Source organism: Liolophura sinensis, chromosome 6, assembly GCF_032854445.1.
Source record: "Liolophura sinensis isolate JHLJ2023 chromosome 6, CUHK_Ljap_v2, whole genome shotgun sequence".
NCBI lineage: Eukaryota > Metazoa > Mollusca > Polyplacophora > Chitonida > Chitonidae > Liolophura > Liolophura sinensis.
The window spans coordinates 55,987,114-56,059,202 of NC_088300.1; the positions used below are offsets into that span (position 1 = coordinate 55,987,114).

Sequence of the window (72,089 nt, forward strand, 5' to 3'; positions counted from 1 at the left end):
TATGTGTATGTAGTGGCAGACTTTATGTTCACTCTTTAAATCACAATCACTTTTTCTAAAGATGTAGTTTTTTTTCACTGTGCCAGAGTTCGGAGCTATACCATCATATATTTATTTATTTATTTGATTGGTGTTTTACGCCGTACTCAACAATATTTCACTTATACGATGGAGGCCAGCATTATGGTGGGAGGAAACCGGGCAGAGCCCGGGGGAAACCCACGACCATCCGTAGGTTGCTGACAGACCTTCTCAAAACTGCCGGACAGGAAGTCAGACTTGAACTCACTGCGACCGCATTGGTGAGAGGCTCCTGGGTCATTACGCTGCGCTAGCGCGTTAACCAACTGAGCCCAGCATGGTTATTATGTGTCAGTTTAATAGCTTTCTTTGTATAATTAGTTACAATAAATCTCCATGGACATAAATGAAGTCATTAGCGTTTCTTGTTTATCATGGAGGTCATGATGCACGCCTGGGTCTGAACTTTGCCAGATATAAATAGGTATTCTGTAAGCAATGAAAACATTCAGCTCCATCCAAATATAGATCGATTCTGTATTTAAAGTGACTCATATTATAGAGATATTCTTCTATTTTTTCCGCCAGATTTTGTTTTCAATAATTTTCTACATAACATAGCTGTAATAATAGGCCTATTGTTCATGAAACGTTAGTCTTGGAGATTTTGATTTAGGGGTTTTATATAGATTCCTTAGATCTCTACAAGCCATTAGATATAACTATTCCATTCCATATTTTAATGTCAAACCCTTTGCTGGACGTTTCTTTTGATGCGCACAACTCTTAAATTCACCGCTTGCAACAAAACAAGATGATAAACGCACGTAAGACCGAAGAGGTTTCGCTGTTGTCTAGACACCGAGCAGTTGCCATACCCACTTTCACCTTAATTTGGTGGTCAAGCACCCTTTGCTGGGACAACCAGTGAAATCGTTCGGATTTTTATTATTATTAGGGGTTCAACCTAGTATCCTAGCGGGACACCTCTTGAAATCGTTCGGATTATTATTTTTATTATTATTGTTGTTGGCCAAGTTGTAAAATTGTCATATCTCCAAAACTGGTACAAGTAGGAAAACCAAACCTTGGAATCTTAATGAGGAACATATGAAGCAACTTTTGACGTTTTGTGCTGTTTTACCAGTCACGTGATTGAGCGGCCATTTTGAATTTTATTGATAAGCTAAAAATCTCTTCTCCAAAACGGCTAAACTTGTCGAGATAAACTTTTCGTTTACACTTTTTAGGTGGATCGCCCAAATGCCAAAAGTTCAAATCCAGTGAATGTCCCTTTCCCATTCCTTTTTTCGCGTTTTTTCTTCTTTTTGCGTGCTTATTTCTACTATACAGCATACCCTTTATTTGGAGCGTACAGAGCCAATCCCCGGAATTGTTGTCATCAATCCCCAATTGTATCTAGCTGCCTGAGGTTCAAATGCAGTTAATTACTTCCAATCTTTTTTCTGTTTTTTTTTTCTTTTTTGGAAAATAATGAACACTAGATCTGCGATTCTTGTCCAGTCTATTCCTCATCAGTCTTAAATTTTTTGCAAACAATATTCAGCACTTTGAAGTTCAGTTGTAGTTATTACTATTTTTAGTCAACTCGTAAACTTGCAATATCTCAAAAACTGGTAAAGGTAGAAAAACCAAACTTTGAAATCTTAATGTGGAACATATGAAGCATGTTTGACGTTTTGTGTTGTTTTACCAGTCACGTGATTTAGCGGCCATTTGGAATTTTATTGATAAGCTAAAAAATCTTCCCCAAAACGGCTAAACGTGTCGAGATAAATTTTTCTGTTACCGTTTTTAGTTGGATCGCCCTACCCATATTGTAAAAAACATTTAGTTTGGTATGTAAATAACGCCAAAGCTGACAAATGAACCTGGCTCAAAAGTAGGTAAATTTTTAACATTACTTAAAATCATTAAATAAACGCAGTATCTGGTGCCCCTTGATGTCACGATTACCAATCTGCAAGAATTATTTTGGTACTTTGTGTTGTTTTCACGTTTTGACAACAACAACAACAAAAAATGTAACAAAACCGCTCTATTTAAATAATACGGGAGTTTCGTGCTAGAATGCATGAAACCATTGACTGCAGTTTACCGAGGGGACGGTCATCAGCTCTGCGACAATGTATTCTTTCTGTCTTCTGCTTTGGGCACCAACTTCACAACTATGTATTCTTTCTATCTTTTGTCCTCGGGTATCAGCAGAGGATCAAAGACTCCTAATCTCTGTTCTAGTCATCAGTATTTGGTCGATTGTATATGATGCTTGGCAGTGGTAGAGCTCAAATCCAGTACATTCCTCTACATTTTTTTTCTTATTTTTTATCATTAACTTTATAGACATCGGGCTACCAGAAGTGGTCAAAGTCTAGTCGCGTGGAACCCGGCAACGCTGTTAGATAACAGCTTTAATTTTTCTTCCGTTTTCTTTTTGAAAGCTGTAAGAGCTGTAAAAGGAAAAGATTTCATTGGGTGTTGTTGAAATTTGGTGAATTTAGGAACAAGGTTTCAAGGCAAATTTTGGCTGTTTTTGGTTAACTTTGGTCACGTGACATGGAGGCCATCTTGGATTTTGATTAAAACCTTTAAAAATCCTTTTCTCAAGAACAATGGAACGGATTCTTTTGACATTTGATGTACTTGTAGAGTCATCTCAGTTAGAGCAAGTTTAAAAAAAAATCTTGGACATTTATCGAAACTTTGGTAGCTAGCCATTGGTCAAAGTTATGACGTCATAAAAACTGTCTAATTGTGATAATGTTTTCGTGTATTCTGGTGTTGGAGTTAGCCTATCTTTGTAATTTTTTGAGATATGGTAAAAAGACTTTTCTCAGTTATGTAATTTCAATGGCCTGTAACTCGATAATTATGGTAGCAAGAAATGTGAAACTTGCACCAATTTGTAGCACTACGATCTATAGTTTTTTCGTTAGAAATGTTTAAATTTCAGAAACACCCTATTCAGAAATAGAAATTCAAGCCTTTGCATTCAACATAGACATTAGAGGTGACTGTATATTACTATACATGTCCTGCAGGTAAATTGTCACATACGTTCTCCGCCTGTGACTCAAACCGAGAAATGAAACATTCTCCCTCTTCTCCAAAGCCATCAACGGACAATTTTAAGTGTTCGCAATGCATCATGGGTAATTCTCAACAATCCCGACGGCATTCCCTCCTAAAACCGTGCTATCATCAATATAAGTCCAAAGACATGGCCAGATATACCAACATGTACCTTGAGTCATGACGAGCCCAAAGAATATAACTATTATTAGGCCAAATTTAACCCTTAAAGAAATGTCGCGGTTTCCAGTTTCTTTTCAGGCCTAACCCCTACATACCCGTAAAGAAGAGACGGGCTTTAGGATGCCGCACACAAAAGTAACTACGAAACCGTACGCCATGGCTTTGGACTGGGGTTCTTTTGTAAACAAAACAACACCACTTATTCCTGCTAACTATTTAGACCAAAATTTCATATCTTTATAATATCCTAACATTTCCTGTTAGCTACATGCACTCTATCCTCGCCCGCTGTCAAAACTGACCTGAGCCCAAGGAAACCAGATGTGACTCTAGAGTGGGGTGATTGCACACCATGTGTCGAGTAACCTGAAATGTTCGTACTTATCCAGGTGCGGCGATCGCAAAGGCCAAATGTGGGCAAGACCTTGTGGTGGTCTTCAGCATTGGACGCATTGTATATTATTTTATATTTTTCCTTTTCTCCATGTTGTCTGTTTTTTGTAAATACTGTTACAGTTTGTACATGCAGATTGAATTTGTTGAATTGTCCATTGTCTATGTACTTCGGCAGTTAAATCGAGCTATTCGTCGTTATATGTGTTAGTATCTGTTCGTAAACAGATGTTTGCCAAATCTTAATTTTTTCCGATCGTGGCAAATTAGAGTAGTGCATTACTTTCATAGCGTTTTCGTATTATAACCGTAAAGTTTGCTGATACGTTCGTTGTACAGTGTATAAATGAACATGCATAGTTACGCATTACAAATACAGTAAAACTATAAGATCTCTCATTTCTTTACGGATAGTGCTTTACACTATAAACACTAATCTGATACACACAACTGATGCAGTAAAACAAGTGCAGATAATTCGATCCTAAATCAACATTGTAAACCTACAACGGGTACTTGCAATTTTGAAGATCTAGTCCATTTGTCTCTGTAAAGGATTTACAGCGCTTTTCTCTGTCGTAATTTTTTTTGGTATATTTATACAAATGTAACAGGGTTATAAGACATCAAGGTTAGCACTAAGACAGAAAAGTTATAAGACTGGTCTACTGAAAAACTTGTATATTTATCACTGACGTTGTGGCGATAGCATATCACCTACTTTACAGGTTCCTTTTTTCTGTTACATACAGAAATTTTAAACAGGGTTTCATAATTATCGGAATAGATTAACTGTTGGAAAATGGCAGAAGCTGTAGTAGTAAATCCCCATGCTGTCAAAAGACCAGAAAAGACCAGGTGACAGCTGATGTCTGTGCTTAAAAGTTACACGATGTTGCTCGGATGCTTTATTAACGTGATGGTCCATTATGGTACATTCAGAAGTTATTCCTGCCACTGGGAATTGAGTATATTGTCGGAGAAATCCTCTGATGTCCGTTTTTGATGCAGTAGACATTATACACTGCCTAATCGCTTGAATACCAACAGGAAAAAGAGTTGATGAATCTTTATAGAAGAGTAAAGATGTTTATTATGAATGAATACTGAAAACTCCACTTTAGCTCTGCTGAGGGCAGCAGTAATTGTTTTGAAGAAATGAACTTAAAAACATGTTCCCGTCCTTCTTGAAGTCAGCCTCCATTTTAGCTTCATCAGTCTCCATTGTTCCTTGCTGAGGGCATCAATAATTCTTTGGAAGAATTAAACTTGAAATTTGAAAAAAAACTTATTTGTTCGTCTGAAAGCCATGTAAAAGTTTTGCAGCTTACTTTTACTATGAGCTCGTACATTGTGTAGGAGAGGGCGGCTGGGCGACGCAACCTGTTGTGATGGAGAGTGTGCTAATCTCAGGCAGGCGATTGGACACCCAGGCGGGTTGGGCCGCCTGTTGTGGATAAGGAATGATCAATTTGCTAACAGTGAAGGCAAACTACGACCTTTTTGGACAAATCCCAAGTGATACTTTATAGAAATCTCATCTCTCTGCTCAATTACGTATGTAGAGCCGGGGTAGGTATGGCTGGGGAGCTCAATCCAACGCCTCCCACGCCTGGCAAAATCGCTCATCTTCTATACATGGAAGTCCCGTCCTAATTTAATTATCCTGTTTTGCCTTGGAGAACAAATTTGACTTTCCTGGGAAATACTATTTGTGTTATAAAATATCTGAGCATCCCGAGCTTAGCTTGTTGCTTATAGATTTATGTATTTAGGGATTCTGTAAGTGGGCCTGACTGATCCGAGCCCTGCCGTTTTGTCACCCGGCCAGGTTCCATTGGAACGTATATACTGCTGGTTTTAACAGTGTCGTATTTGTTCAAGAACAGATACGAGTTAATAAGAATACCCATTCTGACTTAGTTGATATCAAACAGTTGCCGCCGTGGTCGAGGTGAATGAAGATTTCCTCATGACGTAGATCCGAATAATGCATGAGCGATGACCTATGCCTATGGCCCGTCCAATCTGTCATTTACCGGGACTATAACGGGAGTGATAATGAGGTTACTTGAACACGTCATTATTTTTCATCTTTCTAAACTTAGGAACAAATCAATGCGTTGTTCCAGTTTAAGGAATCGTCTGTGTGATAATTGTGGGAACCTCACACTGCTCGCGAAAAGAAATGGAACTCGGAGTATTTCTGTGACGTGTTTGCCAGCTCGCTGGTGAATTGAAGTAACGAGCAGGGGCTATTTCCGCTGTGCACCTTTCTCCCCCATCATCCAGAGAATTAAGCAATTCATCGTACCCTCTCCCTGTCCCCGTCCCTTGATACAATGAGGAGTTGTGCTACTAAATACTAAATGTCAACTCCAGTCAGTCATTTACATAAGTAAGATGACATTCTGTTCACAGATATGAATGTCAGTGCTATTTCCAGGTGAGATAATTGGTCAGCTTTATTAGGTCAAAGTTCAAATGAAATGTTGACAATTTCTTGAAACGAATGTACATTTGTTCTTATTGACTTTTGGGAGTGTGCCGTGGCGGAATGTTCAAGGTGCTATTCTTTCAGTCGCTTGGTCACACGGGATAAGGGTTTAGATCCGTATCATGGCAGGGAAATTTCTAGATTCTCCGTCTTTCATTGTTCTTCCTAGCACAAAGCGCTTGACAGTGCTCTCTCGTGTGGTCTTACATAAAATTCACCACTTCCACCAATGGGACATGTGGGTGGCCATAGCGGATGCTGCTTCAACCATAATAATGGCTGCTATTGCCTAAATTAAAAATGTTTGAATGTGGCATGAAACAGCAATCAAATCTAGTAAACGTATTGCCAATACTGTATACTATATAGTACTATATATACTATAGTACTATATGTATATCATTGCATCCGATTAGTTACAGCACGTATGTGCCGATAGTTCGGCTTCTGCACAATTATTATTAGTGATCCAGGTTTAGGAGGTGAGCAACTCTCAATTTTATTCGCCAAACGGTAGTAAGGACTGGAAGGCATCATGTAAGGCAAAATGCGATGCTTCGCAGAATATTTTCGACGGCATTGTTTATGCATGGAAGAAACTGAAGTCGGGGAGTAAACCACTGACCCTTGGCAAGTTTATGGTGAACTGCTACTTTCACTATATTGACGAAAGACGGGTCGTCTGAACGAACGTTAGACTGCCCAAACGACTAAACAGGCATAGCGGACCGCTTATTGTCACTAGCAGTGCGGGCAGGGAAATCAACAAATCCAAGGCCCAACTCCGGAAATGAAGAGTGATTTCTAATTTCATTGCCATGTTATTACGGAAAGCAATGTATCGAAGGGTCCTGCATATGTCGTGTGCATATCTCACTTTGTTGCACTTGTTATTTTATGTGTCTTGTGTGACGATTTCACTCGAAGTTACTTCCACAAAAACTGGTGTTTCAAGAATATTCCATCAAACGCCTTCACTATAAATTTATTAAACAGCGATTATATATGGGCAGAGTGCCCAAGCTTTCCGGTATTCTACTTCATTCTAATTCCGCTAGACCCATGGCTTGGGGGTTGTTTATTCACCGTGTTGGATAAAATTCCCACGTTGAATATTTATGAACAATGACAATCTAAGTGCAATTGAGATATATATTCTGATTAAAAACTTATATACTTCTGTGCTACACGATTTGGATACTAACTCAATTTACACACCTAGAATATCACTTGCGCTTTCCCCGGCATCAATGCTCTTACTTTATATGTTTTCTTAGTAGTTGTTTGGTGGTTTGTATTAAGGACTGTTTTGGAAATACCAATTTTAGCTTAATCACTTGATATTTATTCAAAAAATTATGACGAGTCAAATTTCTTTTTAATAAATACGGGTACTCGAATTTATGCTGTTGTCAGTACATTTGAGTTTTTTGTGTGTATCATTTTTCAGGAGATAGTGTGATAGAACGGTACGAATTCCGGGCCATTCTCCAGGTTATGGGCGTTGTCCCGTCGTCCCGGATGCTGTTCGGATAGAGCACGGACGATGCATCTTACTGCTGAGCATACGCATCCTACAAGATCGGTATATGGGGGCTACTGGACACCGTGCGTTTTTTTTCCTGGTAACATATACCCCGCGTGGTGGCATTCCGTTTAATAAGACGAAGCCGCTATGGTAAGTCATGGCGACCTTTGTCGTGTACATAAACTGCATGAAACTTCACGGCATAGGCAACATGTCTGGTGCTTCTGTGTTACTCGAGGACATGAAAGACATGCTTGATGACCCTGAGTTGGATCATTCCCGTAACGTTGTTGGATACTTCATTCCGGTTCTGCAAAGTCAACCGTTACCCACGATACCAAAATCGCTGACCGGAATACATACAATGGATACATGTATGCGCAAGAGGCACAGGAAAAAACTTACTGGAACAAACTCATGTTTGTTGGAGTAACAATGACAGTAACGTACTTTTATTGCATATTTTATTCTTGCTTCTAATAGTATTCGAAGTAATTTGTTGATAAGTTCAATCTGACTAATGAACTAATCTTCTTTCATTCAATATGTGCAAGAACTTGGAGTTCTGAAACAGGAAAAAAAAGTTATATTTATGTTTCTCCTTAAACCCTATAAATGATACACGACGCAAGTTGTATTACCTTTTCACTGGTGCTTGTGATCCGTTCTCCATATTCTCGTCTCCTTTTACCCTTTTGAGTGTGTCAGATTCCTATGTTTGATGTGTTCCACTTCCGGTGAAATTGTGACGATTAATTTGAGTTACATATGTGTCATGAACCAGGGTTATGTGAGGCTTTGTGACTTTTCGGTGTTTTAATCTCTCCGTTAAACAGTATTCGCCTGTATGTGATTCTCTACATGCCGTCCAGCGTGTGTCCACCCTCTCTCTCTCTCTCTCTCTCTCTCTCCTCTCACTCTCTCTCTCTCTCTCTCTCTCTCTCAACTCCGCACGGATTGTCACAAATGCTCCCTTTGCCATGCCAACGGCTTGTTTCCACACAAGAAACTTCCACGCCACACCTTCCACATCACAATATTCTTAGTTCACCGTTTTCCACACCTTATCCTTAATTTAAAACCAACCCCTTCCAAACCCTTCCACTCTTTTAAGCAACTACAACCACGCATGTTTTCTTCGTTTCATCTACTGTTTCCAACGTTAACTAAAACTCTGAATCCAACATACTCCATGATTCTGGCAATAAATTTAATAATGGGCTGCCAAAGAACAAAATACACACAAATGTAGTTTAGATAACCTTCCAATCTTTGTAAAGGTGTTGCTCTCCATTCGATCTGAAACGCAAAATCAAATGGTGTCAGTACCTGGTTGAATTTAACATAAAAAATTTGACATTATAAGAAGGCGAATTGTAAATTCAAATGTCTTTCACAGTTGGCGTTGAATGTCTGCGGTAGTACACCGTACAAGTAAAACCTCTACATAGCGGAATAAACCATACAATTTTCGTATGGTCCCCACTTTTCTACAACAAAACTTTTAAACAGATCAACAGATTCAGGATATTGTTAATTTTTGAACAAATGAAACAAGATAAACATAAGTTAAGTGTTGTTATCACATACAGGATCCATGTGTGATATGTTGGATTATTATTGTTCTGTATTATTATGTGATATACATACGCCGACTCACTGCATCCCTCGTTTTCCTGTAGCTGGGAAGTTTTTTGTTTCCATTTCTCCTGCATGGCTTGCGTGTTCAGGATGCGAACAAAAGTACTGGTGTATAGGTAAAGAATGGGCTATCCACCCTCAATTGCCCTTACTAATGACTCTTCATCCGTTCATCAAAGATAACTCCGCATTTATAGTTTAGCTAAGGGGCAAAACCTGTGACCATTGTAGTTTAACGTTCCGTTTAGGATCTGTGTTTGCCGATGTTATCTCGCTTACCATTTCATCATTGGAACCGGAATCAATTGAGTGGGATATGTTTATAAATTAAAGATTACCCGGTCGGTCGGTTTGTAACGAGCCGTGATTGTAGGGATAGATTTGTATATCCGCCTCCTTACTCTGATAATACCACCTCAGACAGAACCCGGTGGGTAGATATGAATTGCTTACAATTGTCTGTTCCGCTGGCTTGTCGCGCTAAAGCTGTAAAGATAACGCTATCTGCAATGTTGCACACCGCAGCCAGATCAATAATGGCTTGGAAGCGTCGACGACTGGCCTTGTCAAGGCCTTTATAAGGTGCTCCTCTAATCTAGTCCTGCTAGCTGGTCGATGAGGCAGAGATAAAGCCGATTGCCACCCACGCTCGTGTACTAGAGGGCGCTCTGCTCATCGATCAGGATCCACTTTTTCCCACTTTCTTTCATCTCGGGCTACTTTCTTTCGGTAGCGGGAAAGCTAGTGGTGCGGTGTATGTATATCAATATATATTTGTGATCCGATATGCCCCTAAATAGCTCGGCAAACCCGCGACAGGCAAGCCTTCAGACAGCATTTCTCTTTCCCGAAACTCATTTATTTAATGCAAGGAAAAGTCTTTGAAGAAACAGAAGAACACGTATATCGGGACTAAGACTGATCCCATAGTACAGGCAAACTCTCCCTGGTCTTTACAACCTACTATACAGTCTCGGTTGCTTCTCTGTCACACCGAGTGCTGTAGATTGCTGATCTGTTTTCAAGCATTCCAATCAGAAATAAATTATTATATGATCAACATAAAATATCTACTGACTTTTTTCATGCACCACTTCCCGTTAACCTTTATATTCATTGCAGATGTTGCACGTAATTACACATGCAATGGGCATATGCACTGGACTTTGTTGGAAGCACAGAAGGTTCTACAACTTCGCACATACTGTTTCGTAAATTATGATTATACACTGCAAAGAGTATCTCATTATGGTAGTACCTTCATTTTGTTTGCCTGGAATGATATCTACGACCCAAGGTTTACGAAACTAGGCGTTATGCATCAAGATCGATTACATCAACGCGTTGCTCAGTATGTTTCAACTGTTTCAGTCTCAAATATTCATAGTACGAAAATGTTGAAAAGAGTGTTTCACTGCATGTACGATATCGTCGACTATCTTATGTCAGGTCGGATACGTGTGGCATGAAACTGGATGTTATTCCATGATTTTCTCGTAAAGCAGCCCGGTCATCTGTAGAAGAAAATCCCGTAAAGCAGCCACGATACCTGCTGAGGAGAATCCCGTAAAGCAGTCAGGTTACCTGTAGAGGAGAATCCGGTAAAGCAGCCACGTCACCTGTTGAGGAGAATCCCGTAAAGCAGCCACGTTACCTGTTGAGGAGAATCTCGTAAAGCAGTCAGGTTACCTGTAGAGGAGAATCCCGTAAAGCAGCCAGGTTACCTGTTGAGGAGAATCCTGTAAAGCAGCCACGTTACCTGTTGAGGAGAATCCCGTAAAGCAGCCACGTTACCTGTTGAGGAGAATCTCGTAAAGCAGTCAGGTTACCTGTAGAGGAGAATCAGTTAAAGTAGCCAGGTTATCTGTAGAGGCAGGAGAATATCGTGAAGTCGGATGAACGCGAAGGAAGCAGCTAGGTAACATGCAAAAGAGGTCAGAGCAAAAAGATTTGCTATTTAAGGAGAATCGTACTGGGGAAAGCAGGCACGTTTACCGATACAGGAGATTCACGCAAAGCACGGGGATAAAGCAGCATGTTTGCTATTCAGTATTTATTGTTTGATTGGTGTTTTACGCCGTAGTCGAAAAACGTACATGTGCTATACGATGCCGGCCAGCATTAAAGAGCATGTCTTCTGTCAGGACACGTGCATGAAACTGCTAGTTGATTGTATATCACCCTGGGAATTCCAGCTACTGCTTTTGGTGACTATAGCATTTCTGTCGTGATCACTGCTCAAAAAGGTATTTTTTTTACTTTATTTTTTGATTTTCTTTTTCATATTTAGTATTTTTTCCCATTTCCTGACATCATAATTTTGTCTAGCACATCAGAACTAACCACTATGGGGTCTTCCAGTCAATATTCAATTAGTAATATATCTATCCATTCACCATTTTTTATGATTGTCAGAGAAAATTACAAAGAAATTAACTAGTGAACAGAATATAATAGAGTCAGTTTTAAGCACAGCTGTGTCGAAGGGTGTATAATCAATTCATTACATTATAGGAGATTCATTCAACTAACATAACATTTTCTCAAAGACAATAAAGGTCACAAATGAACAATTTCAGGAATGTTTTGAAGTGATGAATCAAATGCCAGTGATGTCTTAAAGATAATTAATGTAGAGCTTATTAGTTGGCTGTAAAGGCCAGGTATGTACCCTGCTGAGTAAAACCATTACTTTGGAAATTTGAAATCCACACGCAGCTCAAGTAGGCCTACATATTTTTCATTAATGACATCTTAGCATGCTTCAAGATTTGGATACTGATTTGCATTACGCACCTAGATAATTCCTTGTGTCTTTTCGGTTTCATTGACAAATGTTAGCTAGTTCTCTTTACAGGATTCCATAGTAGTTTCTGTATACATTTTCTTAGGTTTTTGGTGCTAGGATATACACACGAGGTGCGGGTTAAATTTCGGCATTGGACAGGGAATTGGTTGATTTTCCCTCTGTTGCTGCTTATTGGGCCTTGGTGACAGCCCCACTAATCTTCCAACAACCTGTCAGAAACTTGCCAAAGGCCTTAAGTTTCCTCCACTCCTGAAATCCATCGTATAGCCTAAGTTACAAATTCTTGAGTATACATTTTAAACAACAATCAAATAAATATTTATTTTTCACTTGTGTGAATCATTCTTTGGGTGTGATCTCCAAAACAAAAAACGCAAGCACATCAAAAACTGCTCGAGATTATCGTGATTTTATCGTTCATTCTTGAGTATATTTTTCTTGCGCTGCAATTGAGAATAAGCAGCGGAAATGAGCGTATGGTTTCTGTGAGTTCTCATGTTCTCAACATTGCGCGATTGGAAAACTCGATTTTAATAACGTTAGCATTAACGTAAAGGATTAAGATCAGATTTATTATTTATTCATAATTGGATAACCACATTGAGATAATAAAATCGTTAACAATCGGCACATAAGTAAGAAAATATGTTATTTAAAGGTGATAGTTAATGAGACTAATTCTACGCATATTTTTCACGATTACTCGATATTCTTCAAAATATATGATACACGACCAGCTTTTACCAGCTTACAGGGCTTCGTCATCAAGTTCTGAGGCCCCTTACACAAAGACATGGCAAGCCTAAGTTGATTGTAAATCACTGTGGTCACGATCGTGTCACACGAAGGGATTGTAGGCTGAGATAGTTGTAACCTAACATCAGAAATTGCAATCGGGTCTACCAGTTGTAGATATTTACCACCGCTCTCAAAATAACGTTAACAACAAATGCTAGCCTTAGGTACACTGTTAGTTCGTCACTTTTTGACTCTTGCTAAGATGGGCAATATAGTCATGTCATGCACATATTGTTTTTAGCTGCTTAATCATGATGATGTAGAACTCTTTGAAATTGAAGGTAAGAAAAGCCAATGACCGGTACATTATCCATTTACAGGTCACCTGCATTTACGGGTCAAATTTAAAATCAGAAATGTTATCCTCGACGAAGATGATGAAATTCAGACCCTCGATACGTACATAAACATAGTATTGCTAGTGAAAGTGGAAATACAGTCAAAATCATCGACTAAAAATTGAAAGCTAAAGCTTGGTAGGAACTATTAGTGGCATGGACTGGAACTTGAAATCATCAGCTGTTAGTTCAAACTGATATGGCAGTATATTTGCTTTTGCAGTTTTTGCTTATCTTAACTGTCGTATGTTCGACCCACTTTTTCTCCATGTCTCGATTTCATTGAACAATTTTTCTCTTATGCACTGGTTGCTATTTTTATAAGTGTGTGACATAAACCTTACTGACAAAAGCCAAGCGGTCTCCACGGAACTTCATGTAACGCCACATAAAACAGAGACGTCTACCACTTCTTGGCACAAACTACAGAACACATAAGCTGAAAGATCCTAAGTAAATGATAAGGGTGACTCATCGGCAGCGAAAAGCATGAGTCATGTGTGTGTATACGAAAGGGGTTCATGAATTGGAGAGGTCGGCGGGATCGTGGATACGATTGATTATTACAGCTTGTCCCAGTTAAACACGGTAACTATACGAGCGTGTTTCAGTGTAGGCGCGAGTGCGTATGAAAAAATAGCATATAGATGCATAGTGTACTTTGTTTTCATTCAAACAAACGGCAAAATTTACTGCGTTACGCGAGCATCACACTGGTAAATTGGTATATATGTAACAGTGTAGAGGATGAGCCATTGTGATGGGTAGGCAAAGGACTTGGGATGGGGGCCATTGATTAAAACTTAGCCTTCCAGGCCAGAGGAAGTTGGTCTACAAATTGCCCTCGGTCCCTTACTACTGTCGGTGAGATCGTACCGACCTGCTGCTATGGATAAATTAGCCTCTCTGGCAGCATCTAAAAGAAAATCAGTGGAATTGAGCGGGCAATCGTCCAAAGGTTTAGGAGCAAGGCGAACGTGTTACGGCGTGGTTAGGGCCGTGTCTCTTCTGTCCTAATCTAATCCCGGCCTATTCAGACTCGCTCACCTCCACAGTTCTCCGCCCTGTAAGCCATTTCATGATGTTTTATTCGGAAATCAAATTTTAGGCTGCTTTCCTCCCACGCGTTAATTGCGCCAACAGTAGAGAGTAAGTGTGGCAAACTGGTACAAATCAGAGCCTGATCGCATCGCCGATTCAGCATATTACAGACTGTCCTTTCCACTACAACCCATTCCCTGGTCATCTACATCAATACCGAGTCAGCCTGGCCATTGTCACTCAAAGATTATAAAACTATCCGAATAAAGCTAATGTGACTTTCGCCGTCTTCCATTTTGGTCATTGCGTGGCCTAGTCTGGAACCTCCAGTTTTTGTCCATAATACTCCAGAAAAGAGTTAAGCTGGAAAAGGTCGAGGCTTGGTTTGAGGTTTTACCAGGCCGATAAGCCATTATTAAGTCAAAGACACTTCAAAGCGATCTTAGCTGATAGTAAATCTCGTTTTACATAATAAGCGTGGAAAGTGTGCAAATGCAACTTGGAAAACTCTTGTGAAGTAATAATCATGAGTAATAAATATAAAGATGAGACGAGTACATTTGGTTTGTGAATGGTTAAGTGGTGTGAATGTGGGTGGTGTGAAGCTAATCTATGATGAAGTCAAAACATTTATCATAGATAAGCCAAATGCTGCTGTGAGGGTTTCCCAATCATTGTCACATACTTCCAAGGTTCCATACATCATGACAGTAGTAATACGTAACGCTATCTATAGAGCTAACAAGATCTATATGTTCCTATTCCGGCTTTTGGGGCCGCCAGCCAAAAACCTACGTCACAAGAAATGCGTATTCGTATAAAAAAAATTCCACTTGGCCGCCCTAAAGTTGGGGGCGGTGGATAAGTGTGCCAAATTTTCTGCAAAATCTAGCAAAATTATGCCATCTTGTGGGAGCTTCTTGTCATCTTTGAGATCTTTTCGACGCTTCTGGATCCAAGTTCTGAACAATCCAGTCGACAAATGTGTTTCTGGAAACATGTACTAATGGCGACCTACATTTAGCTGATTATTGACAAATCATATATGTGTTAATTATACAGGTGTTTGCCATAAGCCTTTCATGATCCATCACTCCCATATACATACAGATCTGTATGCTCTGGTATATATATGATATGACAGTCATGGATACTCTCCAAGACAAAAACTACGATTCCCAGTCGTGCTTGACGATCATCTATATTATTATTAACCCTAAGATATTTAGCGGTATCATAAGAAACTAAAAGATTAAATGTTTCCTGGTTTTCTCCAGCCTGGGGGACTTGCTTCATTTGCCAACGCTTTCTGTTTAAAACGACGAAAATACAATTGTTTCTTCTGATCCTGAAAGCAGGATATAGTTGTACGATAATAGATATCGTTTTCTGCAAAGCCGCTGGAAATGATTATTTTATACAATCCGTCAGAAGTGGTTGAGGAGCTTGTTTGTCGGTTATAAGTTTTCGATGACGTCCTCTTGAGTGGTCTTGCATGAAATTCACTAAGATAACTTGCGTAGTTTCAACCAACATGACATGTAAAACATGGCAACGTTTCCCTGGTGCAATTTTACTCCAATCACTACGGTTTGGTTTCGCCCACCTATAAAAATGGCCAACAGAGTATGACTATAAAAGTGATTTATTAAGTCAAATATGGAAAGTTTTTAAAAGGGAATTATATAAGCATGAACCATGAGTTTCATTTCCACCAACCTTGGTAAATTTAAATAAAGCCAAAACTAATGTCTATCGTCGTACCATCAGCCACCATTGCACCTTTCAGATGTGACTATTTGTTTAACGTAATATATTTTTGCTATAGGATACAAATTCCCATTCTTTTTTTAAGGACTACATGCTTTGTTCAAAGATTTTTCTGAACGTTTGTTTATTCTTTTATGATTAATTTTGGTGTGTTTCAAGTATTCATTCTACCTTCAACGGGAGTATTTATTCTATCTTTAAGAAACATTTCTCACCTTAAGAGGCATTATACATTAATATATTTATCCTCATAGATTAAAATGCTTAAAGACAAACCTGTGACAAAGATACTTAAACCTTGGTAAATCGGGGAACGGACTTGCAAAGCGCCAACTGCATCATCATCCTGCATTCACAAAACTTTCCCAGTACTTTCCTCTGATTGGATCTGTTAAAATTGTTTTTGCTCACCTTCTGTAACTGATCGCATTGTTTGGATGATGGAAGATACAAATATTATAAATAACAACATCAAGCAAATATTTGTATCCTATAGCGTCCAGCACTGGAACAAAGCGCATTTGTTGAACCAATGTTCTAGCGGTGTCTTCTAGATGGGGCCGCGCAATCATGTTGGTAGGTATGCCCTGCACCCCTTGAAGTACCACATAGTATATGTCAGGTTCTGAGATATTTATTTTTGTTTTTTATCAACCCATAAACCCGACCGTTGAGCAATAAGCGAAAAATTTATTAATACTAGTATATGGTGAAACACTGTCCAAATAAGTTATTAAATAAATAAAACCAATACCAGCCTTTAAAAAAGTAGTAGATCTAACTGCCGATTGCCAGTTGAAAGGTAACGGGTGTAACTGTTTAGAATGAAGAAGAGCATTTAATTTCTTAATTACTTTATTACTGATGAGTACTGGCTTTCTCTAAAGAATTACTATTGCCCTTAAAAAAATTAAAAAGATGAGCCGCGTCTCCGTATGGCTGGTAATTCCGTAACCATGGTCACCAATCGCCTGACTGTTTGATATTACAAAAAAGTGGAGTATTTGCAAACAACAGAGTTCGACTACTTGCGAAATGCTCATAGCCTTGATTGACGGAAGCAATGTGACCTAGTGGTCAGTGGCCACACATGGACATTGACACCTGGTCAAACAAAACGAGGCGTTAAGTCCATATCTTCCATCATATACACGCTACAAATTAGTCCCCATCTTAGTCTGTGTTAGCTCACCTACATATAGGCGGATTACTGAGCGTCATCGGGGTTCGATAACTTCACCTGTCCTTGCCAATTCCCATGAGCGCATAGACATTCTACCCATTCGGCACACTTAAAAATCTGATTTCAACAGGCATTTCCCGTAATGACAACCAGAGATTATTTCAAAGTTAGGGTGTCGAACTAACCGATTGCCCAGGTATGAAAAGGTAACATTCAATTTCTTGTTTTAAAGTGTGCTTGGAACAAAGGACACACGATGGCAGATAAATTACCATTAATATAAGCATTTTGGCCACAAGTCTAAACGATCAAATGTTTTACAGTGTAGCATTTTGTTTTCTTGGTTTTGTATACAGTGTAAGTTCTTATGACGTGCACATCACCTTATACACTTTACTTGCAACTACTAAAGACATGTAGATATATGGCGCTCGCGGTCACTGATATTTTCACGGTGCTTTAAGAAACATCTTTAAGAGATTTATGCAAAAAATGAGAAATTAGAAACAAAAAGAAAACGTGAGAGAGATATTTTGCCCAAAGACGTTCTAACGAACACGTGTTCTAACCCCAAAATCGAGGTAACCAGAATTGGGTATACGTTGTTCTCCAGGTGAGTTCCCGTCAATTTGACGGTGGATAGATGTTTCTCCCCATATTTCTGGCATATAGCAAACCCAGTCAGTTGGAGGCGAACTACAACGCTACTGAAGTGGGTATAAGCCAAACACATTAATGCACAATTTCTAGTATTCACATATCTGGCTAATTAATGCATAAAAAGAGTGTTTAGTATAAAATTGGCCGAGGATTCTATATTTGTACCACACGTGGCGGTTAGACTTCTACTAACGACAAACGTGTATATTTTTAGCTAATTTTCATCATTATACATGGCCGCTCGTAGAAAGCTCTGATCTTCATGTCTCTTGTCATTCCATTTGCACAACCACTAATTTACTAATCATTCCCCTTTATTGTCATAGCTCGCATACAGACTATAGGTACACGACAGTAACGCCCAGAGAAGTCGCTGCCGTGTCTTGATCGGTAAAGAGCCCTAAGGGTTGCCGGTTGCTGACTGGTGACTCTTGCCGAGCCTTCTGTACACTCGTTAATCGGCTTCTCCGCTTCAGACGATCTTTTGCTGATCAATTGGAAACTCAATATGACAGTCTAAATGCGTCAGTGATTCCAGCGACTAAGTCTACATCGTAACGCTCGGAACCTAAAATAAGCTGTGTCGGTGTATGAGCAGCTGGTGCTCTATGACGCCACACCCGCAGTGCGACCTCGGACCTAGTTTGACTTGGCCGCAAATATCTGCCAGGGATCATATCACTTTCAATAAACTGCAATTCCAAACGGTTACATCTACACAGTAAAACGTTTAACGTTTCTACTTGTAATTTCACATTTATGCTTCAATAAATATTCTTTGGCATTTTGCAATATTTCTTCTGATGAAAGTAATTTCATGTTCTAAGCAATCATCTTTTCGCCTTATGTCCGACATTATTTTTTTCAAGTTTTTCACTTTCCCACCTTTATTCTCATTTGGTATATAATAAATCTCCTCTGGTACGTGCTAGGCTGGTTACAAATGTATCAGTTATTCTTCTGATGATAAACAGACGAGCAGATAATGCTCATTTTTGCACTTGTGCCGCATTATTCCGTCCCCTAGGACCCTGGCCCTGGACAGAGAGGGCATATGAGCAGGATGGATAGACGCTGTAACTGACACAGTCGCGGTATACTAGTACACACCAATTTGTTAATAGATGAATCAGCTTTGACATCGTCTACAGGCATTAAGCTCCTCTTGGGAATACTACACATACAGCACATTAATGAGATTTGCTTTACCTAGCAGAGGAGGTTAACATTTCCTTAATAACATGATAATGGTGGCCTTTGGGGTGGATGGCGTATTGAACGCAGCATAAAATCTACAGTCATTTCTTAAGCATTCGTAACAAGGTATAGTCACGAACAGACTAGAATGGGTGTTTAACATGACACAGTAAACTCCCCACAAGTACATGTATATATATAAAAGAGGTTAGACGCCCCAGGCTGTGACAGATGATGTAAAAGCAGAAGCCTTTATTTGTAATACACTTCGGATATTATATATGCACGGTAATATGCAGGGTTATTAACACGTCATTTGCGACTGTTTTGTAAAGGACAATACCATACAAAAATGCATTGAAACTGGTACTGAGTACATATGATTCTGTTGAGGTGAAAAAAAGTAAAAGATGTTTCATTCATTTGCACATCTGAAAAGCTTAAAAATCCAGCAAATAAAATCTCGACATATATGTTTTTTCGCCACCTTACATATACGCGACATCTTGACTACTTTGTTTAGACCAAAGTTTTTTTATTAAGTGCATGGAATAGTATATCAAGTGCTCAGGCACTGGTTCTTGCAGTCTTTTCTGAAAGAAAGGCTGTTGCCTGTTAGAAAGTCGTGGCCTGTCGCTCCTCGTGGTACACAGAGATGGGCATGAGTACTACCCATGAATGTTTCTGGATGGTTGCAGGCCTAATAACCATTACATCCCTGTAGTACAAGACATGACTGACCACTGCAGGCTTTGAACAGTGTTGAGATCGACAATTTTTCTGCTAAATTACAACGTCAGTAAGCAAACGGTTCCATCCTTAACGACATCAGACTTCTGGCCAATGAAGGCTCATAATTTCCTTGACAAGACTCGACAAGTTTATGAAGGTCGAAAATGAATGTAATACAGCGTTAACCAGTCGACGATGGATTGTGAATATCTGCTTAACGACAACATTCTCACTGACCATGAACCCTTATGGTGGTGCCGAAGATGCCGATGCATCAGGTGTGCAGTTATATTTCACACGTTCCCGTTACCATTTCGGTGTGGATAACGTTACTCTGACTTTGTGACCGTTATACATACATATTCTACTAGAATCATTCACTCAATCCCACACCAATGCGGTCGCTGTAAATTCAAGTCCAGCTCACATTGCTTTCCTCTCCGACTGTACGTAGGAAGGCCGTGTTGCAACCTGGGGATGGTCGTGGGTTTCCCTTGGAGTCTGCTCGGTTTCCTCCCACCATAATGCTGACCGCCGTCGCATAAGTGAAATATTCTTGAGTACGGTGTAAAACACCTATCAAATAAATAAATAAAATCACTAAATATGATATAAGCAACATTACGAATGGGCTGCATCGATCACTGCCGTGTGTTGCTGAGTTCAGAATTCCAATATTAAGCTGCTGTTAACAGCTCTAACCTTTCTTTGGTTTACTCTAAGGACAGCAAAAAAGTGATGTAATTAAAGTACAGATTAAGGTAGCACCAAATCGAAGTTTTTGTCTCTAAATACTTTTTGTATTTTGTTTTCATGCACTGTCGTTATAGGGCATTAGGAATACAGATTTGCAGGGTAACATTTTAGAGCGATGTTTTCCAAAAAAAAAATTAGCATCATTCTTTTCACATTAGGATTTTCGTGTGGATAACGTTACTTTAATTCTATGAAAGTTATGTTTAGCAAGGATCTTACACATTATTTACATATCCTTCATCTGTGTTAGTGTGTTCACTTTAGGACTGCTCAATGTGCAAATGGGTAGTTAACACGATACGTGATAACCACAAGCACAACCGCAAGCACAACCCTAACCATATCTACAGAAAACAACGCCATTTGAACAACGTCATACCTAAACACACGTAGTACAAACTTCCATTTGACAAAGGCGATGTAGTTCAAATCGGCTTTTAGTGATACCAAAAATGAAATACAATTCCCAACCACAGAGAACCCACGCCACAGCATGCGGCAGCCACAGAAAACAAAGCAACAGCCTTACAGAACCTCGCAGCAGCCATGGAGTACCGTGCGGCAGCCACAGAGTATGGTGCGGCAGCCACAGAGTACAGTACGATAGCCACAGAGTACAGTACGTCAGCCACAGAGTACCGTGCGGCAGCCACAGAGTACAGTACCTCATCCACAGAGTACAGTGCGGCAGCCACAGAGTATGGTGCGGCAGCCACAGAGTACATTACGTCAGCCACAGAGTACAGTGCGGCAGCCACAGAGAACCGTGCGGGAGCCACGCAGCACTGTGCGGCAGCTTCAGAGCACCGACCAGCAGTCATAGAGTACCGTGCGGCAACCATGCATTACTGTGCTGCAGCCACAGAGTACCGACCAGCAGTCACAAAGTGCTGTGCGGCAGCCACAGAGTACCGACCAGCAGTCACAGAGTACTGTGCGGCAGCCACAGTGAGGCAGCCACAGAAAACCGTTCGACAGCCACTGTGCGGCAGCCACAGAGCACCCACCAGCAGTCACAGAGAGCCGTGCGGCAGTCACACAATACAGTGCAGCAGCCGCGTAGTACTGTGCGGCAGCCACAGAGCACTGAGCAACAACAATGCACAGCGTACCATGTGGCAGCCACACAGCACCCGTGGAGTGAAAACTTTGATGTGCAAATCTGATGGCCATTCTTTCATTGTAGGTTTATATTTATTTGCTGAATTTTAACACCTTACAAAAACCGGTGTGCTCGAAGTAAACCTCCGACTTCCATCAAGTAGCAGAAGTCACGTAAACAACTTTTCAGATTTATGAACCCTTCCTAGATATGGTTGCTACAGTCACATTTTTAGCATTTTGTATTGATTTAGCTAATCACTTAATAGACTTTCTTATGAAACTTGTACCCATGAAGTAAGGATTTGAAGTATATGCTAAAGTACAAAAAACAATAACACTTTAAAAAATTGATTAATTCAACTTTGAACTTCGTCAAACAGCGAAAAACGTTTTCCCCACAGTTTTATTTGATTTGTGCAACCATCCGCAGGTTGCTGGCAGACCTTCCCACATACGGAGAGGAAGCCAACATGAGCTGGACTTGAACTCACAGCGACCGCATTGGTGAGAGACTCCTGGGTCATTACGCTGCACTAGCGCGCTAACCAACTGAGCCACGGAGGCCCCTTTTTCTCCACAGATAAAAAATTTACACCGCGGAGAAAACATTTACACTGGAAACCTTTACAATGCGGAGAAAAGGTTTAACTTTGTCCGCTGTGTAACTTTCTCTGTGGTGTAAACTTTCTCTCTGCAATATAAACCTTCTCACTGAGGTGTAAACGTTTTCACCTCTGTGTAACTTTTTTTGTGATGTAAACCTTCTCTCTGCGGTGTAAGCGCTTTCTCCGCTGTGTAACTGTCTCTACGGTGTAAACCTTCTCTGTGCGGAGAAAACGTTTTTCAAAAATTATAGCTTATAATTTTGTGTAAAATGTCTTCGTTTCTGCGTCAATTTGCTTTTGCATATATTTTATATTTTTGGGTCGTTAATAAGTTTTTACTATCAGATGCCCTTTGAAGCATTGTATAAATCAGTAGAAAATGTTACAAATTTAGAAGGGCAGTAACAGGCTGCCGTAAATGTAGATAGCAGAAGATGGCAAATTCTTAGTTTGAACACGTACAGTCTAACATTGTGCTCGTTTTGCATTACGTTCTAAATCTTTTCGGAGAACATTCTGTTCACCTAACGACCTTACGACCTTAGTGCAGCAGTTGGCTGAACAGATTTTGAAGACGTCACTCATATATACTCAAAAAACTACCTGCGTTTTTGCTTTAGGTGATAGAGTTTAGAGCAGTTTGATATATATATATATATATATATAGGGGGCCTCCGTGGCACCAGGCACATGTACTGTCTCTTGTCTGAACGGGGCCTCCGTGGCTCATTTGGTTAGTGCGCTAGCGCAGCGTAATGACCCAGGAGCCTCTCACCAATGCGGTCGCTGTGAGTTCAAGTCCAGCTCATGCTGGCTTCCTCTCCGGCCAAAAGTGGGAAGGCCTTCCAGCAGCCTGCGGATGGTCGTGGGTTTCCCCCGGGCTGTGCCCGGTTTCCACCCACCATAATGCTAGCCGCCGTCGTGTAAGTGAAATATTCTTGAGTACGGCGTAAAACAACAATCAAAAAAAAAAGAATATATATATATATATATATATATATATATATATATATATATATATATATATATATATATATATATATATATATATATATATATATATATATATATATATATACGCTTTCGAAACCATATATGCATAAATCACTAGGGCTCGGTTTCCGCAAGGTAAAGGCAATATATCGCTTTTTACGTGTACAGAATAATGAAATACTGATGAAACATTCTACTGATGCATTTCAAGGGAGACTACTTTGTTGACAGTCTGTACCATCACCGAGAGCATCAGTATTTATATTATGATAGCAATCTTACGATGTGAGGAATCATACAGGCAGTCAAACTGATGTACTAACATCGGCACAATATATCGCTTAAATATTACTAAGACCATTACTAATCTTTTATAGCTTATCTTATATAAAGATTACTAAGCTAAAACATGTTACTTTGTCGTATATTGCCTTAGCTTTAATGTAAGATTTCACATGTTCATGCTTGGTATTAAACTTACCATTGTCTCTACAGCACAACCTCTTGATTTAAGCTCAGTTAAATTAGATAATTTACAAAATTTGCATGCAGTTGTCACAATGTTTTGAATATTCATACATAATTAAAGTGTCAAAACCTGCTGGCATCCGATCCGACGTACTTAAATGGCAAATTTGATTTTATTTTGACATGAAAGCATGGATGATGTAAATTAACTGTCACCATACTAATATCGCCACTCTTCCCGTTACGTTGTAAACCACGTGACAACCTTTAGAAACGAGAACTTACACTCGGATCCTGAAATGCTGGTTTAAAGCCCGCTGTGACCCACATTCTTCAACCTTGAAATCTGAGCTACGGTCAGTCGATGTCGTCATAAGGAAGATATTGTCAATCGCTCCAACCAAGGCCATGGATGCATATCATGTACGTAACAAAATGTTGCAGGAATAGGGCCGTCGCCGCCCTGGAGGTGAATGGTTTATCGGTCCCTAACAGTTTCCATTACTAACACAGTTTTAGATATTTGTATAATTATTTGTCCCAAGTCCATTCTTGGAAGTCATACCTGATAAACGCTCTGTTTGGACTTTAAAACAGAACATATCTGTGAAATATAACAAGAGTTTGATTTCATTTATGATGTAATTTCATGAAACCACAACACATGCGAAGCACTGAAACAGAAAAGATTTTCTCACATGAAACTTTATGGATGCAATTATTAAGGGAATTCATAGGTAATTCAGCATATTGTATTGAAAAAATAAGTGCGGTTTATCTTCTGAAAGTGGAGACAAGGGCTTTGGTTGCATTATGTTTACTTTCAAGAGAAGTGAAAATCGCTATTAAGTGATTATCGCAGATGAAACAAGGGAAACAACTCTTCCCATCAATATGTCCCGCACAAGAGCTTCTTGACCACGATAGTCCATATGACTTTCTCACATGAGTTGTAAAGGTTTCACGAGCTCATTGATTTTTGTTACTAGTTATGTAGTGAACTTTTTAAATTAAACCTCAAAAATATATGACCGGTCCCCGACAGTTGGTAGAGAGTCCGCTTCGGGAGCAGTAGATCCAGGGTCAATCCTGGGTCGAGTCACACTGAGACCTTAGAAAAGAGGAAGTTGTAACTTCCTCGCTTTGCGTTCAGCATTAAGGGCATAGTGCGAGGACTTGTTGACCCGCATCAGTATAATGGTTCGGGCGGGGTGGCTTACTTGCCTTCGGTAAGGCGTCTCAGTGCAGCAGTACTAGATAAAAGAGCGCTGGAAATCCGTCCTGCAACAAAGAGGCACATTACATGCACACTAAGGATTCCTTCGTCGTCATATGACCGAAAAATTGTAACTGAAAATTGACATTTTCTAAGCTGTGATTGCTGGAACGGAAGTGATAGTATCTTACCTTTGTAAACTCTAGTGGGATAGGTAGTAACATAGGACAGAAAAGTTCTATCCAAAACGGGCAAAATTCGTGCAAATTAACTGTGCAGGAATTTAGAGTGTATCAACCACCTACAATGTCTACATGGCAGTATTACCCAATCAGTGCTCCTTCACTCTTCAGTTCGGAAGCAAATCTTGCGCCCAACTGCCCGAATTGCGCATGTGCATCCTAAAGCGGCTTTTGTCGGAAGACCCTTGACAGTTAAAAAAAGAGGTTGCAGGCTCAAATCCAGTTCTCCCTTCTTTGGCTAAGGCTTATCTTTAGAATGGTTTTCGTAGTGGTTTTGGCCAGGATCAACCGCTCATATGAATAAAACAGCCTTCACTTATCTGAGAATTATTAGCATGACAAATATAAATGATAAAATATCAATCACATTATTACAAAAATTAACTTACGCTCCTACTGGAATGCAGTGCATAGAACGGGCGGTGGAATTAGAGTTAAAGTATGCGCCTTTTAAGCGAGAGAAGGGTTCAAGAACGAGTTGAGCCATTTTAAAGTCTTTAACATTTTACAATCTTGTCGCTTTACAGTCTTGGCGTTCATTGTTAGTAGATATTTCACGCACTACCTGATTAGGTGTCTGGACTTTGTGACTGTGTATAGGTCATGTCCGGTGTCTACGGCATGGCTTTCCAGTAATGTAGCATACATGAGAAGGAGAGGATTTTAAGAACAAGTCGGATCATGGCTTACATTGGCTACCAGGGTACTTCACGACCTTGGCGTTCATTGATAGTGGATATGTCAGCTACTGTCTAACCAGGAGCCTGGACACTGTGACACGTGTGGCATCGTCTGATGTCTCCATGCGTCATAAGAGACCTCCGCAGCCTAGGGGTTAGCGCGCTAGCGCTGTATAATAACCCAGAACCCTCTCACCATTGCGATCACTAAGAGTTCAAGTCCAGGTCATGCTTCTTCCTCTTCTGATAGTGCTTGGGAAGACGCTCTTCAAGCAGAAGCCCGTAGCCATCAATCCACTACCTCTTCTGATAAGGCACACAAATCGGATACAGTAACACACAGATGGCTAATTAATGGAGTGACCCATAGAAACGCTTGTACCATCGTAAACCATAATATGCTTTTGTTGTAAAGCTACTGTGACAGCATTAAACGGCCAAATTTTACCAAATTCGTTGAAGAATAAAGGGTATTAACTGTGGAGAGTATTTATGATTGACTTGTGGGGCCAGATATCGCTGAAGTAAATATTTTTCATGGTCTCTTCATGGATACTCTTTTATTGACACCCTGACTGAGTAAGTTATGGATATTTGCCCAGACACACCTATACTTCGACCAATCAAAATTTGTACCCTTTCTCAAAGGTATTTTGCTCTTTCATTGGCTAACACTGATTGCGTTACTTTTCAATCGTGTGACAAAAGCAGGTGTCTATGGACATGGATGAAATATACAGCAGTATGACAACCTTAACTGAGATCGAACTGCTTCACGAGTAACAGTTGTGATATGGCCGAAATGACTTTCAACCCCAAGCAAAACAAAATTCTTCTTTATATTATGTGTTGAAATTACATATCTATTGCATATCATAGTCAAATATAACAAATATATACCAGTTTTCATTGTTACGCTTTAATCTTATCTTTTAACTTTAAATGCTCAAAAAATAGACAATCGTCAACAACGATCTACTGCTGATTCATTTTATTTATTTGATTGGTGTTTTACGCCGTACGAATATTTCACTCATACGTCGGCGGCCAGCATTATGGTGGGAGGAAACCGGGAAACCCACGACCATCCGCAGGCTGCTGGAAGACCTTTCCACGTACGACTGGAGAGGTAGCCAACATGAGCTGGACTTGAACCCATGGCGACCGAATAGATGCAAGGCTTCTGGGTAGGTCTCATTTGTCTCAGTGATGAGAAACACATTTGACAACTTTCGTCTAAATGAATGATATATCCGATTTTCCATTGAGTGAGTGCATACGTCATCCCGTACTGCGCCGGCCAATTCATCAGGGTGGACCCTCTGCTCACGGTTGTCGGCACAGCTGACTAGGCTCTAAATGTGTTGGATGGATATCTTTTAGTATTAGTCAGGCAGGATGGTGGACGCTATGAGTGGATGGAGAACGTATGTAAACTATCATGGCATACTGTAACACTCGCTATGGCTGGGTGGAGAACGAATGTAAACTATCATGGCGTGCTGTGAGACTCGGTATGGCTGGGTGGAGAACGAATGTAAACTATCATGGCGTGCTGTGAGACTCGGTATGGCTGGGTGGGGAACGTATGTAAACTATCATGACATGCTGTAAGACTCGCTATGGCTGGGTGGAGAACGTATATAAACTATCTTGGCATACTGTAAGACTCGCTATGGTTGGGTGGAGAAAGTATGCAAACTATCATGGCATGCAGTAAGACTCGCCATGGTTGGGTGGAGAACGTATGTAAACTAGCATGGCATACTGTAAGACTCGCTATGGCTGGGTGGAGAACGTATATAAACTATCTTGGCATACTGTAAGACTCGCTATGGTTGGGTGGAGAAAGTATGTAAACCATCATGGCATGCAGTAAGACTCGCCATGGTTGGGTGGAGAACGTATGTAAACTATCATGGCATACTGTAAGACTCGCTATGGCTGGGTGGAGAAAGTATGTAAACTATTATGGCATACTGTAAGACTTGCTATGGCTGGGTGAAGAACGTATGTAAACTATCATGGCATACCGTAAGACTCGCTATGGGTGGATGGAGAATGTATGTAAACTATCATGGCATACTGTAACACTTGCTATCCCTGGGTGGAGAACGTGTTTAACAACCTCATAACCAAGGACTTTGCTATAGCTAAATGAAATATATATATATGATAAACATCATACATTAAGGGTGTCACCGTGATCAAGTGGAAAAGAAATATTAAACACTTTATATAAAGACATCTCTACAACAAGGAAACACTGCTAGAAAAGTAAATATATATTATTAACAATTAAAGAAGAAAAGGCGTCCATATAGTCGATAACATGTTTGCAAAAGATTTTTGTACTTTGTACCATCATTACAGCTATTTGACCAATCACAATCGCTTCAGTCTACAAACATAGGACAGAAGGAAACAGCCATCTTGAAAGGTTGTTGGAAATAATGTGAACTCAAATTGCGGCAAAGTCGAATATGAGTATTCTTTTAATTCAAAATCTTATTTTAGGTTTCGATTGTGGCTTTATTAATAGACAAACTCATTTGGACATTGTTGCCAACAAACATAATGCTCTTTTAAATTAGTGCTTGGGCAAAATTTATATTCATCTTTTCAATATGATCAAATCTGGACACTTGGACTGTTTAATTAGAAAAGCAGTTATTGTTCCCATAACTAGGGTTTCCAGACCATATGTCACAGTTGAAGTAAGCATGAAACGGTACATGACGAGCCACTTGTATCTTACTTCTGTATTATTAAGGTTTGAAGATAGAATACGCCTCCGGCTGGATCTTTGGAACCTGAAATCGAAAAGTTATTTTTTTTACGATATGTAATTTACTTCAGTAGATTTATTGAGTAATTTACGTTAGGTCTTAAACTTAAATAGAAAATGTTGGAAAATGTATTTTTTGAATGGAATTGGTCCTGCCGCCAGGCGTATTGGCATCCCATTTCACGGAATCGGAGAACCATTTTACCATGTAATAAATACTTGATAAAGATTTCCAGATGTCCATGTGAGAGATTACCAGAAATGTTTGTTTTTTAAGTCATATCACGACGATATTTAAAGAGGTTCTACTGTAAATTTTGAGGGAGAAATCAGTAAGCGCAAATCAAATTTTCTTTTCTTTTACGTTTAGCCCAAATTGTAACCTTTCAGAAAATACCAAGGTCGCCAATGTACGACATAGTATTAAAATGGTAATGAAGTTTGTAAAATGTATAATGGCAGGTCGCTTTACAGTTCCTTATTAGGCAGCGAAAGCCAATGAGCACTGCCGCACAAGGACGTAAAATCAATAGATGAGTCTTCGGAAACGTAATATAAACATAAGCTTGTCGGCGCCTTTGACTATTCCTACGTCTAGTTGGAGCTATGTGATGGACGAGGCTCACTCTACACATAGGCTTTACTTTCTTATATAGTACAATTATTTATTTATTTGTTTATTTATTTATTTATTTATCTGATTGGTGTTTTACGCTGACTTATACGATGGGGGTCAGCATAATGGTGGGAGGAGACCGTCCTAAGTCCGTGCCAATCGTTATTATATTGTCATAGGAGCCGGCCTAGAATTCCACAAAAAATGCCTCTGACCAATATTCCCTCGTATAGCCTCGGGCATATTTATGGTGCTTCCTCACTGCAACGCCATGCCAGTGACATTATCAATGGCACTCCTCTCAGCCAGTCTTTGGCCTATCTCGTTACACTGAGCAACTCTATGGGGAAGAAGGTCGATTTCTTCCAGTTTTGTACAGATGTATCTCACTACAGAGATAAATCCCCAAGGATGATGCTTGGCGGCAAAATGAATGAAGGTTTATGGTTTTACCTTAACGTGGCAATGCTCCAATTTATATGTTGTCAATCTTGAAGTCAGAGTCAACAAGACATGTGACAATATCAGTTAAATGTAGAAGTGATTCACGATGAATATATTAAAGATTTTTAATGAATGAATGTATGAATGAATGAATGAATGAATGATTATGGTTTAACGGCACTGAGGCAATATTGAATCCATATTGTGGGGGAACACTTTGAAGGAGTTGATAATAAATTCGTTTGGCGAGATTACTTTCTTATTTAATGATATAGTTTAAATATTTAACGATGCTGTAATAAACAAATCCGTTAACATCAAAAACAATTTTTTAATAATGTACACATTTACCCGGATCTAGGAAAAGCTAGGAACATCCCAATTCCGAGTAGTTAACGTGTTATTTTATGGATCTTCCGGGCCAATGCAGTTTTTTTACGACTGCGTGCACTACTTATTCCCCACCACTTGTTAGATATTCCAATCCTTTGCTGACAAAGTGTAACAAAATTAGGTGCATGTAAAACATTGGTTGACTGGTGAAAATGCGTCTGTGGTTTTTTCAGCGAACAATCCGAAGATTAGTGTCTGTGACAGCCGACACAAGGAAAGCCATGTTGATAAACGTGTGAGGGATAACGGGATGGAGTGACTGTTAAGACAGCGCTAATGTCACAAGCCTGGCAATCCACTCGGACAAGCTCAGATTCCCTCTCAACCTTTAATAGTCTCTCCTCCTCATATCACTGCCATGGTGCAATGGCCACCTAACCTTGTTTTTTATTTCTTCCTTGTACGACTTGCATACAAAAAGAGATCTTCTCGTCTTTGGCGAAATGACTTTACGAATGGACTGATTCGCCTCTGGTTTTCGCTGGAGCGACTAGAGTAGGATATCAACATATTCTTTCCCACTGAAGATGGGTCGATCGATTCTACTCCTAGAGAAAACCCGCAAAAAGTCTAATAAGACTAAAATGTGACATTCATTCAAGCGCACGCACCTGGAATCGCTTATTTGTTTATTTGCTATGCTGTCCATTCTTTTCCTTAATCGTGTTACACTCTTAAGCTTAACTCAGGTCAGGTGTGCGGAATGTAATGCTAGGCCCTAATTACTGAGTCTGCTCAGCGGGAGGTCTCCGAGAACTTGGTACAGAACACTCACACCGAAGATGGTGTGAGTGACTACATGTATTTGCTCTCTGTGTGTTTTTTTGGGGTGTTTTTTTTTTTTTGGGGGGGGGGGGGCACTGCGTCACCAACGACTCCTCAACAGGCCAACACAGAGGTTGCGAGTGCGAAACTAGGTCAGTTTTAAGTTTGTGTCAGAAATTTTGTGAGGTTATCAAGGTAAGCAAAACGTAGAATTTTCTCTCCCATTCTTCTCTCTCCTTAAACGTCAGCCCGTTATCATCTTGTGTAAGTCGTTCCCATTGTCCGAATGGGCCTTGATGTCGAAGACGTTTGTGTGGCCGTTTTGCAGTCTCTTTGAAACCCACTTGTCTTCCACCATGTCTTCCATGGCCTGCAAGTCTGTTCGCCACAGGTGAGAAAGTTTGTCAATAACTTTCCCAATTTCGTACGTTTATCCCTGTCACAACGATTTTTTCTACAGCCACAACAATAACCGCCATCGCACGTTGAGGGATTTCTCTTTCTGGCATTAAACAACGATGAGGTGAATAAATCTTGCATAAGTGTAAAAGCTCAGGAAGTAAATAAGTTTATTGATATGTTTTTACACAAAAACCCATCAAAAGAGATTATAACCTACTGGTCCCATTAAATGGATCAATCCCCAAAACTCGATACACCCTCGATAATCGACGTCGAGTTGCAAACTTTTTCAAAGTTTTATTTATTTATGTTATATTTTTTAATATTGCTCTTATACGACAGCGATAAGCATTATGGTGGGAGGAAACCGGGCTATCGCGGGAGAACCCAAGACCATCCGCAGGTTGCTGTGAGACTTTCTCACGCACGGCCAAAGAGAAAACCAGCATTGGCTGGACTTGAACTCACAACGACCGCATTGTTGAGAGGCTTCTAGGTCACCGCGCCGTGCTGGCGTGCTAACTCCTCGGCCTTTTTAGGTTTTAAAGAGTGGCCACTTTGTGCGTTGGGTTTTTCCATATGAAGACCCCATTTAAAATATGCACGACGTCAAGATTTAAAATGGCTGGAGCTTTTAACATGCAATCACTCGACGGGAAAACTCGATGTCGATTTTTGACAATCGGCCTCGAGTTTAGGGTGCCTCGAGTTTAAAAAACACTCTATACACATACCAACCTGACACTAGTTACAGCGTATGTGGATAGCTTATAGCTTACCAGGTCTCTAGTACACATGCCAGGCCACGAGGTTTACACACAACTCATTAGAAGATGATCGCGAGCTTCTTGAAAGACACACTTATCGTGATAGAATATAAAGGGATGGCCCTCCCAACAATGTACTCGCTAATGTGCTTATCTCGGTGTTACCCGACGCCCTTCTGTCCTTACGACAAAGCCATGGGGGTGAAATAAATGCATGAAGTTGAGATAATCGGCGTTGATAAGTCGATTGGTAGTTGTGAATGAGTAACACAGTCGTGGGTTTACTGCCCGCTAACAGAGCACCATTGACTCGCGTTTGCAAGTATCATGGACGGAGCACAATTGTTAATGCCCCACTGCAAGAGAGAGAAACTTTCCAACTCACAAACAATGGACGCTTTATGTTGCAATGGCATACCTGAACATTAAACCATATTACATCTAATGTACCAGCCAATCGGTTGACTGCTACACATCAGATAGCAGTCAACTACAAAGCCCCCATTGAAAAATACTCGGGATACAATTAGACCTCCGTCTTGTATAGACCAGCTAGCAGAACCCTGACTCTGCTTTGCAACTCGATCCATCCAGATTATTTGCTACTGAATTCCCTAGTAACCCGGGTTTTAAAGATGTGAAAATCTGCATCGACTAACTCTCTTCTACCAATAATGTTAATCTAGCTGTTAAAACTTCTTAAATTTTTGGCCTGCCATGCTGTTTTCTCCACTTTCTTACCAGGTACCAGTTTGCTTTGTGATAGATAGTGTGGGTGCCGTATTAAACGTGGCGGGCGTCGCTTTAACTTCTCATTTGAAAAACAAGACGAAAGTTCAGGAGGTTCGTAACAACTCTAAGCTTTCCTATATTGTTTGGTATTATGTAACTGGGAGGAACATCGTGGCCGGTGCCGCTAAAATGGCGTTCCAGTGAGGTAGCACTATAAACATGTTGACATTGGGTTCAGAATCCTACAAGGAGACACCATCTTCCATATATGAAGGAACTATATTGAAAGGAACCCCAATAAAACAAACAATTCTAGTACACATGTTTCCTGTTGCTGCCACTATGTTGTCTACTGATCGGATGGATAGATGGAAATAATCTCAACAATACCTCATAAAGTCCAGGAGTGTTTTCAAAAACGTCTTTTGCCCGTCATCTTTGGTCGCCTAAACAGATATTCTAAGTTGCACTTATCATGACAGAAAGATTATGGCATTAAGTATTGTCAAACCTGTTTCTAAATCATTTCAGAAGCTTAACTGAGACACAACATATGACATACTGACAGTGACAAGATGTAGTCTTTAGCTACGATTCCTAAACTCCAGACACAGTCTATCCCCTACCCAATATCACAGCTCTGTTCGTTGTTTCCGCAAATAGCTTCTGTCCAGAAACACAACTATTCAAAATGATTCCAGGAATATTTCCGGCCAACTAGGAGAAGTCTACTTAAAAACAGAGATGCAAATGCCTTTGTATTGAATCAGCACAACAGTTTGAGTCGTCCAAATAAATCCTCTTTACGGTTCTTAGATATAAAAAAGTCAGCACGCGACGAGAAATATGTCACAATCCTTTATTACCTATATGATTATGAGAACTGATAGTTTGTAAACCGGAATAAAGTTGCATTAGTCTTTTTTTACCATTAATGAAATAATGCTAGAAATAAATAAACGGACAAGACGAGATAAATGGGATAGCAGGTGTTGACATTTCGATGCATTTATAACTTTATCTTGATAACAAATTATTGGAATATATTTTGTAGGGTCACGTGGTATATAGTGACGATTTCTTTGGTTAAAATTCATAGTGTAGTTTAAGAAATATATTTTATCCCAACCACCCCTCCCGCATTTGGAGAAGGGCAATTCTGTCATTTATAACAGGATATTAGAGCTTTATACCTCCGACGACGTAAAAGATGTTAGAAACTGATACATGATCAAATGATACATGATTTTCAGGGGCAATATCAGACTCAGTGAAAACCTTTTATTTTTTTCAGTCTAATAGTTCCTTTGAAGAAATTGTCCACAGAGTTTCTAGAGATGGAATTGACTCACTTTGGAATATCCGACGTCATCCAAAAAATGGATTACGCAAGATTTTCCGAAAAGCCAAACATTTTTAACTTGAAGTAACAAAAAAAACATTTTCAAGATTTTGACTCGAAGTGAAGCACAAGCTCCTACAAGTGGGATAACCCCAAGTTGTCTGTTCGCCGGTATGCTTGTAGCTGGTCGCGCGTTATACTGTTGACGTGATCACCAGTGAAAAACTGCCTGCAAACGATGTGATTGGAATTCTACGGAGACGTTAGAGTTGGGTAGAGAAGGGATTAGGTGCCAGGGAGTTGGTGATAGCGGCTTGTGTTAGGATGCCCGGCCTGTCATCCACCAGCGCTATCTGTGGGCCAGCATCCTCCGGTTCGGCCTACCGGCCAGGGAACCCGTCCAAATTACGACTCAAAGAGGCTCTCTTTGGTCGTAGGCTCACGCGATCCTTAGATGACGATGTTTGTCGCTTTCGTCGACCTGAAAACAGAGAACAAAACAGTTAACATGTAAAGAGTTCTAACACCTTAACAGCATGATGGCGGTGCTTGATGCTTGAAAACACGAAAAAGCAGAAAACTATAAATGAATAGCCTTCTAAAACCTTAACGGTACCTTGGTTCACAAAGAGCTCTGATATGATACATAGGAATATTGTATTTATTCCCTGCTGTCACTGTTTGTGGGGCGACCGCAGTGACAACAATCGGTCGACGACGTTCACGTTTCCATTTGCGCAGTCAAACGCTCGTTGAAGGCCACTTGTCTTCTATCATACAACTTAGTGTGCACTTCTGTCCGTCATATGTGGGAAAGTTCGTCATCTACTTGCGAAATGTCAGTGGTTTACATCGTTCACTACAATTTCCTCCTCTGATACACCTGACCACCGTCATATATGTTAAACAACAGTGAAATACATAAATACATTCATGTATATATTGCTTTACGCCATATACTACATATGTATATGGTTCATCATGTATAACAGTGCTATAAGGTAGCCATCAGGTGCCGGATAAAACCATTCGCTGGAGATGAAAGGTACACCACAAGATAGGCCAACATCCATGGAATTATTATGTATTAAAAATACATCAGTATTAGATTTGTTTACATATTCATGATGTTTAAGGTTGACAAGCTTTGCTAAGGCTGCAATTTACGACTTGCCAGAACAAATTTACATGGTTCATAAGTTTTCCGATTTACAGTATTTTATTTTTCGTATTTTGAAGCAGTAACTGCAAATCCGGGCATCACAACGTCATTATCGGTGAAAACTGCGTTACATCGAAGAGGGCTCAAGTCGGCTACACTAAACTGGACAAGTCTGAAGCAGCCTGGAAAAATTACGTTCTGAGGAATGAAGACTATGAACAATATCCGGCACAGAGATATCTTAAGGAAATGACGAGGCCTTTTCCATATCAATATGTGAGGATAATCCTTCTGGTTGTCGATAAGAGCTGCACTCAGTTATTTATGAGATTGTAATCTGTTAATATGGAAAAATGTATCCGTGAGCTTATTGGGTTCATAAGAGTTGAGGGCTGGGTTCCCTCCACAGACGACACGGCCATAATACATTGTAAACGGATAGGGGAAAAAAACAGACGCAACAAAAGTGATTTAATATTGCGAAAATGGTCTGGTGTATTTCAAACAAATTCAAAATGAGATTTGTATGAAAAAATAAGTCCCCAGGGAAAGAATAGAAACATGGTTATATGAGGAAACTGTTAGCGGGGCATGGCTTATGAACACAGATTGCTTGTGGCAAGTGCACCCTGTTTTCACTGACATAGGTAATGATTGTCCCCAAGTCCCAAAGCTTCATACATTGCAGGGTAAAGTATGCTGTAAATTGTTAACACGTCACATGGGGCGAGAGTGTATCTTAAAAAATATTAGGCTAAAAAGCACATATAACATTGAACAATACCTCAAGGTGTTGTATAAACACATCAGGTGGAGTTGCTGCAGACATTTATTATAATATGGAGATCAATAGATTCTGACTTTTATATGAGTTGGAATATACGACAAATATCTTTGGAATGAAACCCATTTCACTGAGGTCATTCCAAAGCTCTCTCCGGCAGATTGTTTTCTACCCCATCAAAGCCACCCACAAATTGTTCCGTCCAACCACTAAATCCTAACTCAACAACTCAACACTGCACGACAAATCCCTTCCCATCATTCAGGCTATCCCGCACCATCCGCCAAAAGCGCCTTGTTGTAGGCGCCCACGCTGATATGATATCTTAATCTTTAGGATACCAGTGTAATTGAAAAGAAATTTATTTTCTGTCCACAACAAGCCTATATTGATTGCCTGATCTTCGGGAAGTGAAGAATGTACGGTGTCCGGTCACGTGACTGCAATTCTGGAATTGCCCTTTAGGGAATATCTGTATCAGGTGTTTTCGTGAATATGACTGGGAATGGAAAAGCCACATTTGTCCATTCCTGATCGGTGCTAGTCTTACAAACTTTTAGCCAGCTTATTCACATTCTAATCGAAAGGTTAACGTATCAAATGAACAGTGACTTTTAATAGTTTTCCAAAACGGTCGCCCTTTTCTCGTATAAGCCAACAAAGAGTCCTAAATGAAGTCTCACCCATAAAACTGACGGCCAAAGCGTTGTGAAAACCCATGGCCTACATGGTGGCTTATGTAATACCCTTCTTTTACGTATAACTTTCTTTAACTCAAAAAATGACACGTTCTCGTGACTGAGAAAGAAAAATTTCATTCTAAGATGTAGATTAATTTGTTATCCATGAACATTAAGAACAAAAAACATTCTCCAAAGCCACCTCCTCGTTCCAGATAAAAGTGCAGCTCTGACCCAAACCATCACACAAGCTGTGATTGGTAAAATAATTAGCGAAACACAGCAAAGGATGATTGTGTGTGCAAAAAGAAAAAAAAATTTAAAATTACTTCTAAATAAAAGTTTATGTAGAAGAACTATTTTTAGACTCCGACTGTGCTAATTGGTACGTACTCAGTACCATCGACCAGCAGGACGAATAGTCTTTCCAAAAAATTGAATTCCGCATTTTTCTTGTCTGACAACCATGCGGTGTTGGATGTTTCACTCAAAGCATTGGTTTTACAGGAATGAATCCGCGAGAAGAAACCAAAGGCTGTTTGCTTTAGTAAAAATTTCGTTGCCATACTGTGTCTTTATCGTTTTGAGAGAGCGGAATGTGACGCTGTTATAAACTGTGCTATGCTCAGGAACAAAGGCAGGTGTGTTGGGGGATCAAAACATGAATTGGACAGAGCATTTCGCCAAATTTCGGCTTCATCGTCATCGTATAAGTGTAAACATTCTAAAGTATGGCAGTAAACTATAAGCAAAAAAATACATCAGTACATTTTTCGTTTGTACGCATGTACTGAAATGTTATGGAGGATAATTACCTGAACATTACACTTAAAACCATGTCTCTTATTATCAGCAACCATATTTATGTTAGTTGATAGCGGCCTTCAGGAAAGCGACCTTGGCGACTTCGGCGGGGCTGGGGAGGTAGTAGTTAAAAAAACCGCCCTCATTTCTCTGTGAAACACATGGATAAGCGTTCCCCGCGCCTTAATTCCGCGCTCTTCGCGCCTTCCACGGATGTAGTTCCAACTTAACAGGCTTTCTGTGAATATTACATGTATGTTAATACATGGCAAAGACTTGTATGATAAAATAAATGCTTTCGAGTATATTGCTGGACGGGCTTGTCCAAGGAAGCATAGTTACAATCATCACAACTACTCAACTACTTAACTACTTATGATGTTAACACAAGATGCACTATGTTCATGTATAAATGTGGCCGCCGTGATACAGGAGAATGATTCTTATGCACCCACTGAAGTAATTCGAAAAAGTAATCCGAATAAGGGCTTCGCTCCAAGCACAATTATCAGAGAACCTTTTGGATGTCAAGATGTTTGTTTCTCAAATATTTTCACCTTAATATCAATGTATTGAGTGAGTGAGTGAGTGCTTGGGGTTTAACGTCGTACTCAACAATTTTCCAGTCATATGACGACGAAGGAATCCTTAGGGTGCATGTACGTGAAACGTGCCTCCTTGTTGCAGGACGGATTTCCACCGCTCTTTTATTTAGTGCTGCTTCACTGAGACGACTTACCGAAGGCAAGTAAGCCGCCCCGCCCGAGCCATTATACTGATACGGGTCAACCAGTCGTTGCACTATCCCCTTCATGCCGAACGCCAAGCGAGGAAGTTACAACTTCCTCTTTTAAAGTCTTAGGTGTGACTCGATCAAGGATTGATCCTGGATCTACCGGTCCTGATCAATGTATTGAAGCATTACAAATAAAATCAAATAGCTCCTGTCTTTAGTCAAGTCATTATCATGTCTACTTACTACCGACAACATTACTGCCTCTTTTCTGAGTTTTTTAGCGCTAAATTTTCGAACAAACCACTAAAATCTACTTTCCAAATGCTATCCACTATACTAATAAGTTTGGGATCCAGATATACACTTCAACCATCTTTATCAATATTATGACACATGAACGATTGAAGAGTTCACAAAAGATCTGGCATTTCTGTAGAATAGCTGTCCAAACAGTTGTCCGAATTGTTTGCGCTGCAGCAAAAGAAGATTAAATGCACAAATTCTTACACACACATTATGGATTGTGTGGATTTTCATGGAACTGTTGGGATAGCACGGCTTCGTCCTCATTTATAATCAAGTCAAACGTTTGTCCCCACAGAATCTTAATTTGGTGAAGTTCGGTATTTTAATAAAGAATTGCATTTTTTCTGGTGGCGTGGTTTATGGGCGAAGAAAGGCAATCTGACCCCACATACCTAATAAACCTCCTGACAAGAGCTGAATTTAAGTGCACGTACCTGACAGACCTCCTGACATCAGAATTCAAGTACACATACCTGATAAAACTTCTGACAGCAGAAGCTCAAATCAAGTACACGTACGTGACAAACTTTCTGACAACAAGCCTGAATTCAAGTACACGTACGTGAAAAACCTTCTGACAGCAGGGGCTGAATGTATACTGCGTTTTCTTGTCCTACAGCTCAAGTGACCCCCATGGGCGATAGTTTAGAACCGCCGATGGTGAACAGTGCATGCATTACTAGTATTCCAGACTCTGTGTCCGTGTCAGCGTGTGCCCTACAGAATCATGCCATACTAGAGTATAATTCCCAATACAGGCATGTCTGCGAGTTGATTGTAAATGGCGACCCTTCACCGCAGAGGTCAATAATCGTGGCCATAACACGTCCCACGGAACGTCTGCCTATGAGGATATAAAATACCATTTACCTCTCATCGGTACAAAACTCAGCTCTGATGACAATCCGTGTTTTCATAAACCCAATATCACCTGTGATTATACCAGGCGCCAATTATACAAAATATTTCCTAAGTGTGTGTGTTTCGTGAAGAGCACCCTTCTTCTCAGCATCACCCCTTCAACAACACCGTATTCAGAAGTGCCCTCTCCCACAACAATCAGCTCTATATTATCTTCTAGTGGTGAAATGTTTCCCTAACTGTACGTTCTAGCACGTTCTAGCGGTTGGGACAAGTTCCGAAAAAGAGACAAAAATAATGGTGGACTGATGAAACTACGACCATGTTGTGTTTGCATACATCTATACCAGGATGAAAATAAATTCAGCATCAGATAATGACAATACTTCCTTAATATTTACCTAGTTTTTGTTATATCGTCTTTAGACACGGATGCCTGTTTTGTTATACTGAGAAAACACTGGTCATCCACAGGGCCTTGAAATGTTACCTTAGCTTGGATGTGCCGTTTCAACCGTGAGACTCAATGAAAAATTCTGTACATTCATCCTTTCCTGCTCCCTCTCCTGATTAATTCTTCTGTTATCTTTCGTCCTTCATTGTGGTTATCCGGGATTAAATTCGGTCAGAGCTTAGTTTGATTCCTTCACTGAAGTGAAGTGTATTATGAAGTTATTCATCGTCCACCTGATCGTCCTTTACTACCCCACCCCACTCTACCCTGACAACCACTTTCTACCAAATAATAACACCCTCATTAGCACAACCTTTCCGCAGCTCTCCACTCTCACAGTTGTAAAGGAAGCGTGCTATTCACAAGGACAAACAAAGAGTAAATTCTTTTCCAATTGCCGGCAACATGTGCAAAGCGTATGTGAGGAAATTGAGTTTACTCGATTCATTAGCCTCTTGGGAGGAGCTCTGATCAGTACGTATGAGAGCGACCATCCTTTCTCTAGCGGAGAACGTATGTGGCGTGTGTTCCGTCAACACCCCCCCCCCTCCCCCCCCCCTCCCGCCGACCATCACCACCAACTCCCCGTATTATCTCCCAAAATACCGGACATATAATCTCACCACAATCGACTTTAGATCTTATTCTTGTACGATGCAGTCTTTTGTGTTGAAGGCCTTTTTGTTGAGACAAATAACTCCTAACTTCTAAGGCATGTTATGAAAGAAACTGTCCATTACCTCGAGTTCAGAAAAACGTCTCTCATCATTTTTTTAACTAACTTACTTTTTGCTTTATAGCCATTACTTGAATGCCCTTAAAGAGGTCACTTGTCCAGGTATCTAGCTGGGCTGAACGTGAATGGCGTTTTGTTTGGTTCTGCTGGCCTCTGTGTCAAACCCAAGACAATTACCCAGAAGCCTTTTCTTGGTGCTCTGACCTAAGATGTGAAGTTTATTGCGAACTTTTATTAAGGAGTCTATAGTGATCGCATCAGAGACGGACTCCAGAGAAATCTAAGAGTAAAGTGTTCCTGTGGGTAAGGCCTCGTCGTCAACAACAGTATGTAAGTTCGGAGGATATGTTGGGGGTTTGTTGGAGGCCTCGAGAGGACAGCTTTCCCTGAGGGTACTCTTTGTATAATTAGAATTAGAAATTGGGCCTCCCTCAAAGCCGCATTACTATCTGTGTCCGTCAATTATCAAAACCTCATTACCAGCTAATGAATTATCACAGTGCTCTCTATGCGCGAAGGTGAGAGTCTCTTGGGAACACATCCAGTTGTCAGTTAATTAACAGAATCAATTCAACAAAGCTCGCGTTAGTATTGTTACAACCTATCTTACTTGATGTCAAATGTACAGACAGATATGACCTTTTACTACAAGTACATCTGATGAAGTATGCAATTGGGACACATTAACAAATATACGTATTCATTAAATGAACTTTAAAATACATTATAAAAAATGTGCCCTTAACCAGTAATCGAACAAGAAGAAAATGACACTAAATTTCATTAAGCAATGTTTGTTTTTTTGCCCTATATTTGAAAATATCAGTAATAAAGTGGTATTATTCTACACGAGTAACCTCGTGCAAAGTTTATGATATGCTGACACTGTCAGGAAAAAATTCATTGTCGTCAAGTGTCATTTGTTAATTGTGATGTCCAACGTACACTTTTGAAACTGGTTTAACAAAATAGCACAAGGGATTTGAATGGCTTTTAGTTAATTAAAACCATAATCCTAATTGCCTTCCAAAACGATAGTAGAATGACCCTGTTTCAATGATGAAACAACAGCGTTTCATCGATACTAAACATTTATGTTTTCAGTGATTTACTTAAAAGGAGTATCATACATTCTCCAAGTTGCAAACAATCACTGTCAGAAGAAAAAAAGAGACTAACACAAGCCATAAGGTTAGTTAAGATGTCAAATATCGCCTGGGATCAAACTTGTTCATGCACAAGTATGTCTAGTTTCGTTCGGCTCAACGAACGATGTAGGAAATTCTTAAACTGATATATATTTCCGTTAACCAAATGACCATAAGTAACAATTAAGACAGTCAACTGAGTTGGGCGGAAATGAGCATTTGTTACTATTCTGTGGGGAATAAAAGACACTAGCACAATTCTTCAAAAACTATCCGCGACTAAATGGACTAACAGGAAAACCCGTTAAATCATGAGTGTGCTATAGCGCAATAAATCCGGCTGTCAGACCCGTATTATGACGTGGGGACGGACTGGGGGTAGAGTGAAGGCCATCAGCCTTCTTGAGTAGACCGCTGAAGTGAACAGAGCTAGACGAACATCGATCCCAACGCGCCTTCCATGCCACTTCATCTCGCTCCGATTGCTGTCACAGGATGCAAAAGGTAGAGTCTATAAAACAAAAGGCTCGGTTCACCATCGGCTTTTGCCCAGACAAAACGATTTCAATTAGAGGCATTTTCACATGGCTGCCTTAATGCGATAGTGCAATGGCAGCGGTCTCGTGTAATTGGGGTCGCCATCACTCAACGGTCAATGGGCTGACCACTGCCTCTACCAGCCCCTGTCCACTTCTTCTTTCCCAAACACACGCCACAAGCTTTGATCTTCCCGCGCACCAAGGCCCAGGTGCAATCCACCGAAAAAATCGCGGAAAGCGTTGGCCTTTCTCCCACGAAACGGTGCTTATGAACTATTGCTTTTTGAGTTGCTGTTGTTCTTCAGATGGAGTAAAAACCTGAACACAAAAGAACTAGGTCTTTTAAAATAACCCATGATTTATAAAAATGTGATCACTACACGGTTACTGACTGCCAGTATACCTGTCTTGAACCATGTCATCGCCTGTTGACCACATTAGATAAACCATCATTATTCATTCATTTCCGGGAGATTCACGGTCCAGTTGGACGATTTAGGTCTATCATATTGCTTACGCACAGCTAAAATAGCATGCAAAACCATGCCTGATTATATATATTATCACCTTAGCAAAGAAATGCTCCCGTTGTTGAACTGCTCTCCCATATACTACCAACAAATGTACTTGATTTTTCCCTTCCTAGAGAAAATGTGAAGTTCAAATGCACAGTATGCAGCAAATATAATCTTTGTTTCTGTTTAATTTGCAGTAATCTGACAATAGTTGGATCGGAATCAAAGTTTGCAAAGAGCATTTATGCCCCTGTATTTGATTTATATCCCAGGGTTCAGTTAAAGTCTTGAGCTGTCTTTCTGAAATTATAGTACTGTTTCTATTTAAGACGTAAATCCAAATGGGAAATTAACAAGCCTTTTGTGTTCAGCCGTGTAAAATATTGATGTTGTGTCGAGGGATCTGCCGCCAGTCGCCATTTTATGGCTATGTAACCTAACACTACAGAGTGGAACAAATGAAATTAACAAGTGAGGTAAATGATGAGATAACCGATTTGTACGGATTTTTTGCCATCTCTCGGGATATGCATTCTTATGTATCCATTTTTCTTTCACCGGATATTTCTGTTCACGGCCCTCCTGTTTTAAAAGGGCAATTTTTCTTAAGCGGATAAGCCGCATTCCATGTGTAACAGGATCTTGATAAAATACATTCACACGTTCGGACAGGTCTGTTGTAAAATATTGCACAAGTCAGTGTGGACGGACGCCTGTATTTCCGCCCAGTAATCTATAACTAATTATTTTTATACTTGTAAGACTTATCCCCCCAGGTGCAGCGTAACAGATCACCTTGGAAATCGCTCTACCCATACGTAATCGGCAGATCATCTTCACACTCTTTTTCTCACCGTTGACCTAATGCCTCCGTGGAAAGGTGCCACATTTCCACTGAGTATGTATAAGGCTGTTTCTCGTTCTAGATAATTTCATATTTTCATTAAAAAAGGTTGAAACGTGATAAAATTCCTAATTCACACAACGATGGGTTCTTTTTGTGATGAGGCAATCAAACGTTAAGACCTTTATCAATACCAGCCAGCCTCATCGACTCCGATACACAAATGTACGACAGATAAATTGTAATTTTGATGTTTAAAAGGCTGTCACTATAACCAACTTAGCACTAATCTTTAACGTCATTAGAAACACCCAATAGCCGATGACACCACGACTGAAGTTTATGAAACTCCTGAGTCAGTCTACTACCGCACTTTTAATCTAAATGTCAGACAAATTTGGTCACACTCTTGTCCAAGATTTGAGCTATAGATGGTCAAGCAAACTGTCGTGTTAGATATTTGCCCTCCAGCTGATTAACACACGGTAAGACGGAATCAGAGAAGAATAGATTGTAGTACGGCGGGCTGTATGAGTAACTATTGGCAGACTTCATTACAGTCTCTCTCAATATGGCCGTTATCGAGACGCAGAAAGCTACCTCAGGTGTTTATTGAGTAACTGCTCCAGGAAGGCATGCCTCAATCACTCATGCGGGTAACAAGACGGGAAAAGAAAGCTCAGCAATCAGAACAGTTGTATCAATCATATCATATCTTCCGTGTAAAGTTTCCCAGGAGAAATGTGGATGATAATTTTACAGCTGTATCAGACGTTGTTATTTAGTACGTAAGATCATTTCATCCGTCGATCTCCCTGTTCATTGAATGTTTGTGCTATGCGGATTCCCTAGTGATGCGAGTTAGTTTGGCCTAATACGGCGTATCAAGAAGCAAAACTGCAATAAATCAACACCCTTACTCATTAAGAGCAACAACAGAGAAATTCCTACAGGAACATCCCGGCTCCATACAGGGTCCAAATTCAATTTTATGCAAAAGTAAATGATGTGAACGTTTTGCCTATAACCAAATGTCCGGATGTGATTTTAGTTTTTGTTCTTCATAGCTACCAGATAGAGTTGCGCCGGTTCATGGCTCTTCAACATAGGCCAGAAAGTTTGATAATATGTGAATGAAGCTGCTCCATAGGCCTGCCAACCGTGTTTCCCAGTATATAATGTTAATAAAAAAGCTGTATTGATATATGTAGTAATAATTTATTTTTTAAAATCTCAAGTGCATGAGACTAATCACCTAACCAGCACTTCACATCGCCAAGAAACAAGACCAAGTTCTGTTTAGGAAGTAAAAAGTAACGTTAACATTAAAAGACCAATACGGTCTGGAAAGCAACGTTAAGCTCAAAGCAAACCCGAAAATACATGTGAAGATACGGTTGCACGGAAGAGCGATTGTACTCACCAGGTGAACAGCGGGGGTCGTTCACGCAGTTATGCATGTAATCCACCATCATTCTCTGAAGAGTTCTTTGTGCAGCTATAGAGGACAAGTGAGAATACGTGCAAGGCAGGCCCAAATGGCACCCACGTTTCTGTAAAGACGTCAAAAGTTCCAAATAGCTGGGTCTGTAATGAGACGAAATAAGATACAAAAAGTGTCAATCATGCTGCATCTCTATAAACACCTGGGTCTAAACCTGATGACAATTTTAGAGAGCAGCATTTTTTGTCACTTAGCACAAATAAAGGCGATGAAGTGTTTGTATCAAAGTAGTGACAGATTACCTGAACACAGGTCACGTGTCATTTGAATGTTATCACGCGCAATAGCTATTATCACTGCGTAGACCAACGAACAACTGGAAACTACACAGACAGCCTGAATGTTTCCTTGAGAACATTTAACATTTCAGCTAGATACATGCTGCTCATGAAAGGTGTTTTCTATCAGAAAGAAAACACGCCCACCTGGAAATATTACCACTTCTCTGACTCTCTGACCATTCTGCACAAATTAAATGTTAAAAGAAAAGACACAGCTTGGACCAAATTTGTGTATGTGTCGAAATAGTATCCCACATAAATTTTAAAAAGCATGACTTTCGATTTTAAGATGTTGCATAAAAGAGATATCGCATTTCAAAATAAACAAAACTTCGCCCATTGACGTATTGGAAAGCGCTGCCATCTTATCATTTTTATCCACTCAGTCGCCAGAGATTTCTGTAACTCGCAAAAGCAGCTGTTTCTCATGACGAGCCCTGTTTTCGTAGAGGTATATGAGCTTTGGCTACGAAAGACGTGACATCATGTTTCGTGTTTCTCTAATAGGGCGGATCAAATGACCCCCTTCTGTAAGCCATTTCAAACTTAAATCAGAAGTTTAAATACACTTATAGAGCTTCTTATTGTATCACAAAACTTAGAATTTTGACCACCATTTAAATATTATCTTAAACCGAATGCATTAAAATTGTAACTCTCAGTACTGAAATAGTTAGCATTGTTTGATACAAATTTTGATACAAATCGGAAATGGCTTTGTCGAATCGGCACCTAACCACCACCCGATCCAAAAGACCAGAAGCGATACAAGTACCAGTACTCAGCTTTCGACCTATCTCTGTCAACAGTATGCAGTGATTCCTGCTCCATTTCATTAAAATTTTGTCCATAGTAAGGCTAATCTAAGATATCGTGTGGACACAATAACAGCAAAGGTTATTTCTTCCTAGAAATGCGCGGTGAATATCTTAGTTATTTATAGTATCTCTGACGAATCTCTGAGTCTTCCAAACAGTTCTTAATGATTAAACGATAATCATGGTTTCTCACCGTGTAGTTGTGTGTAAGTGTTGAGGCGTCCATGGACGACCGGAAGTCATAGGTAAGGACAGGATACAGGGAAACACGAGAAGAATGGTCAAGTTGAGATGCCTTCTCCACATACTGCGCACTGGTTTTAATCGCATCAGTCTGCCAGAACTCCCCTGAAAAGAACAATAACTTGTAAATAGACCAACCATTAACGGCTGCTGTTGTGTTCATGTATAGGCTTGTCTTTACCCGGGCGCGTCATTCATGTCTTCTGGGACATTGGCCTTTGGGTCAACAAATCCTTCCGGTTGTCAAATATTCAAAATTTCATTGTTTTAATGGGTTATTACAGTCAAAGCTCGAATCCAGTGGGTTATAGTTTTACCTGATTTATTGTATTATTAAAGACAGGAATTCTGTGTTCGGGATTAAATGGCTGCATCGCCTGGCTGCTAATAGCCTTGGGACATGGTAGAGGAATGACACATCTGTATTATAGAGTGCTAACCATATATTAACTAATACGATGTAACCACGTCAAAATTCTTAACGTTTTACACAATCACGGATCCAGTCACCAATTTCATTCACATTGTCCTGCAATTCCTACAGTATCTGCGTCTTAAACCAAAGATTGAATAAAACATTTTTAACTAAATTAACGCCATTAACACAACAGCTTCACACGTAAGTCATTTCAAATAAATTCTCTTCGCGAAAGAGAGGGTGCAGTGGCAATAATTCCAAATCTGATAAGAGAAAGGTTGTTCACTGACACAGTGTACCGAACACTTTTTTGTACTACGTATGTGCCAAAATTTACACATAAACTTATATCGGATCAGTACATGAATAGAAAATCTTCTGTACTTAAATGGATGCTTAGAAGTCATCATAATGGTTTTCGGTTGCATCTACCTTCGTTTTCAAGGCACATTTTCTTATTATGAGTTGAGAAATCATGACTTCAGTACCCACTGTATGGGAATATTTTCCTATTCTCTTCGTAATCTGAGTGATACAGAAAGAATTACTCAGTGATGTACAATACCATATCTTATACGATACAGAAACAATTTTGCATATTATATTGAATGTTTCAGAAACCACCCACAATTGCTTATTTACAGACACTTTCAGAATAGACCAAAAAATGGTCACATTCCTTTTCAGACCATTTGGATTGTTTTCAGGTATAATATGTTATACCTCCCTACATAAGTGAAGAATCACATATTTGAGAAAAGTCGATCATTCCGAGAAACCAAAGAGGTAATGCTACAGCTATATTCATAACACAGTACCTACATGTTACACGCCCAAGTTTTCAGCAACTGTAGTCTCAAACGTGTGCATTTATCATGCGACCATGACTCTACAATATTTTCTCTTTGGTGAAATTCAGATTTCACACACAGGGCATATCCGATGTTTTTATCAACTAACGACCAACCATGTGTCCAAGAAATACTAGTTCACTTGTGCATAATCACAGTGGTATTCAGTTACGACTAGCGTTTATTTACTATCGCCTTCAGTCTGTCTGATAGACAATGTTCCGATGTTTTATGACGAGGCAGATTGAATTTAAAGTGCTTTACCTGATGAACAAATCGATAAAGCGACTTTTTTTGCCGTTAAAACGTCTTATAAAATATCGGATAACTTAATTTCCATGTATAAGTCACGGAACTTGGATTTATAGTCTACATTAGGTGATCTCCTTGTAATCTGTAGGAAGAGGGTTTGCAATTGACTTAATGAACAGTTGCCATTACGTGTGGTGGCCGAGAAGACGGACATACAAATGGCTACATTAACAGTTATAGCTGCTTGTCTCGCTGGGTAATGAAGGAGTTAGTCGTGAGGAATGAGCGGTTAGCTCTGATACACAGTATTTCGTCTGATATATGTTGGTCAGTCGTGAAGAATGACTGTTTAGCTTTGATGCACGGCATTACATGTGATATATGTTGATTTAGTGCATAACCATTATCCGTATTTGTCAGTGGATTAGCTTGTGGATGGAAAGATTGAAATTAATTACCGATCTTTTCGGTAATGGTTAAGCTAAATATTTGTAGCACCTTCGCTGAAGACAACACCAAGTCCAAAAATGATAATAAAACACATAGGGAGAAAGGTGGTGTTGAAAAGTGACAATATCTGTCCTGCCTTGTTAGCAAAGCACGAGATTTATGTCGATTGTTCGACAAATATACAAAGATATTCCTACGCAGTCCTTGGTATATTACACAATCAATTTGTAAAATTTCACGAACCACCTGGTTCTTATTACACACCATGAATCGGTCACGATGATCTTCCATCGCAACTGTCTTACATCTAGTTGAACAGCAGTTACCAAATTTCATTTCTCACAACTTTGTACGTTTTGGTTACAGTTCTATAAAGCTTTCTGACGAAGCCATTACATCGACTTATTCGAACACATACAAGAAAAACAAGCACATATGTGTAACAGTTTCTTAGCACAATGTGGCGGAAAACAAAGTTTATCCTACCTGTGCCTGGGTTTGATGTTCTTCAGCCGACTGAGTTCTGTCAGTGTGATTACAGGTTATCCAAGACAGGTGATTACAGGTTACCCAAGACATGTTACTACGCACTAGCTATTATCATGTAGAGATAAGTGTCCTCAAAAGAAATGAACGGATATACAACAACCTGGTCTGTCCGGCGGAGAGGAATTGAACAATGAGCATCAAGTAGGCACAAATGGAAATCGTTCAACTGTTAATTCCTGATGGTCCTTCGTTTAAGCGAAACAAGAGATAACTCATCTCGGTGAACATTTGGACTACTCCTTAATAACATTTAGTTTCTGTGGTAACAGACAAAATTCGATTTACAAATTGTAGCAAACTGTCCATGTCATCAACTTTCACCAAAAAGACTCTGATTGTTGCGACTTTTACAAAGCCCATTTATTACTCGGCTTCCATAAAGCATATTAGCAATAATCAGTACAATTAATGCGTTTTAAAAAAATGAAGGTGGACTGTACTTCAGCTGGAAGACTATTGCTGGCGCTTACCTGTGGCGGAGAGTCATGAGCGATGGGGGGTCCGTGAACGGTCTCCAGTTCTCACAGGTAACAACACAATCACCCCTTTACGTTTAATTCCAAAGTTTATTCCAAAATTACTTGGTAAAGCGATAGTTCACTGCATGTCCTCGATAACCCAGCCAAGTCCGCCTTCAAGACACTTGCCCAACTGTTAAGGGGGCGCCAGAACTCACGCGAACGTTATCGAGAAGAGGACTAGTGAAGCCAGGCAGTGGACGATCAATACTGGAACACGATGTGCTATTTATCTGTGGGCAAATGTAACAAAATGATTACAGCCCTCTTCCCCAACCACTGTGCGATCAGCAGGTGCGTGTTATACTTGCCCAGCCTCCAGCCTTGCTGTGAGCTCGCCCGACTTAGTTACCTGCACCCATCCCCAACGGGCTGCTCGATGTACCATTCACAGCACCCGGAGCGAGGGCTCTTAAGGGTTCATCTCCATGATGTTTACTCTTCACGGCTTGGAATCATCAAAGGAGGAGCGATCGGGATTTTTAATTGGAGAATCACTCATGCTAGACTTGTCCTTGTATTATACAATGGTTCCATTAACTAATATCGCATCTACGTCAGCCACAACCACGTAGGGAGACGGCCATCGGTCTATGGTGACAATAGTAACGTTTCAATTTTGTAAAGTGCCATTTAATATGATAAGCTTTGATGCGTTACATTTTTATCTCATGATATAGATACTGTCTGTCAATGTGATGTTACGAAAATGAACAGTTTCATTATTAAACATGGACAAAACATATCACCGTGGTAGATGAAAGACAACCTCATTATTTTACGATTGCATAATGTATTTACCGACACAAGCGATTTTTACTTCACAAATTCAGACGCTTTGTGCATACATTTTCTCACAAAAATATGAAAATCATACTGGCCCGTGAGGCCTGTAAAAAAACAATTGATCTGTGTACTTCAAAAGTTGATACAGTTAACTTTAGAGTGAGCTAAGAATTCAAAAGCATTGGTGGGCCATAACAAAAAGGTATCGTGGGGAGCGAGACAGGGTAATCCGAGATTTCACACAAAGGTAGAATTAAGACAACATGAATGTTTCAGAGAGTTCGTACAAAAGTAGAATTAGGACAATATGTATGTGTCAGAGAGTTCACCCAAAAGTAGAAATAGGACAATATGTATGTGTCAGAGAGTTCACCCAAAAGTAGAAATAGAACAATATGTATGTGTCAGAGAGTTCACCCAAAAGTAGAAATAGGACAATATGTATGTGTCAGAGAGTTCACCCAAAAGTAGAAATAGGACAATATGTATGTGTCAGAGAGTTCGTACAAAAGTAGAATTAGGACAATATGTATGTGTCAGAGAGTTCACCCAAAAGTAGAAATAGGGCAATATGTATGTGTCAGAGAGTTCACCCAAAAGTAGAAATAGGACAATATGTATGTGTCAGAGAGTTCACCCAAAAGTAGAAATAGGACAATATGTATGTGTCAGAGAGTTCACCCAAAAGTAGAAATAGGACAATATGTATGTGTCAGAGAGTTCACCCAAAAGTAGAAATAGGACAAGATGTATGTGTCAGAGAGTTCACCCAAAAGTAGAAATAGGACAATATGTATGTGTTAGAGAGTTCACCCAAAAGTAGAAATAGGACAATATGTATGTGTCAGAGAGTTCACCCAAAAGTAGAAATAGGACAATATGTATGTGTCAGAGAGTTCACCCAAAAGTAGAAATAGGACAATATGTATGTGTCAGAGAGTTCACCCAAAAGTAGAAATAGGACAATATGTATGTGTCAGAGAGTTCACCCAAAAGTAGAAATAGAACAATATGTATGTGTCAGAGAGTTCACCCAAAAGTAGAATTAGGACAACAGGAATGTGCATATGTAAAATTAAAAGACATTAACAATTTATCAGAGAGTTCATACAAAAGTAGATATAAGACAACAGGAATGCATGAGAGTTATGTATCAGAGTTCTTATAAAAGCAGAATTGAGGCAACAGGAATGCATGGGAGTTAATACAAAGGTAAAATGAAGACAATATAAATGTATCAAAGTTCTTATAAAAGCAGAATTGAGGCAACAGGAATGCACAAAAGTAGAACTGAGGCAAAAGTAGAATTAAAACAACAGAAATGTCCATGGGTCGGGGAAAGATGGAGTTCAGACAGTAGACATGCATCAGAGGTTTGGGACAAAACTGGAATTAAGACAATAGGAATGTATCTGAGAGTCCATAGAATTAAGACAATAGAAAATTTTGCGAGACTTCACACAAAAGTAGAATTAAAACAATGCGAATTATTCCGAGAGTTCACACAAAGTGAGAAGTAAATAGCTATAGACAATTGGCTATCTGGGGAGTAAAAGTACAATGGAATGTTAAGACGGTCGTTAAAAATCTGCCATCTTCATCTCTCATTGGAATATCAACCTTGGTGAATTATTGATACAATATTACAAGATTAGTCATATTTGCGACTAGCACGATCGAAAAGAAGCCGGTGCATCGTGGGATGGCACACTCGATATGATCAGCCGCTCTATTATTCAGTAGGTAACAGCCCGGACTGTGATAAAAACTAAAGGGTGTGATAACCTTAATTGACTTACAGGTCCTGTTCTCTGGGCAGGTGTGACGTGTGTTGAGAGCGAGGTGTGGTGGGTGTGAATAAGGAGATGCCCCCGATGAATGGTAACCACAGCTCGGCGTGAGTCGGTAATCAAAGGCCAAGCGAGTCTGAATGGCTTGACACAGCGCATCCTACCAACTTCACTGACAACTCAGCTCGCCATCACACTCGCCCTCAACAGACCGTTAAGTGGCTCTGTTCAACTGAGCAGCCGGTTTGCTGATCTCAACCAGCGATCTGCCAATTCGCTTCTCAACACCTAATTCATCTCCATGAGCAGAAAGGGTTTCGTTTTGAAAATGTTCTCCATATCCGGTTTATGGATAACATGTCGAGCAATCTCGTACAATCCGTGAATGACTGGAGGATCGTTGTAGACAAAATCCTCGACAAATACTCAAGTGATACTGTACGTCCATTCTCTGCTAACCAGTTAACACCGAATAATGTAAAACAATTATTGGCAAAAAAATGGCAAAATAGTTCTTATGATTTATAATTTTGGAAACAATAACATGTGGAGTGGGCTTAACTTATTCGCGTTATTTACGCATGCGCGACCTCGGGTATAGCTTTTATCTGTATACATTTCATAATATGGTTTGCACGACCATGTGTATTGGATCCCAAGGTTCTTGTATGAAGGCAAATTCTAGATGGAAGACATCGGCGTTTGAAAGTTCAAGAAAACTTGTTGAATCTCTGCATGGGCAATAAATAACTTTCTGGCTGTACGAGATACTCAGTCGTGCATTGTATGACCAAGTGTACAGTGGAAACAATACCAACCGTTAGATAACAGAATTACCAAATACAGGCCAGTTCCCTGGTAGCTTTGTAGTTTTAGTGTAAAATTAAATTTATTCTAGACTTAACAAGTACAGTTTTAATGACGTATCCAAAAAATATGGACCGAATTATAATTTTGATCAAACGTTGATCAAGCCTTGATTGAACGATTGCATTTTAACTTCGAAGGAAAAACACACCTAATCCTTGAGTGTACGATTAGAGTTTTAATGTTGGATCAAATACAGTCCAAATTGCCTATTATACGATTGCAATTTTAATATCGGACCAAATTTTGAACTTACGTTAGACCATAGAAGTATAGTATTAATGCTGAAGCATAAAGCAGATGGAAAAATGAGCTATGTTCACAATAGGTTAATCTGGTTTTTCTGCAATAAAAATTTCCTCACCACACAGGTGAAAAAGCATATGCACTCCATAATTAAATCTGATCTTTGGAATGTTCTATTTTCTTTTTCTTTCACAACACAACATGTTTGAGAGGAAAATACGATACGTGGACCCAGTTTCTGTTTTTCTCACGTGTGAAGTTTCATCCCAAAGCCTAAACAACGTGAGTTCTTTTCAGCACATAATAAACCATGTGAGTGGGATGAAAAAGTATGAGCCGTGTGAACACAAATCAATCTGGAACGAGCGTGTGAAAGCAGTTTTTCGTTGAACATCGATGGCTTTGTACTGAACCAGAATACACCTTATCTCTGAAATACAGTTACGTGTAACGTTGAAGAATGCTTTAGATCTAAGCGAATCACAAGAACATTTCAGTAAATAGGTCGGTTAGTGTTTGCCAAGTCATTTAAATCCTTTCTCATGACAAAATGAACTTTTTCTAAAGGGTCAGTATGCTTCCTTAACTAAGGGGTGAGATCGCATCAAAAACATTTATCCACATATGTAGTGAGCTGATATTGGCCAAGGAATTATAATGTGTAGAAGATTTTAATTCTAAATATAGGAATATACAAATAAAGAAGCACATTTCATTAAAAATGCGATGATTTTCACAAAAATGATGTATATTATTTCAGTTTTCATACATTTGATAAAAAATAGTTAATGATCTTTGCTTAAGGGCTTACAAGCATCACAAATTAACTAATTACTGAGCTTAAGCGTTATTCTTTATCACGATTTGGTTCTTGGGATAAAGTATTAATACACATTATGGAAGAGCAGAATGTTAGATTAGCGATGACGAAACAATTTTTCACGAGTACGTCTTAAAGTTAAGCAACTCAGACATCTGTAAGTTAATCACATCCAGCTTACTGACACGGACAAACAGCCTGTTTTCCAAGAAGTAGAGAATTCAGGAAAACCCTCAATTCACTTTTTATAAACCAAACGTATGCCAAACCAAATTGTATGCGTGTATCTTTTAGAATGTCATATTCGATTTGTATTATGCTTCATGCCATTTGTACTAAGTACATCCCTTTATGGATAATCTGCATAGACCCTGTATATACATAAAGCTAATGTTTGAGATGGACAATAGCTGATGAACAAATCACACGCAATGATCGACAGTTCTACAAGGGAAACATGACAAATCCCGATAAAATATCCATGTGACTGGGTATCATGACCAAGCCTTCTGAGGAAAGCTTTTCCCGATATTGCATATACTTGAGCATACAGACAAGTTTTCCCACATCAGCCAGAGCTGAGAAGTTGTCAGTAACAAAATCGTGCCTAGTTGTACACTGTGTAGGTTACCTTTTCCCAGGCGATGGCCGATCGTATCAAGTAAAGTTGTACCCTTTTCACTAGCCAGTAGATTTGTACAAAACGCGAAGTTGTGCCTTTTTGCCAGGGAGTAGATTTGCAATACCCGCGATGTTGTGCCTTTTTCGCCAGTGAGTAGATTTACATTACCGGGGTAGCTGTACCGTTTTTCTCAGAAAAGTAAATCTGAACTACCCAACGTTCATGAACTGTACAAGTGTACAGCTCTCATCGTATCCTACAAGGAATGTGTGTCGTCACACTAGTTATCACTTCTCGGATTCGTTTTCCTAGATACACAGTAAAAACTTGACAAATATAAATGATAAATGTACATACAGGATTTGAACCACACATAGTCCAATAAACATGTAATTCATGGAACTATCTAATAACTTGATCTCAAAAGAATCTATAACAGGACTGAGCACTACACAGTACCACAAACAGGATTTAAACCCATTGACGTCATACAGGACCCAGTCTGTGTATTCTGGAATTAGGACGGCGTTCTGGTCTGCTTTCATTGGTCGCCACTAATTCGAATGCTCGGGACAAATGGCAATCATGAAGGTGAAAATAACGTAAATGGATTTGTTGAAAAAAAAACAGAGAATAACTATAATTCAGTGTTGGCTGAAATTACTTTAATATTTGAAATAAATAAGGCATAAGTTTTTGTTATTTTCTGGTTAATCTCGTAGAAACAGGTAGTTTGATAAAGTGACAGATATGGAATGTAGTAATGAATGGCGATGCCCCATTAGCTAAGTGGATATCCTTTTGACCAAATCATCCGAAAACTTCTTCACTAAACCTTACAGTGTTTTAGCTCAACAAAAGTTAATTCCAGTCTGTAAATAAATGTCAGTGAATAAAGGGTATAAAGTGCTGAAAAAATGTTATGGAAAGAAAACGAGCTATGGTTGCTATGGTTGCTATGATTGGTTCGGGAGCGGTCATTCGCCAGCGAAATTTCATGGCCGCTTGCAAATCGCGGTGGACTCCACAGTTTGGTTTTCATCACGACTTTACTTACATTGAATGGAGTTATAATAATACCTTCAGTAATCACGTAAACTAATATGGTGAAGTGTGATGAAGAGCGGAAATCAACACCAATATTCTCTTCTCCAGAAGGTAAACAGTATTTGCCCAATTAACATTCACCATCATCGTTTTAGACGCCATATCACTATTTAATGTACTAACAGCGATGACTGTAGTTGTGTGCAAACATTCATTTATCCTGTGTACGCTAAATGATGCTTACTCACAGTTGATCTAATATCATGTTACCAACCTTTAAACACAAAAGTGTGCACAAGCCGACTGGGCGTCAGATATTACTGATAGTGAGTACGCACATTTTGTTACGAACCATAGAGTGGTTTATGGCATTAACTTTTTGCAACGTTATGTTTGTTTTGACATGCACCGATAGAAATCTGATATTAAAAAAAACGCTGACATTATCAGTATTCTTCCCTTGGGCATGAGTGGGACGATCTCAGGAGAAGGTCCAAAAGGAAGTCCCGCTTTCCAACGCGCTATCCCATAACGCGACATCCGGTAATAACCTAACCCTGAATTCCAGACAATCTGTTTTATAATAAACGGAAACAATTTCTTCCTACAAACTAATACCTTCGGGTGTTGATTCAAATCATTTTTTCTGTTGTTTCCTCATGGATTTGGTGCACTGCTAACTTCCGGTTTTCTAATGTAGATTTTTTTACGCATGGTTTTAAGTTTTACCAGTAGATAGATCTGGCACACCTGCTCATTGTGAAATATTTCAAAGTCGTTAATAGCTCTATGTAACTAGAGAATATTCTGTTGCATCCATGGAACCGTGGCAAAAGCTGACAATATTGTTGACGAGGCAAATGCTAACTTTACTGGCACCGAGACAAAAGCTGACATTATTTTTGATCAGACAAAAGCTGACATTATTTTTGCTCAGGCAAAAGCTGACATAATCGTGTTTATGAAATCCAAGGACCTGATTTTATTGGAGCCTTAGAAATTACCATGGAAAAGGTTCTTTCCATGACGATAGTATGCAAAAAAAATGTAACAAGTGGTAAAAAAAAATACGTATATTCTGAAACTGAATATTGCACGATGGATACGTCTTTTTTGTTTTGTTTTTCTCACACAACATTCGCCATTTTATTATATTTGTAACCCTTGGTACGTTGAAATAATTGTTCTCAAGCCTTAAATTGACCAATTAAATTACACTATCTGTCGATGACAACATGAATTTCAGTGTAGCAGTTCCGTCTTCCCCTTCTTTCCGTGTAACCTTTTGGCGTAGAATACACATTAGTGAGATTGTGTAGATATTGTGAAGAAACAATAAACGGCACCTATTGCCTGGACGTTATCTCATCTAATTAGATGGGCCAATGGTTTCAAAGGTTACAAAACAAAGAAATGTTGACAGTTATATCAGATTCAAAGAGACACATGTTGCAGTTCTTCTCATTCCCACGTTTGTCACACAGGAGAACATAACCTTTGTCGTGACTAACAGAATAATATTTAATGGTCCAATCTAGAGCAGTGAGTTGTGTTGACAACCTGGGTTAAATGAATCAATGAGAAGCTCAGCTGAACAGAGATATGCTTAGTTTATGGAGTCTTATCCCGTTCCTTTGTGATCGTATATCAACAGGAAACCAGACTCGCTGTTGTTTATAACTTTATCCCTGTCCCTTTCTGTCTCTCAGCACAGGAATACAGAACACTTTTGATCTGCTGACAAGTATTTGAACGAGATACCAGGTCGTCTGAATATTCGTTTATAAAAGCCTCGCCAAAATTAACTGCAGTGTTTATTATTTTAGCGTTTATCAGATCCATGACCTTGCGCTCAGTTAAATTGTGTCAAAGTCAAATAATGCAGGCTGTCTCAAGATGAACTTCGTCCTTGCCTGACTCTTCAACCCGGCCCGCTGACCAGAACTAAAAGCCGAGTTAACCTTAAACACATTACAGGTTGCCGAGGATAAACGACGATCTATACGGACAACGCTAGTCCAGCACTAATTGTAGCTGACTCGTCTTTTTATTGGATGATTTAACGTCGAAATTTCCGAGGAGATTGGGTTGTCTATAAGATATTTTGGGTCACGCCTGAGAGCAAGAGGTTTTATTGGCGGGCTCCTGGATTGGCCTATCAATCAAACATCGGCAGACCGAGGACCCTCCGTCTTCTCAGGCAGCCGCAATCGTCTTCTCGGCCCAACTTCCGGTTCAAGCCGGACCCTCAAATGGTTGTTTTGTCGTACGCCTGGTTACGCAAACTGATGCGGTGTAAATCATCCCGACACTTCGGCCAGTTGTCGTTAAGCTTTTTGTGTTGATGAAGGAAATATCATTTATGTCGATGTGTTTTGCATTCCCGGTCAGATTAACCATTTGAAAAATATGCATAGCCAGATGGACATTGGAAAGACGAAAATATGACAAGAAGGAGCTTTAGTTTTTTGCAGAGCCCTGTTTTATTTCGGTTTAAATTGTAACCTTGTTAACTAGAGTAGGTGATAGCCCTAGATTTCGTCCGGATGTGGTGTTATCATCACCCATTTTCACCTTCTCCGATCATTCTCTCAAACACCCAAACATGTGTTTGGACCCATAATTTAATATGAACAGTTTGTTAAGAAAATTACTCCGCACCATTACAGCTACACGTTTCGTTAAAGTTGCGTTACTCATGTTTAAACGTGTAGTTGTGATGTTGCGGAGTTTATTTCAGTGAATTCTTTTGGTGCCCAGCGTACATTAGAGACATTGTAATGATAATGAACAAAAACGAACATAAACTGTAGACCGCTAGTATTGCTCCAGTTGCGTTAGTCATATCGAGTATGCAAGCGGTCACAAATATTTCTCAAGCATTTTCCTGAAACGCTGGAAGATGTGCTATTCTGCTCTTAGTCACTAAGACAAGGTAGTTAAAGTTCAAGTGGAAAACTAAACCAAAGTTTTGAGACAACAGTTAATTGTCTGTGTCAGCTGTTTGCGACGTTGTAAATAAGCGTTCGGAATATAATACAAAGCAAAAAACGAACGATCCACAATTTTTCTAGACCAGTTTTGAATTGGCAGTTGATTTTTGCTTCTTTTGTCTGTTTGTATCATCTTATTCATTTAGGTATCTTTTTACTAGCATGGGTAAGAACTTGCTGGTTATAAATCCGATTCTTTGGTTGCTTAAATCATGCGTTTATCAATGTGATGGCGTTGACAAACTTGATCAATTTATGTCTTTTGCATTTCAAAGATCTTGTCACTTACTGCAATATCCCTCCAGGTTTTGCTGATGACACCGCGAGGATGTTATGCCGATAGATGGATACGTTGTACGTACTCTATATACAGACAGAATCCTTTCCCTAACTTGACAGTTATGCCAGCGATCGATTACAGCCAAATGTCGTCATATCTTGCAAACATTTTTCATAGAAAGGCATGTAGATTCAATTTAACAAGATTGTCTAGTACATATGAATGCCATGTACTCACAGCGGGCCGTGTTTGACAATGACAGATGACAAATTAAAGAAGGGGTATGGATGTATTTTGTCAGAGCCGGACACACCCATTACACTGGAAATACCCCCGACATCCCTCACATATTAGACCGGTGCCCACATGAAACATACAACGCAGCCGTCTATTTCCTGTTCACTGAATACGATGACAGTTTTTTTCTACTGATACACTTATGAATGCAGATACAAATTGTAAAAAAAAAAACTGTGAATGAGAACGTCCTGCGTAAAAGATAAGTTTGAACGACTGTGCCAATATCTCCTTCCCAAGTGAATGTTCACCGCAAGAGCGGTCGAGGATCGATTTGCTCTCTGTTCGTCACCGAGCGATCTGGCTACGTCACTCCCTTATTCCGCTCCGCTAGCCCTCAGTGTGAATTGTCCAGAGCCCTGTCGTCACTTCGATCCAGTACTTATTCAACGAACAAGAATGATATCCTGTGAGAATCTCAAGGAGCAATAAAATTCTTCGGGGCAGCATTTAAATGTCTAAAGCAGCTCGCGATATCTTCTTTCCTCTATAGCTCTTAAAGGGACGGCCTTGTCCCTTACGAAGGAGGACTCGACGGTCTCCCATGTAGGCAGATAATGGTAGAACGTAAGCAGAGGTTAATAAAAACAGCCTTTTGCCAATGCCAACTCCTCCAGTGTGTTTCGGACTGGCAAAAGGAAATTGCACTAGCGCTCGAGACTGAGATAGACATTGTCCGAGTCTTCATCCAGCGTGATGCTCAGATTACGTCAGGTAATTTCAAGCTGAGCCTAATGCCGCGTTAATCACGACGAGAATTTTTATCGTTAACAGTCACAGAGCTGATTTTTATTTGAACTGCGTAAACTGACCCTCCTATAGCCTTGACATAAACTCGGAAACCCAACTCAGCCATGTGTCTATCAAGCCATTTACGTGTGGTTTTACACATATTTTCTTTACACAATTATATTGCTAAACTGGGTCTCAGTAGCTTCAATGATTTGGACGTTGCTATGAATTTAGTCAGAATCGTCGTTACTTATTTCAATGGCGTTTGGTTGAGTGTCGATGTTTCTTTTTCTTTGCAGTAATGCATTGAACAACATACAAAAATAGGGATAGTTTAAGAGGCTTAAGCATTGTACTTCTACTCTTGTATTTATTTATCGAATACACAATTACCACTTTCAAGAGTTTTTCATGCCTCTTTGTTAAATGAGTACCAGCTGGCAATAGATGACGTTTTACAGAAACAACTAAAAAAGTCGCACTTTCAGATGCAAAAAGTCTAAGAGAAATGATAACAACTTTTTGTGTAAATCATTGTCTAATCATTGTCTGATTAGGTACTTGCCTCCTCGTTAATATTTGCTTACAAACTAAATATTGATCTGACAAATGTTTTACTAGCTTTTTAGAAATCGGTTATAGTTGTTAAAATCAGTAATGTGTGCTGTATAATTTAGAATGTAAATTCAACAAACAACGTTACTTATGTGGCTTCTGTTTTCTAATCAGTCGTTTCTTTAAACTGGCGTTAGGTCAAATTCCACAAAGCTATCGAAGACTGTTTGAGATTGATTGTAACTACTTGGCGACCGCTGTCCAATCGAGTCCTGTTCTACCTCATTGTGAACGTATACGTGATTATTATAGTTACTTCCGGCGTAACGTTACGACTCATTTGAGAAATAGCCTTTAAACAGCGACAGGTAGGGACAGCTGTGAGACGGTAAATGAGAATTACGCACGCACGTGGACGTCGATAAAACAACGCGTTATTTACCAGACGGCGGACGTTTACACAAGGGTACAGGTTATAGCTCAGATCTGCCACCGATCTGCTCTCTGGAGATGCTGGTAATAATGATCCTGCTGACAGAACCAAGGTGCAGTCGACAAGAACTTTTCAGGCGTAAAACAAGATTAAAAAGGGGTTAATATGCTTTTCTCTCTTAAATTTCCCTCCGATTTTCTTTCTGTTTTTTTTTTGTTGTTGTTGCTTTTTTTTTTTGCATTTTATTTGGTGAGGTTCTCAGAAGTATTTGTTATACGTAGTGACTATAATTTTATTCAGCATATGTAATTATTTTTTGTTTGGATTCACAAAGCCTTTACTTCAGCCATATGTATCATGCGTTACGTACGGTGCCTTTACGAGAGAGTGTCATAGGGCTTATTGCGATGCGTCATGTGACGAAATGTTAGGGACATTTCTCTTCTACGATCCTGTGCATTGCACTGGTAAAATGTTGGTGATGTTCATTACAAACAATGTCTAGTATTCTGTAAATGACTGGTGTGTAGGACTCTCTTGATCCTGTTTACATCATCATACATGATATCTGAATCTAAAAAGTGTACAAGAAGAATTTACGGAAGTTCATGCACCCTTTTGCGATGTTCTAAGGTCACAAATTTGAAGGTACTACAAATCGACGAGTATGGTTTTAAGAAAAAGGATGAAACATATGGCAAACAAATGAGAACTTTTTTCCTTCTTTTTAACTCATATTTTGTATTTTAATATCATTTCTAAGTATGCATATTCTGCAATGACATCATGGATAAACCTGCTGGATCCGCTGGGCAAGCTTAGTGCTCCCACTTTGGTATTTCCCCCAACAAAGTTGTTTTGACAACTATCACCGTTGACGTCATAGCAGGCACCTTAATTTCCGGACTGACTCCTGGAACCTGTGTAGTTTAAAGCCATTTTTACATCCCAAGAAAAATGTTAAGGAGCTTTTTGTTTATTTATATGTTAGGCCACATCCTAAACTCCATATTAAGAAGTAAAATTTGAGCGTTTAATGCATTCTTTAACATATGACAGGACATCGGAAAGGATCAGGCATTGTCCTACTAAGAAGGATTTACACGGTTCATTGTCCATCTCACATTTGACACCTTTTGTGGAACAGTACAATATCTAATTTTGTTTCCATGTAACGACAAGTTAGTGCCGAGGTTTACTGATGACTCAGACATTAGCTGATTAATTGCCCTCATCTGCTCTCCTGATATCCGAGTTCTTAATTTCCACTCATTAAGCATTCATTAAGTGCTCATTAAGCACCCACATATTGTTATGATATAGAAACAGAACTAGCCACGATGCTTTTGGATAAGCTCCGCTTACACATGTTCGTTCAGCATAGAGGTCTCAGAGATCCGTTGGATTTTCTTGTCCGGTGACATGTCCAGACTGACCACTGAGTTATATCCTACAGGGCTTCCCACTAAATGGATAGACTGTCAGCGACTGCGGACGTGTTTGTAAATCAACATTGTTTAATGTGTATCGGTACATATTGTTACTAAAGGTTTTAAAAGATTGTTTCTTTCATTTCTAAGTAGCTAAATAATTAATACATTTATTTGACAAGTTATTGTGTTTCACTGACAGGTTGGCCGGTAAAGGTTTATCCTTTTCCTTACTTCTTGAATGTTCCTTATAAGAGTTCATTGGCAACTTCTATCCCTATAACTGTTTCCTGGCCCATGGATGTTAACCCTATTTAGCTAATAATATAACTGCTGGCTGACTGTTGTTTATATGGTCTATGGCGAACATATGTTGAATAATTTCGACCTGTCCTGCACCTGTTTCCTGGGACATAGATTTACAATGTACAATGTCTTTTTCAAGACGGAAAACTGCTAGGCTTCAGCGGATTTCTCTTAGTAGTTCTCTACTAGAAATCCTCTCCCAGTAGACCTTTTCATTCGTTTAAAGGATTCATATATTTTAGTGGATTCATAAGTTTATATAAACAGTTTTTTGGGTGGGTCTTTGTGCGTTTATATGGATAGTTAACCGGATTATTCGAGCGGCTTGTTGACAAGACGCGCATAGACAGCATATCAGTTACCTATAGAACAGTTAGTTAATGCAGAACAATAAATGAGGAGCCCCTCGCGAAGTCCACCTCATGATGGCTTCCTTTGCAGTCGTACATGGAAAGGTCTGTCATCAGAATTACGGATGATTGTGGGCTTAACCCCGGTCTATACCGGGTTTCCTCTTACCATAATTGAAATTAACATATCCTTAAGTGCGTAGTAAAACACCAAACAACTAAAAAACTAAATAAATAAAACATTTAAAAAATGAATTGCGTAAGGTGCCATAAAAAGTTTATACACGATATGTATGCTTAGGATTTTACACCGTACTTCTTTTATGAAAGGTAATATCTCATATATATGACCAAATATAGCATGAAACCAACATAAGAATTTGAACATTAGTTTACCCCTAAAAGTTACAATTCTAATACCGGTGTGCTACCATTCTGTAAAAGTTATTTATTTATTTGATTGGTGTTTTACGCCGCTCTGTAAAAGTGACAAACTTACACATTTACCAAGAAACAGTAAGCTCTTTATAAAAATTGCCACCAAAAACTTGTGTCAGATCTCCTTTAAAAACTATGACATCTTAAGTATAAAGGTTGTCTTGTAATAAGATGAAGAAGTAATCATTTAGAATTCTTCTCACATTCAAATAGCGATCGATAAGAATTTGAAATAACTAGGAATGAGAAGGCATTCATGCTCTCGATGAAATTTTAATTAGAGCTAGCTGACAGATAGGTGAATTGAACTGGCTTGCTGGATTCAACGAGAGAACAGCGCGAATAATAGGGTGTGGTGAGTTTATAGGCCACCTCTTTGGAATTAATTTCCCGTTTTAAGCTGAGTAGTACATTGAAAGTAGGACATGATTGATTTTTCGTAACACTTTGGTATCACAGCTCCTGAATGGGCTGCTGTTAGACATTTTGTTCTCCACACTAAGAAAACTCTGTCGTCAACCTGACGAAGACATAATTCTAAAACAGCAAAATATTAGATATAATACGCCTAAATGTGAAAAAGGGCAAAAGTTTTTGTTGTACTGGAAAGAACGTTAATTGCACTTGACAAGGCATATTTGAAGGATTGAGCACAGACCAGTGTCATAAAATGTTAACTGGTGCTGGTTATCTATTGCCCCAAGAGACATAAAGCGCGCTGGCAACTACAGCTTTAAAATGATTTGTTCTTTCTCTGTGCTAACACCAGCTCTAACTTACTCCGCCCAATTCCGATGAGTGTTCCTACACCAGAGTTTGAAGCTGGTGCGTTCTTGAACGGTCTAAGAGGACCAGCGACTCAATCGGCTCGGATAACTGAGTTTTTGGAAGGCTCCAGTTCCTCGGCTACTCACTGGCTACATGAATTGCCTTCAATCCATATTTATCTAATTCGCGAGAGGACGACCTCGATCTTGACGTATCGGTTCATCTGATAGGATTATCGGTTTAGTGGCACTTCTCTATTCGACCTGGCCTCGAACACTCACACGACGGTATAAAGAACCGTTTATACGTTTACTTTACGTTGACCATTTCTATATCATGTTAAGTTACTGATCTACATCTTCTCATGGTGCTTCAGCAGTACTTTCCCAAAATCGCCTGGTAGTTTAGGTACTCCCTGCCACCACTGAGCACAGGAATCGTGTATTATGTGACACTAATGTAACCATTTAAGTTGGAGAAAGAGCTCGTAACTATATATTTGTGGATAACAAAGTCCTCGATGCTTCACGCCTCGTGCTTTTTCTTCCAGGAATGTACAGTTACTTGGCCTTTCTCCTCACCAACCATGCTTATATAGTACCGTTGGTATGGAGGAGTTAGAGTGAGTGAGTGAGTGCTTGAGGTCGTACTTAACAATTTTTCAGTCATATGACGACGAAGGAATCCTTAGAGTGCATGTTATGTGCCTCCTTGCCGCAGGACGGATTTGCACCGCTCTTTTATCTAGTGCTGCTTCACTGAGTCGCCTTACCGAAGACAAGTAAGTCGCCCCACCCAAGCCATTACATTGACACGGGTCAACCAGTTGCTCCACTATACCCGAGGAAGTTACAACTTCCCCTTTTAAGGTCTTAGGTGTCACTTGACCTAAAACTGACCCTGGATCTACCGCTCCCGAAGCGGACGCTCTACCAACTGTGCTATCGGGGCTGAAGGAGGAATTAGAAGGTTACGCCTTAACGGAGTTAAGACTCTGGTAAGCGTTCAGAGGGAGACTTCTCGTGAGTATTGGCCATAACAAGAATATTTGATGGTCTCATGCCTGCTATTCCAGACACATAAATCATAGTCGAACGTGAAGGGCACAATTCATTAAATTTTTCGCCTGCTATTTTCACACTTTTTCTGTAACAGTACACCATCTTGACATGTCCCCATCTAGTGGCATGGAAGTACACTAGTTCCCATCTAGTGGCTTGGAAGGGCACTAGTTCCCATTTAGTGGCTTGGAATATATATATACTATATATACATTTAGTACTCACGTACATTAAATGGTTACTTACTGTCACCTAATTTCACCTACCTTCGTATATTATTAACAGCTAACCTTAATTTCAACCAATTGACAACTAAATCAATGGCAAATTGGACTGGTTGTAGACAGCCAGTATATTCTACCCTGTTCCATGTGAAAAAGCTTTCAATTAAGTTTAAGATTTTTGCGTTATAAATACAGAGGCCTCAGACGTTCATTATTTGTTCTTGCACGGTGACATGGTGACTGACCATTGAGTTACTTCCATCACTCATTGGCTAGACTACCAACGGCTGCAGACGTATTGTAAATCAACATTTCATAGCGTGTCTTTGTGCATAGTTTGTATTAAAGGGGTATCCTGACAGTTAAGGGTATATGTTTATCTCACAAATTATTGGTATGGTTCACTGACGGGGTGGACGGTAGAGGTTTACTCTCGCGGTTCTTGGCTGAATGTTCCTGTCATTGAAAGATGGATTTATTACGTCTTGTTAGTTATTTATTATTTATTAGGTATTTGGGTCGTCTCGTTAGATATTTATTAACACCATCGATAACTTGTCGCCTTACATAACTAATAGCTCATTTAACCATTGTCTGGCTTTTCTGTGTTTCATGACATATTACTATTACTTAATCTGTCCTGAATTGACATATTTGACTGGGTGACCTTTTTATTTACTTTATTAATCTGGATAATTACTGACACTGCAAGTTTCTGTCACTTATTGCCGGGCTGAGTTAGAAATTCTCTTCTCTTTGATGTTTATCATTCATCATGCAGATCCATTTTATTTAATTCATACTTAAGTATTTTTGAACGTTATATAGCTACACTTTATTGCATATACAGTATACTGCTGAACTAATTTTCTTAGACGCATAAATGTCAAACATAATTGAAAGCTTTTTCACATGGAACAGGGTAGAATATACTGGCTGTCTACAACCACGTATGTATGTATTGCCCTTCCATGCCACTAGGGGCCTCCGTGGCGCAGTTGGTTAGCGCGCTAGCGCAGCGCAATGACCCAGGGGTCTCTCATCAATGCGGTCGCTGTGAGTTCAAGTCCAGCTCAAGCTGGCTTCCTCTCCGGCTGTATGTGGGAAGGTCTTGCAGCAACCTGCCGATGGTCGTGGGTTTCCCCCGGGCTGTGCCCGGTTTCCACCCACCATAATGCTGGTCGCCGTCGTATAAGTGAAATATTCTTGAGTACGGCGTTAAAACACCGATCAAATAAATAAATAAATCCATGCCACTAGATGGGAGCATGTCAAGATAGTGTACTGTTACAGAAGAAATTACAGTGCAGTGTAAAAATTGCAGGCCAAAAATTTAATGAATTGTGTCTTCACGTTCGACAATGATTTATGTGTCTATGGGAAAGTAGGCATGAGACCATCAAATATTCTTGGTATGGCCAATACTCACGAGAAGTCTCCCTCTGAACGCTTACCAGAGTCTTAACACCGTCTGGGAGTAATCTTCTAATTCCTCCATACCAACGGTACTATATAAGCGTGGTTGGTGAGGAGAAAGGCCAAGTAACTGTACATTCCTGGATAAGAAAGCACGAGGCGTGAAGCATCGAGGATCATGTTATCCACAAACATACAGTTAGGAGCTCTTTCTCCAACTTAAACGGTTATATTAGTGTCACATAATACACGATTCCTGTGCTTAGTGGTGGCAGGAGTCCCTAAACTATCAGGCGATTTTGGGAAAGTACTACTGAAGTACCATAAGAAGATGTCGATCAGTAACTTTATACCGTCGTGTGAATGTTCGAGGCCAGGTCGAATAGAGAAGTGCCACTAACGGAGTTCGTTGCCCGATAATCCTATCAGATGAACCGATACGTCAAGATCGAGGTCGTCCTCTCGCGAATTAAATAAAAATGGATTGAAGGCAATTCATGTAGCCAGTGAGTAGCCGAGGAACTGGAGCCTTCCAAAAACTCAGTTATCCGAGCCGATTGAGTCGCTGGTCCTCTTAGACCGTTCAAGAACGCACCAGCTTCAAACTCTGGTGTAGGAACACTCATCGGAATTGGGCGGAGTAGTTAGAGCTGGTGTTAGCACAGAGAAAGAACAAATCATTTTAAAGCTGTAGTTGCCAGCGCGCTTTATGTCTCTTGGGGCAATAGATAACCAGCACCAGTTAACATTTTATGACACTGGTCTGTGCTCAGTCCTTCAAATATGCCTTGTCAAGTGCAATTAACGTTCTTTCCAGTACAACAAAAAACTTTTGCCCTTTTTCACATTTAGGCGTATTATTACTAATATTTTTGCTGTTTTAGAATTATGTCTTCGTCAGGTTGACGACAGAGTTTTCTTAGAATGGAGAACAAAATTGTCTAACAGCAGCCCATTCAGGAGCTGTGATACCAAAGTGTTACGAAAAATCAATCATGTCCTACTTTCAACGTACTACTCAGCTTAAAACGGGAAATTAATTCCAAAGAGGTGGCCTATAAACTCACCACACCCTATTATTCGCGCTGTTCTCTCGCTGAAAGAAGCAACCCAGTTCAGCTCACCTATCTGTCAGCTAGCTCTAATTAAAATTTCATCGACAGCATGAATGCCTTCTCATTCCTAGTTATTTTAAATTCTTATCGATCGCTATTTGAATGTGAGAAGAATTCTAAATGATTACTTCTTCATCTTGTTACAAGACAACCTTTATTCTTAAGATGTCATAGTTTTTAAAGAAGATCTGACACAAGTTTTTGGTGGCAATTCTTATAAAGAGCTTACTGTTTCTTGGTAAATGTGTAAGTATATATATGTGATATTACCTTTCATAAAAGAAGTACGGTGTAAAATCCCAAGCATACATATGTTGCATAAACTTGCACCTAAAGCAACTCATTTTTTAGAAGTTTTATTTATTTATTTATTTTATTGGTGTTTTACAACACATTTAAGAATATGTTAATTTCAATAATGGTGAGAGGAAGCCGAGTAGAGCCAGACAGAGAAAGTGCTCACGTATTACTTACCTGCTCTCTTTTTATCTACCCATTAACATATTACTGTCGACAAAGTGTCACCGCTTAACCAGAAACTCATGATCATCTGCTGAGACCTTTCAAATTACTGTGGATAAAAGTATGGTTTTCAGACAAGATATCAGGCGGTAGCCGCTATTATCAGCACAGAGAGAATCTTTTTAAAATGTCTGTCCACAGTTGACCCCAAGTGGCGTGGAGATATAACTGCTTGGCGTTTTCCTATTGTAGTTCGAGAAGCCACCAGTCTGAGATGTCTATCGAGTTATAAAGAGACTGCAGTGGAGGTGGTATTGGTTTAACTGAAATATCCGTATTAGGCCGGGTCACAATACACCTAAGTGTGCAGTTGCTGAGAGAACAGATAATGGACGTTTTCGTTTAGTCCTGTCCGTTTAACTATTTACTGCATTAGTTTTTTCTTACTTTAAAAGAGCTGACTTTGTTGCCATTATCTTATACACACGTATGTTATTATAAGAAACATGATATTTTACAACGCACGAAAAACTAGTACGGGTTCTTCATGAAATTTGGAAAGTACATTTCAGAATTATATCGTCTATATAATAACTTGTAAGTATATAATCTGGTTCACTAGTCACAGTTGAATTTAGAGCTCAGCCCAGCACGGGAAGAAACTTTTAGCTTCAGTGATTATATCATCAAATCAAACAGGGCAAATCAGGACAAATTAAACAATAGTAGAAAGCAATATGTCTTACAACACAGAGAGTATCCAGACAAGAACTAAATAAGCTATGAGTTATGCCGGGAGCTCAATTAACCATAGTGTTCATGAGAGCTAACCAGACGACTTGGTAATAAATCTATATATCAAGGACAGGAACGTTCAACAAATAACCGAGGGACTAAACCTTACCGTTCACCCCGTCAGTGATTCACATCAATAACTTGTCAACTAAGCACATGCCTTTAATTTTCAGGATACTCCAAAACCAGGGAAACAATCTTTCAACACCTTTAATAACAATATACACGACGAAACAGTATGAAATTGATTGACAACACGCCCACAGAGTCGTTGGCAGTCTGTCCACGTAGTGTAAACACTACTGTAAAGAACTCAATGGTCGATGTGCAAGAAAATACAACGGGCTTTGAAGATTTTTGTAATTATGATTTATTTACTTATCTGTTTGGTGTCTTACGTCGTACTTTGTAGTTGTGACGCGTACATGTATGTGTCAAATATCATTAAGACCTTTTTTTAAAATGAACAGGGTGGTATGTATTGGCTGTCTACAACTTTAATGGGCCTTTAATCTGATTGTCAAAATTAAGGTAGTTAAGTTGTCAAATGCATTGGCTTCAAACCCAAACTTGATCTCCCGTTCACAACATATTAATAATATGCAAGTATATAATGAGTTCAAGAGCCCGGATATTAAACGTCACGGTAGGTGAATGTAAGTACTGGTAACTATTTAATGTGGCTCTACCATACCAAGGGTTGGGAACATGTCAAGAACATGTACATGTTACAAGAAAAGTTTTTAAAATGTCAGAGGGAAAAGTAGCTGAATGATTAGGACATGCCTATCAAGTTACGAGTTAAATATAGTAATTATGGAAAGATGAAATCAGCGGAGACCAGAAAGAAAGATAGCATGAGCTGGACTGGAACTCACAGAGATCGCATTGGTGAGAGGCTTAAGACAATCAAATCTTCAGAGTATAGCTAACGATGCGGACAAGTCTCCCTCTGAACACTAACCGGGTTCTTAACTCGGTGGCCAGTGATGTTAGATAATACAGACTACACCACTCGATGGCGTTGGCATATCGGCCTTGTCCGAATATATCTTGTGTGGACTGCATATGTGATATTCAACGTATCACTATCCATATCAGTGGTACCGGTGCTTTATAAGCGTGATTCCCAGGAGAAGATTTAGATCAGTGGGTTAGCGTGCTATAAAAATGACCAACGTCAAGAAAACGTGTAAACGGTTCTTTATGTCGGTGTCTGAACGCTCGAGGCCACGTGGAATCGAGAAATGCCATTGAATAAGGTTAGTCACCCGATAATTGTATTCAAAGAGCTGATACGTCGAGCCGAGGGTTGTGCAATGTGGCGAACTGGAAGGAAAAGGATTGGAGACGATCCGTGTAGCCAGTGCGTGGCGGAGAAACTGGAGTCGTCCAAAACCGATCTATCGGAGCCGGCGGACTGTTAGCAAAAAAGGTGTTAGCAAAAAGAAAGAACCAATCAGTTTTGAAGTCCTCTTTATAGGTGTTACCAGTGCACTTTTTGTTTCTCGAGACTAAATAATTCTATCGACAGCATAGAAGTACTTGTGTTTTACATCAGTAAATGTCATAAAAAATCTGGATCTAGGGAGAATGATACGTGATTACTATGCCGTATTGTCACGAGACATGGTTAGTATATTCCACGATGCGTAGCCATAAATAACGTTCATATTCTTCAGCGGAAGTGGTCACCTTGTCACATTTTCTCATATAATGTTAGTTTTTGAAAGGACGGATGTTGTGTAATTGTATATTTTTCAGGGATAAAATATAAAGAGCTAATTCAGTTAGCATCATCGTATAAATGTAATTATCAGGAACTACCATAACAGTTTGACCTCTTTACGGTGTTTGTAGCAATTTAGTTGTTTCAGAATTTCAACCGAAGAGATCTATAAGCATAACTGACACCAAGGAACATTAGTTTTTCTGTAACTGAGGCGCCAAAAAGGTTTCTGATTCACAGTCGATCAAAAAGCACCAAAACTAGTAAACGTTTCTCATGAAATTTGGAAAATTAGTTCAGCAGTATACTGTATATGCTTTAAAGTGTAACTATATAACGTTCAAAAATTCGGTTTGCTAATCACACATTGTGTTCAAACATGTAACCCTAGACCTTGACTTACGTATTAATTAAATAAAATGGATCTGCAAGATGAATGATAAATATCAAAGAAAACAATTTCTAACACAGCCCTGCAATAAAGAAAATTGCAGTGTCAGTAATTATCCAGCTTAATACGACGATGGTAACTCAATTAGCTCTTTATATTTTATCCCTGAAAAATATACAATTACACGATATTCGTCCTTTCAAAAACTAACATTATATGAGAAAATGTGACAAGGTGACCACTTCCGCTGAAGAATATGAACGTTATTTATGGCCACGCATCGTGGAATATACTAACCATGTCTCGTGACAATACGGCATAGTGATCACGTATCATTCTCCCTAGATCCAGATTTTTTATGACATTTACTGATGTAAAACACAAGTACTTTTATGCTTTCGATAGAATTACCAGGTCTCGAGAGACACAAAGTGCACTGGTAACACTCAAAAGAAGGATGTCTAAACTGATTTGTTTCTTTCTTTT

At 39.5% G+C, this 72,089-nt stretch overlaps 1 protein-coding gene across 2 annotated transcripts; it reads right to left on the minus strand.

Moving 5' to 3' along the window:
* Positions 1-33,709: 33,709 nt before the first annotated feature.
* LOC135469000 (uncharacterized) lies at positions 33,710-55,080 on the minus strand. 2 transcript variants are annotated; one of them, XM_064747514.1, is made up of 4 exons: positions 54,791-55,080; positions 46,563-46,717; positions 45,190-45,353; positions 33,710-34,678 (listed from the first exon to the last, which is right to left on the minus strand). In XM_064747514.1, the coding sequence occupies exons 2-4, from the start codon at positions 46,697-46,699 to the stop codon at positions 34,578-34,580; spliced, it is 402 nt and encodes a 133-aa protein (XP_064603584.1). In that variant the 5' UTR covers positions 46,700-46,717; positions 54,791-55,080; the 3' UTR covers positions 33,710-34,577. The 2 variants fall into 2 exon arrangements, with proteins under 2 accessions (XP_064603584.1, XP_064603583.1); XM_064747513.1 differs by lacking the exon at positions 54,791-55,080 and adding an exon at positions 49,603-49,916.
* Between the last annotated feature and the right edge of the window lie 17,009 nt (positions 55,081-72,089).

Bases quoted from the DNA above. Each gene is read 5' to 3' on its own strand.
- LOC135469000 (XM_064747514.1), bottom strand. From the start codon at position 46,699: ATGCGATTAAAACCAGTGCGCAGTATGTGGAGAAGGCATCTCAACTTG. The intron at 45,354-46,562 runs GTGAGAAACCAT...GTCTCATTACAG, and splicing joins CACTTACACACAACTACACG to ACCCAGCTATTTGGAACTTT. The intron at 34,679-45,189 runs GTGAGTACAATC...CTCTGTTTTCAG, and splicing joins CGACCCCCGCTGTTCACCTG to GTCGACGAAAGCGACAAACA.